The following is a 60,948-nucleotide window of genomic DNA, read 5'->3' as shown; positions in this document are numbered from 1 at the left end:
ACAAACCAACAAACGGTTATCTAATTTGAAATCACTCCGCGATTCAAAAAGAAGAAAGACTGGAAAAATGTGAATCACAGGTTCCTGACAAGGAAAGCAGCAGTTCTTCATCAAATTCTTCGGATTCCAGCAAAGTTGATGAGACTGTGAATATTCCTGCACTGACGCCTGTCGGATATAATCCAACGCCGTTCGTGGGGGAGTAGTTGTTTTCTGATAGGCGTCAGTCCATTCAACCTACTGTGTAGGTACATCCGAGACTGGCTTGAACGTTTAAAGTTCATTTCTTTAGATTTGTTTACTGCCAGTCTTCAAGCATAGCCCACTGACTAATAATAAAATATTCTTGAGCTTTGGTTTAGTCTCCGGATAATTTTTTTCCTGGGATTTTTGTTGATTTATTTTTCAAAACAAGTTTAACGTCTTCTGGAGAGCTCAGAATAACTGTAATGAGCCTAATTTTGGTGCATTGAGTTTTCCAAGCCTGAATAGTTCAATATGGTTTTTGTTGATATTATAGTTTTCTGAAATGTATTCAACTGCCTGCTTATCTTCTGAGTTACGTTCATTTTGCGTATTTTTCTGTGATTTTATAATATTGTAAATTATTAAATTTGAAGTGAATGAATGAATTCGTGTTTGTAATATTGTCCAATTCTTCGATTTGATTATTTTCCTTATCTAGTAGATTCTTCCACTTGACTATTTTTTCATGGGTTGTATCAAGAAAAAGAAGCAGGTGCAGTTAATTCTCCCACCTTCGGAAGTGACATGGTAAATGAAACAATTTTACACGAAGCTTCATTAGTTTTATTCAACATTTCCAAAAACTAAGCCTACCTAAATATCAAATATCTATAATATATATTTCTTGTTCCTATTTATAATACATTTTTTTATTATTATTGAAGTGCGTATGTTGCACTTTTATCACACCTCGTACTTTGCGAAAACAGTTATTGCCATGAATGGCTGATTATTTTTGTATACTAGGTATTCCGTCCTTGTGGTATACTTTTATAACATTGTGATTCATCTCAAAACGGATAAAAATATTGTTAATAATTACCCTGTTTCTCAATTTGTCCAAATTATTCCTAAAATTGAAACCAAGAATCATATAAGATGTACGAGGTGTCAAATTCTTAAAGTTTATTCCTTATCTGTTTTATTACCTATCGATTTTTTACAGTGATTGCACCAATATACAAGATTGCAACATTAAATTTTTATACACAATTATGCCAGAGGTTACGTTCCATTTTCTGAGAATTCCGAAAAATTCCAAATTTTATTATACAAATTTCTAAGTTCAATTGATAGAACTAACAAGAGATATACAAATTTATTGCACTTACATGACAGAAATAAAAATTACAATATGAGTATTTTTGGTACTGTCTCTGTTCAAAATTCATACCCTGCACTTATAGAATATTTATCCATTTATATTGTCTAGGTTGTGCTTGTGCAAGACAAATGTAAATCAATGTGAATGAGTCAGTCAGATTCAAAAAATATTCATTTGTTCACTGTAAAATACGACCCAGTTTGTACTGAGTGAAATAAAGGTTTTCAAATTGAATCAATCATAATGAGAAACATATTACTTTTGTGTCGACTGACAAATGTGGTTATGTATTCTGAAAATGTGCCATAGAGTTAAAATGAAGAGGAACTGAGAATAATTAACTACGTGGGAAAAATTAAACTAATAATACTTTTTAGGAATGTCAGTGTGTTGTACTGAAATATATACAACTTAATATTATTGAACCAGCACCATCAATAGTTTATCTGTAAATTAAAACTTATTCAAACAGAAAATGTATTCATCAAAAACAACTGACGTTCTGCTTTATTTTGTGACAAACAATGACGATGAATCTAATGATTGTCTTCCAGTAATTGTATTCGTGTAGGAAGAATGGGATCTTATAAAATTTAAAGTGGTATAGAGGTAGATGTCAGTTAGAGAATACATTTTGTGTTATTCATAAATACTATTTTGAAAGGAACACATTAAGCTTGTCTTAAATAAAAGCAGCTCATAAAAATAATACCATGTGCACAACCATACATTTTTGAGTAGAGAAAACTATTTGTACAATAAAATAATATAACATCACAAGATGATAAACTGAGAAACATAGAGAAAAATACAATAAATATACAGTATAAGGAAACAAAAAGTGGTAACATATAAATCTCACTTACTAAAAGAAGTGCCATATATTCTTCACCTAGTGAATGCGTGGCAAATCCAAATCTAATTCTAGAGTCTAACGAATGGCTACTCATCTTTGAGTAGCTGTTATCACATTTTAAAATTATATTTTTTATGGATAAATTAGTGAAAAGTACTGATAACTATTTTACCAACATAATATTTCATTTGTATAGGGAGAGTTATAATGTTTTCGTCGCATTAAAAGTTCTTCTAATGCTAAAAAATAATTTGAATTTCAGAAAATATCAAAATGATCGTTATTCTAATGATGTGTCTTGAACTTTGTATTGTAACTCTGATTTAATTTCAAACTGCAAGTTTTGAACTCACTAATACCCTGCTTAGATGTATTGAAAATTCAAAACTAAGTATATTGTATTTATATGTGAAATAATAAACAGACGTGTTTTTTCTGAAATATTTCTATCACAGATGCAACTGTTTAATCTGATAAAAATGTTTCAGAAGATGTTTTTCTAGAACTAACAATTACTTAAATGTTGACAGTTCGGAAAAAATATATCACATAACTTTCACTTCACTAATATTCTTTAGAAGTGATAATTTTCTAGAACTTGCAGCCAAATTATGAGAAAATTTATTTGTACATTGTTGACCGTATACATATATTTTATATATTCGCACAAAATCATAACTTTCACAAATTTTCTATGCAACATATTTCACAAAGTTACTCTTTTAGGGCAAACATATTTTATTAATTTAATTTTGAATTTCTCAACATACACATAGTCAACACAGAATTATGTACAGAAATTTCTTATATCGAGAGTCCTAGAGGCTTATAGAAATCCGGCAAATTTTCGTACAATAATCTAGACCATTTTTCTTGAATCATTTTGCCAAATATTCAAAAATAGAAAAATTTCTGATAGCATCAGCATAAATCATCACATTGAAAAATTATCAGTTTTAAAATTCAACAAAATCTTCAGTCAGTTCCAACTGTATAATTATCGTTATATATTTCATCTGTAAGTATTATAAAAAGTTTATATTATCTGTAACTATTAGTTTGTATTGGGGATATAAAAATACTGAAAAACCGGGGATCTCGCGAGATCAAAAATACATTTGTTGAACTTAATACTGTAGTTAAATATAATCTGTATACTGTACAAACTGTTTATAAAAAATCACTAGTATCGCAGCTGAAAAATAATACCGGACTGCTGGTTCAGTATACGAATTTTTCCGAAAAAGTTTTCTTAGAAATTCTACTGAACAAGCAGGCAAGAAAGAACGACGAACAAAAACCTTTGTATATAGAATATTGAGTAAATATTTGGTAAAAAATCTGTATATTTCAGGAACTGTATATAAAATGGTATTAGTCAAAGAAAAACTGTGTTATATAATGTTGGAACGTTGGCAATATGATATATCAGTCTTATTATGAATAAATTCCGAGTGAAGAAATAGTTTCTGACGAGTATATGTACATTTCCTGCCTCACTTCGGAATTTGGTAAACTTTCTTTCTATACCGGAAAAATAATTTGAAAACAGGAAGCACAACAGCTTACACTAATCAATAAACATTAAACAACAATACCACATCAGGTGGTTTCACAAACGCAATTAATACATAAATAATAACGACGCTTTTCATCATATTTTCATATATTTTAGTAAATCTAGTTCTAATATTGCCCCTATAGTGTTAATTGGACGGTACAAACTGGCATGAAAATCTGGAATCATAACGGAATAAAAAACAATCAGTCTACGGAAGAAATCAATAAAGCCTCAAATGATCCACAAGAATGAAATTACTTGGGAAATACAGTTCAGTAGTGAAGACATGATCTGTCATGTCCCAATATGGATAACTGAAATTGATTTAGGTAGATGTGAAGAAAATTCAGGAAAAATGCTATTTCTGTACTTTCTTCAATTCTATTTTTATTCCTCCAACATTGATGGACATAGGTTAGATCCAAAGTGAGTGGATCTATTCGACCCTCCACCGCAACCCGCAAGGGTTTATTGTGGATGACACCTATTCTCACTTGGCCAAACAAACCCAGCTTCTCAACGAAGACGATTGGTTTGTGTGGTGAGTGGTCTTTCAGGTCAGATGGTAAGTGTACGGCTCTGCCGAACTCAAAAGACCTAATTCGGACCCCAGCGGGGTACGAATTGAGTCTTTTGAGGTAGTCGGATAGTCAAGTTGCAAAATTCCCACCTTGATACCCACGACAACCTTCCCATATGAGGGTTTTTGCACGTCAGCTACGCCTGACGATGCCTTAGATTCAGCCTTGCAGGGCTTTTTCGCCCCTGGTTTTCGTGAAACCTCACTTGAGCGCAAACGTTTGCTAACCTGCTCATGGGAGGTTAGTTCCCCCACCTGAGACAGATTCTGCGTTCGCCGCAGCTCTCGCTCCTGAACTAAATTTACAGGGAGGTCAGTTGGAGTCGTAAACTCGACATCCATGTCCTCTGTAGACTCGCTACTGGATTAAATTTTACAGGAAGATCAGTTGGGGTCGTAAACTCGACATCCATCTCCTCTGCAGACTTAACCCCGAACTAAATTTACAGGGAGGTCAGTTGGAGTCGTAAACTCGACATCCGTCTCCTCTGTAGACTCGCTCCTGATCTGAGTTTACAGGGAGGTCAGTTGTAGTCGTAAGCTCGACATCCATCTCCTCTGTAGACTCGATTCTGAACTAAATTTACAGGGAGGTCAGTTGAAGTCGTAAAACTCGACATCCATGTCCTCTGTAGACTCGCTCCTGGATTAAATTTTACAGGAAGATCAGTTGGAGTCGTAAACTCGACATCCATCTCCTCTGTAGACTCGCTCTTGAACGTAATTTAGAGTGAGGTCCGTTGGAGTCGTAAACTCGACATCCATCTCCTCTGTAGACTCGATCCTGAACTAAATTTACAGGGAGGTCAATTGGAGTCGTAGACTTGACATCCATCTCTTCTATAGACTCGATCCTGAACTAAATTAACAGGGAGGTCAGTTGGAGTCATAGACTCGACATCCATTTCTTCTGTAGACTCGCTCCTGGAATTAATTTTACAGGAAGATCAGTTAGAGTCGTAAACTCGACATCCAGCTTGATGGATATATTCAATTCAGTTTTTTAGAAAATACATGAAAGCTTTGGTATACTTGGAAAGCAATAGATTTTTGAAAAGTATAATCACTTGCTATTGAAATTTGTTAGTTATATTGTACATTGGCAATTTTTGTTTCGTTTAATAGCTTTTCTGAAAAAATATCCAAAACTATAACATCACAAATTGAAAGATGGCGATGATTTCAACATCCAAATATTAAAAGAAATGTGTATTTCTTTAATATTTTGAATGAAAGGTATCTGAGAAATATACAGAATAATACATTTCATTTGCAGGAGACCTTGTGGTGAACTGAGGGTTAAATATCCGACTTTTTCAGTTCTATTCCAGATTAGAGAACCAGTTTGCCTTTTCCATCAAATCGTACTTATCTACAATCCGACAACAGTACATTCAATTCAGTTTTGACCATTTTGTTGTACTAACTCTCTTCTATCTTCGATAGACAGGGAGGGTGGCCGGAATACATCCTGTTCTTCGTCCATTTCTTTCGTTCGTTGCTTACAGTCTTCTTCCATTGGCTGATGCTGTTGTTGACTGTAATGCTCTCTACTTTTCTCACTTTGAGGCAACAGGTGGATCATACTCACTGGTATGGGAAAACCCGTACCAAAATCTGGGTAGAAACTGTGTGCAAAAGGATTGAAAACGGGGGTTGGGGATGAGGCTGATCTTCAGTGCTAGGCGGCCTCGTATTTGGTTGGATTTGGTCAACTTCCCTTTCTGTTTTGCAAGCATTATTGTTATTGTTCCCTCCCGACATGTTGAGAATATCCATTGAAGGAGTGGGTCCACCTATACAGTCTTTTCGTAGCTGCTCCAATTTGAGGCTTTTTCCATATTTTCCTCGAACGTACATGAGAAGGGAGTTGTAAGGAATACCGAATATCCTGGACGCTTGGCTGGTGGTCATCTTTTTATTCCACACATGTTGGAGAGCTTCAGTTAGTTCTGCGTTCGTCCAAGATCTAGGAGGACCTCCTCGTGGGGCGGAATGTTGGCCTTTTGGTCTTCCCACTGAAAATTTCAAACATAAATCAAACACACGTGAATGAAAAAAAAAATCATTATAAAAATTTTTTTGTGCTATCAATGGAAAATTATTATATTTTCAGTTATTCAGTAATAATCCAATTCCTATGGTGACATTGACTCAGGCTCAATTTGTTTATCCTTGAGATGATTCAGCATTTTATGGAGTCGAATGTTATTCAAAGTAGTTCGTGATTATATGAATTGGTTTGCGAAGGTCATCGCATAGTGACCACTTTGCAATGGATACGAGTCAAAATTTTCAGAAATATCATTGAAAATATCATGAGGTGTTGGGAAAGAAATCTTTTGGATTTCTACTTCTTCATCTTAATAATAATAATAAGGAAGGAGTTGTATCAACTTGATGTAAAGACTCGAAAAATGCTACATCTCAATAGGAGTTTGCATCCCAAATCGTCCATTCCACGGTTGTACTTTCCCCGACAACAGGAAGGCTGTCGACCTTTGAGTTTGAAGTGTCTACATGACAGAATGGTACTGTCTACAGATACTGTAGTACTGGTACAGTTTTTTTTTTTAACAGATGGGGTCTTCTTCAATAACATTGAAGATCATGGCTTATCAAAGCGCCTGACGTTCGCTTTTCTCAGGTCGAGTGGGCTGAAGTCAACATGGTTTGCCAGGATGGTGTCTTCAACACCTTAGTCTACCGCAGTCGCGTGATGGGTATAGAGGTTCCTGACACAAGGTGCAGGGCCCTGCCGCGAGGTGCCCAAGACCGTAATGCATTTGCTATCAGCATGTCCAGCATATGCGGTCTCGGCATATATCCATCGACATAACGCGGTCCTAAGAGTGATATATTACCATCTACGACATTCTTACCGTATTGACGAGACACCGGTGTTGCCTTACGCTACGGGGGATATTATATCCGTTGTGGGGAACAATAAGTGCCTCAAGCTCATACAAGCTGATAAGCCTTCACGACCACAAAATGCCATTTGTCGTGGAGTTTTCAGCTCCTGGCGAGACAAATATCGTCTGAATAGAGAAGGAAAAACGGATGAAATATCGAAATTTTCTCTACGAACTCCGCAGACTCTATCCAGATCACTCTGTCAAGATGGTTGTTCTGATTATTGGAGTCCTTGGTGGAATGATACCCTCTCTACTCTCGAATCTTAAAATTATACCGGCTTGCCGCATTATGGCAGAAATCTTAGCCGAACAGATGCATAAGGCTGTCATTCTTGGCTCACTGCGCTTGCTCAGGGCATATGATTCTCGGACCCAATGATCACTTATCCCGCGGTGTGGGGAGTGGTCATTGGTTGATAATGCTGGCGCGCCCTCCCGAATGTATCGGGGCTTAGGGGGATAGGGCCTGATCAGCGCACACTACGGTGGGAAATAATAGTAATTATGATAATAATAATAATACTTCTCATTATCCTGTGAGACAATCAAAAAGGTACATTGTGTAGGATTAATCAGAAAAGAGCTTAAAAATGAAACTGAAAATAAAACATTTCACTAAGAGTAACACATTCATTGAATTTTTCATTTTATTTTTCAATCATTTCCTGAAGGGAGTAATAGGTTTTCTCTAGTAGAAGAGACTTAAGTGTAATTTTGAAGCTGAGGATAATACTAGAGTTTTTTAGTTCAAGTGGTAGCATTTTAAATAATCTGAGACCTATTACATTGGGGGAACTGTAAGTCAGTGCATTTTTACAATATGGCATATGAAAGTCCGTCCTGCACCTGGTATCAATAGAATGCACATTTTCATTTCTTATGAAACAGTTACAGTTATTATATGCAAAAACACATAATTCGAATATATACAGGCATGTAAATGTTAACATTTCAACATTTAAAAAATGCTTTTACATCTTGTATTTCTTGAGAGAGACTCCTGCTATACATCTTATGATATTTTTCTGTATGAAGCTCCCCAGATGTATTACCATACCGAAGACGCGATTCGACTTGAGCATGATACAGCATAATCAGCTGTTTCTGGTATAAAATATTACGAATGTTTCTCAGAAGAAAATTCATGGAGTTCAATTTTGATACAACTGTTCCACAATGAGTTTTCCAGCTGAGAAATTCATCCAAGTGTACACCTGAAAACTTCACCGCAGAGCACGGAGAAATTTCATCATCTTCAATTCTAAAGTTGAAACTGGGCAATTTCTTATTGTCTAGCATGAACTATTATCAAACGTGTTTTTTGATTATTCAAATGTAGAGAGTATACAGGTGTTTTAATTTTTGCAGCATTAAGTTACCTTTGGTTTGTAGAGTTTAATCTATTTTATCTGATATAACCAGTGATGTGACATCTGCATATAGTGTAAAATGAGAAAATGTGAAAATATTGTAATAGTCCAAAAATTAATTAAGATTAAGATTAGGGTTTAGACAGTTTCGTGCGAAATCTGAACAAGATAATTTATGTCATTGTTGAGCGATGTTTCGTGATCAATAAGCTGATTGACTTTATCGGAGTAATACAAGTTAGTGTCGTCTGCATATGTATGAATGTTGAATAACTTAAGAACAGTGGAAAAGTCAGATGTGCGGGGCTCCACGACGTACACTCATATTATCCGGCTGACTATCATTTATCACAACACGTTGCTTTCTATTTCTTTTTTAAATGAACTAATAAAATCACTTATGGGTGCGCTGTTTACGACCAGTGATCTGTTTTCTTTATTTACTTTGCATATTCTAGAAAAACAGTCAATTTCCCGGCGATATTGAATAAAAACTCGAGATTCACAATACGCTCAATAATGATCAGCTCTTATCGTGAATACTCATCCAAACCTCAGTAATACTTCAAAGACATTCCAGCACATCTGTTGGTATGTTGATCAGTGTGAGGAATTCATGAATCTATTTGGAAGTGGAATTGGTATACAGTGTCATCTCCAAAGTATGCACCATATAGGAAACTTATTTATTAAGGATTGTTTGATGAATAAACATCATCCTGTATACGACGGTTTACTTCGAAAGCCTGCAATATTACAAATTACACAACTATGGTGTTAACCACGGTCAATTTTTGTTGAAGGGTGAAATAATTTTCAAAGTTTTTGGTGCAAAGTTATTTTTATTTCTTGTTAACACAGAAAATTACTCAAAATTGTACTGTATTGTAACAAGAACTTAATATTCAATAATATCAAATCACAAAACATCAATTTGAAAATAGGTATTTTGGAACGAATCCATTGATTTTCTGGAGATTATTTTGGAGAACTATTATGGACAAGAAAATTTCCAGAAAATCAATGAGTTTGTTCCGAAATATCTATTTTATTTTAATGTTTTGTGATTTGATATTATTGAGTATTAAGCTCTTGTTACAATATAGTATAATTTTGAGTAATTTTCGGTATTAACAAAAAATAAAAAAACTTTACATCAAAAACTGAAAATTATTTTACTCTTCAAAAAAATTGACTGTGGTTAACACCATAATTGTGTAACTCGTAATGTTACAGGCTTTTCAAATGAACCGTCGTATACAGGATGTTATTTTTATCGTTTTAGCAAATATTTGTTTTCGTAGCCCCCATTTGAAAAAAAATGAGTAAAAAAATACAACTTCGCTTGGATGGCCATGACTTCAAATCTTGATGTATTTTTTATTGCTGAACAACTTTTTTGAATAACATTTCCCGAGATTTTTCAAAATAGGAGTACTTTATTCCTGTCTCAAAATCGAATATTTGAAGGCTCCTCGTATATTACGTGTGTTTTACTGTATTTTGTTGGTACATGGTTAGTTTTAAGTGATGCACAAACTTTTATCAAAAATGAATTTTTGTCGAAAACCCTTCAATAAATAAGTTTCCCATATGATGCATACTTTGGGGATGACACTGTATACCAAAATTAGGTCCAAAAATTAGGTCCATATTGTCCAAATAATTCAGTTTTCAAATATTTCAACCCAAATACTTGAATGAATATCGGAATTTTCGAAATCAGACCAAAGACAATGAGAATTTTAAATGAGGCATCTCGTCGATAAAAAAAACTCACGAATAGATTATTTCCCTAACCCTTGAATGATCACTTTCCAATGTTCGAACTATGTTCGAACTATCTTTCGAATTGAATTATTTTTTTTAAGCAAAGTATCACTTATATGATTATATTAAACAAGTATTTTCTGTAGATACATCAGATAAGAAACATTGCATTTTTCCTAAGAGAAAATTATGGATACGAGAACTTACTTTTCTTTTTAACGAACATATCGGAATCAGGTGTCGTCCTAGGATTCGGCATATCAAATAAAGGATTCCTGCAGCCATCTAGTCCCGTTGGAAATAGCCCCAAAGGTGAGTCTAACCCGAAAACTGAAAAATGTATAAGTTGAAGTGGAGAATAAAAAAGTTGAGTGCAGGGGAACATGCAATGAATTTTTGATATATGTATCAGTTTTTCATCAGCTTTTCTGAAACGTCAGTAAAAGGAATGATGAGAACATTCATTAAACAGCAACTGAAAAATATTGGATGAGACTATTGAAAGCTTTATTCGATGTTGGGAACATTCAAGCCAGAAAATCCTTCTCGATAATATTCAGTCAACTATAAGTTGGTTAAGGCTTTCACAACCGAGATTTTCAGTGCAACGATCTTCATCCGGGTCGTCGTAGTCTGAAACTGTATCCTAACGTTTGGATTTGGAATCCCATACTCAAAAATGCTAAGGTGGCAACAGTGCAATGCAATGTCACGTCATCAACAGGTAATAGCACTTCGGCCAATAGCAACGCATCAACAAGAAAGGCGGGCTACCTGAGTCAACATAAATACAACCTACGAACTAGAAATCACCACCCTGACAAGAGTCAGGCAATACTGTTCACCCGGAGGATGATACACCCGGAAAGAAACGTCATCTTCAACGGACAAGACGAAGTCCGTGGACCAATGAAGCTAGATACTTGGGGGGTCAAACTAGACGAAAGATTAACGTTCAGGTCTCACGTACGACAGAGAATACCATTATTACCAATAATAGGCCGAAGAAGCAAAATGGAACTGAAAGTGAAGATGCTGATAATAAAGACCGTAATATTACCGATAATCCTGTATGCCTGCACTGCCCGGGGCCAGTGCACAGCGACAAACAGAAGACAGATCCACGCGTGCGTAAGGGCCGCCGTAAACGCACCAAGATATGTACCGAATAGGTACATATTCCGGGATCTAGACCTGAACATACACTATGTAGACGTATACATGAGAAAACATGCAGAGGACACGTTTGAGAGAATTCGAGCGCACGATAATCCAGCGCTAAGCGTCCTACATAACGCTCTAAATAGGGATGACCCCATAGGAAGCCAACGAAGCAGAACCAAAGACCACCCCCGAGAATCGTTGTCAGGCGGCTTCGATAAGTATACATTTTTATAACCAGATTCAGATTCATTTCATTTTAAATACAATAGGAACCAACACTCGCTCGCGATAAAAAGACAATTGTGTCCGGTTAGTTTTTGAGGGACCCCATGCAAAAATTCAGGTAGGAAAGTCATGATGAAACAAAGCAACCGAATTAGAAAGTTAAAGCACCTTAAGGTTGATTTTCGACCACAAGAGGTCAGATGTCAATCTTGCTGAAGTGCCCATCAGTAAGTTGATGACCGCTTCGGAGGAGCAGGGGTGAATGGACGAGATAGGATGTTTTGCACACATTGACCGTATGGGGAAGATTTCAACTCAGGGCACTCAATTGAGGAGGGGGCATGGGGGGCGGGGAATCACCAGTCATCAGTGAATCATCAAAATGAATAAACTTGTGAAGAAGCCAGCCACTCGTGCTGGCGAAACATTAGGATACAGTTCCAAAGTACGATGGCCTTCAATCTCGAATGAAGATCGTAGCACTGATTCAGTTAACTATTAGGGTAGTACTGGCTGGAATCTGTATAGCCACCAGGAGTTCGACGTCCCACTTTTGTTTGATGCGATCAATGATTCATGATGGGAGGAGCCATCGAAAGTAGTTCATTAATGTAGTTGAACTTCGCGTTTTTCAATCTAACGGGGCTGAACTCGGAAACCAAGAAGTTCACCATGACTCACCAACCAGGTTTTCAAAACCCTCGTCAACTGTGGGGTGTGAGGTTTCTGATACCAACTGAGGTATTCTGCTCTAAGGCTGAAGAAAGTGGTTACAGCTGTAGTCGGCATATTCAAAAGTTAGTTCCTGAACATTTCGATGAACATTCACTGGTCAGAACTGGCAAAATATCTTGGATTGGAGGTAACCTCGAACTCATATTCAAACTTCGAGAATTGAAAAAATGAGTCTTTTCATCACTGGGTATATTACAAAGAGTTGAGGAATTTCACAAATCGTACGGTGAATTTCGAGAAGAATTTCGCTCAACTATCGCTTATCAAAAAGTAAATGTTATTGAAAGGAAGTATCTAAGCTGGAGGTTCATAATAAAAAAGGTCGGAAGTCAATTACTGCAAAAAAAATCAACAATTTTTTTGGCGATATCACTAATAGCAACTCCAGGCCTGATGTTGACAGTTTTTGAATTCAAATTTTCAAAATTTCATGAATAAGAATGAAGTTTACACTATTCTGTTAGGTGTTGAGTCTAATGATGAAGGACCTATAATATCAGCCTACAAATATTATAATATTGTTGGCCTATTATTTTACCCCACATATTCCTCAATGATTATTACTATGATTACTCAATGATTGTGTTGAAAAAAATGAGAATATATCAGTCTTGAAACATTCGCATGTTATTTAACAAGCCAAACCAAGTAATGCAGAGTAGGAGCAATCAGGTACGAGAGATACAAGTCCATTGAAACAAATGCACCAGAACCATTTTGAGTTTGCGCCATCACTTCGACTATTACCGCATCGCTTTCGATAATGTATGCCGCAGTAACAGACGAAAACTACAGGTATAAAAACCTGCAGGCCATGGTTAATAAACCTGGAAACATCAGACAATTTTGTGTTCTGTCAGAGTCACTCCGCATTTTCATGCATTTGCTCTTTTGGCTACGATAAGAGTTCATCATTAAATAATTAATAGTGCATACTTTTCATATAACTGAAAATATATTCTTTATGTCTACGATTACATTCCGCCAAACTAGGAAGTGTATTTAGAACTCAACTTCGTTGAACGCTGTTCAATATTCAGTTGTACGAAAGATTGTAATATTTGAACCAAGTTCTAGGTTAAGTCGGGTTCAATTAAGGCAGATTGTACACAGTGGGCCGAATTGGACACTTTTAAAAAGAAAGTCCTGTTTTAAAACAAGATAGATTAAAAATGATGGCTATGTCTGAGGGTCAAATTTTATGACAAACTCAATGGTGAAAATCGCATATCTGTATCTGTCATCGTTTCTGAGTTACAGCATATTTTTGGAAAATGTGCTTTTTCAAAAAGTTGCTGTAACTTTTTTCCTGTCAAAAATTTCTTGTTTGTATGAAAAAATTTCTATAGCACTTTCTTACGAAGAATTCAAGGGTGTGAAAAACTTATTTTTTCAAATGAGATATCAATAGTTGTTGATGGAAAATATTTTAAATGAGACACCCTGTATATTCCTGCACATTTCAATAGAGCTTAAAATTACCTTACCAAAAATATATCATACTTGATGTTTTGCTGGAGTCATCTTTGAAATACAGGGCTTTTAGATTTTTTCATCTTGACTTTGAAACACATACTTTGATCAAGTAGGCTTTAGACGATGCGGCGACAAAACAGAATGCGAATTTTTACTGAAGACTGTCAAATAATGATTTGAGCACTCAAGCCGCTCTTCAATTGGTGGTTTTTGTTCAATTTTCAAACACATTTGCAATAAAGTGTGAGAATTATGAAAAATGAGATATGATAGTCTGCTTTATACTGTGGAAAATGCAGAACCGGCAAGCAATTTGTATCACGAGAGGTATCCAGAGATAAGAGACAGTTTTGCCAAGATTGCGATGCAACCTAATTGGAGGCCAAAATTATATGAATTAAATAGAGGTAAGGAGGTGAAAGAAATAGTTGTTTTAGGAGCTGTTGAAAATAATCTCAAAACGCCAACTTGGAAAGAATTTGAGAAAACATAATTTATATCAACGATCTCTTCTATGAATTATTACCTTACATATGTGTCATTTATGCAGATGACACATCGATCCTGTGCTCTGACAACAATTGTCAGAATCTGCTTGCAGCCGTGGAACTTGCAGAAAGACAAGTTGAATCGTGGTTCAATTCAAACCTACTGAAACTTAATAAGGATAAAACACAAAAAATAATTTTCTCGACGAATAATAATATTTCTTTGGGCAAAACTGTCAATTTACTGGGAATCACTCTTGACGATGCTATGAACTGGTCACCTCATATAGAGGTATTAAACCAGAAGCTCTCGAAATATTTATTTTTACTTCGACAATTGAGAAACTTTCTTAACATAGAGACTCTTATTTCAGCTTATTATGCATTTTTTCATTCTCACGTCAGCTATGGAACTCTACTCTGGGGTAATTCCTCCAATGTCCGAAAAGTTTTTACGCTTCAAAAGCGTGCAATTAGAATTATTTTGAACGTAGGTTTCCGTCATTTATGCAGGCTATTTTTCAGAAGACTAGGCATTATGATGGTACCATCTATCTTCATATATCAGACACTTTTGGAAACACATAAGAACATAGATAAATTTTCGACCAACTCCCAATTTCATGGGTATAACACACGTGGTGCTAATATTTTGAGACCTCACCGGCTCAATTTACAAAAATCCTCTAAGAACTCACCCGATGTCAATCTATATAATATTCTGCCATCTAGTATGATAAGTTTACCCTTGCCAAGTTTCAAAAAGCGCGTCAAGGACTATCTAATGAAACAAAGTTTTTATAGTACGGAGGAATATATTGCCACATCAGTGCTTGAAAAATTTTTATAATATACTATGTTTATTATTTTATGTTTACTTTCTTTTGTGAAATTGTATGTACATTTTATTCAATTACTTTTCTGTATATTTTATTTGATAATGTGTTTTCTTTATAATTTACTGTTACTGTTTTATGTTCAGTTATGATGTTCATCTACATGTTGTACCACCGACTTGCTACTAATGTACCTTTATAAACCGTAGTGAAATAAATATTTATCTATCTATCTATCATGTCTAGCCATACAGGACCAGAAGAATTCATGAGCTCAGACAAGGAGATTTTGAGTGCTGCATGGCTTTTTGCTAGTGGTTTCTGGAAATTTGTAACCAAATGCGTGATTTTTCGTTAAATTTTATTTGCACAGATGGAACTTGTTTGAGCAGTGCCAGCATTTCCAAACGGTACAATTATTATACAAAATATTCAGTCTATTGTGGAGCAGAGGAGTGAAGGAAGATTTGAATTAAGTGTGTCAGAAGGTATTTCCAGGGGTGGAATTATCGACCTGTTCATTTAAAATGACACTCTCACATCTCAGAGGTATTTAAAAAAATGTAGGCAAAATAGTGAACCCCTTTTTGATGAATTGCCCCTAATGGAGCTTAGAAAAATATATTTTCAACAAGACGAGGCTTTGCTTCATAACACTGCAATTGTCAATAATTTTTCGGCTGCAAATTATTTTAGTAATAATTGGATAGCCAACCGAAGTCCCAACCATTGGCCGGCCAGGTCACCGTATCTAAAGCCTATGGACTTTTACCTCTGAAGAAGGATCAAAGATCTCATTTTCAAATTGCCGACCAACCCTAGATACGAATTGGAAGCTTCTCTCACTATTGAACTAATTAATTCGTCAAAAACACGTTCAGAAAAGGTGTCGCCTGTGTGTAAGAGAAGCTAGTAGACATTCCGAATACCTTCTCCGAAGAAATATATTTCATTGTTTGTTCTTCTATCATTATTATTATTGTTGAAGTTTCATTTATTGGTAATGAATATAGTATAAATTGTTATCAGTTTTATTGAAACTATGCGTTTTAATTACTGCGGCGGACAGTTTTCTCAACATTTGATAGCTACTGCTGAAGAATTGTTTCCTGTTTTATCGTCGCATCGCCTACTTGATTGAAGTGTGTGTTTCAAAATCTACATGAAAAATTCCAAAAGATCTGTATTTCACAGATGGATCTAGCAAAACAACAAGTGTGCTACATTTTTGGAAAGGTACTTTTATCCTCTATTAAAATATGCAGGAATATACAGGGTGTGTCATTGAAAAATAAGTTTCTCATCAATACTATTGATATCTCATTTGAATAAATAAGTTTTTACACCATTGAATTCTACGTAAAAAAGGGCTTCAGAAATGTTTCCATAGAAACGAGAAATTTTTGACAGGAAAAAAGCTACAGAAACTCTTCGAAACTGCACATTTTTTAAAAACATACTGTAACTGAGAAAGTATGACATATATCGATATGCGGTTTTCACCATTAAGATTGTCATAAAATTTGACCTTCAGACATAGCCATCAGTTTTCATCTATCTAGTTTGAAAACAGAAGTTTCCCTTTAAAATTTGTAGCCCACTCTGTAAAACTGTGCCCTAGTGTAAACAAACCTGAAGGTGATGTATAATGCAATTCAAAAAAGAAATAAATTTGAATGTGAGCGAATCTTCTGAAATATCGTGTTATACTCACATTTACTATGTGGCGAACTCATACTCAATGCTGATACTGATGGCATCGGTGGATAGGGTAACGGTGAAGGATTATCGACTTCTTGTTTCAGAGTTAAGGGAGGGTTCATGTTGATTGGTGACGATCTGTACTCTTTTCCACTGTGCATACTGAAATCCATTTCTGAACTCTCTACGTCGGGTTCCGGTGTGATGGGTTTTTCTTGTTTGATTTCCTTCTTGTCATCTTTATCTTGTTTTTTGATGCACAGATTTTCGGCTGTTTCCACGCCTGGTGAACTTGATTTCGGGACACCGATTGTGAGGTCTTGGGCACCACATGATTCTCCGGATCTGCGTCTGGGCCTAGCTTGTTTTCTCCTGGTAAGGGGCGATTGGCTTTCTTGTCTAGGGAGCAGAGTTTCGGGAAAAGATAACCTCGACATGTGCGGGAGTTTCAGTGGAGGTTCATAGTTGTTTTGGACTGCAATTGGAATAAAGGGTGATCTTCTGTCTCTGCGACCTCTGTTTGAAGTTCCGGAATTTGAATATCGACCACCATTCAAGTAATTGCGCTCGTAATCGTTTGGAGATGTTGATGGAGTAGGCGTTTTGTTTGTTATAGAGGTGGATTCCTTATCAACATCGGATGGATTGGGATTAGCCAAGCCTCTGACTTCCAGGCTCTCTGCCACTTTGATCAAATCCGTTAGTTGCTCGTGAGCTACGGATATCTCTCCTCTGTACATAAAATCGATGATAGATTGTACCTCCCATGCACTGAAATCTTTCAATACTATTACAGGATGTTTGCAAGAGGTTTCGGAAAAAATTCTTTGGAACAGTGGTGAACATGCGCTCAAGACAACTTTATGAGCTTTCACTGATGTATCAGCACAAACCAAGGTTACATCCACAAGCCTTTCCGCATGTAGAAGAGCCTCAAATGCGGCTAGAATATGGTTTTGATGGTTGTTCCATCGTAGAGAGTAATGCGACCCTGTCATCTTCAGGAACTTCTGTTATCAAAAAGAGCTCATTACCTCTTGTCGTATATGCCAGAATATTTTCCTGTAACAAAAATCAAAAAATAGAATATTGATTTGATATAGTGCTTACATATATCAAAATTACATACTGAAATTCAATTGATTTCAGAACCGTTTTATGAAAGATATCATTTTCTGAAATTGTAATTGTAACCTTCGTGTTGATATTCATATTGTATGAGGTGTACTATCGGGTGAATTATTTCCGGATAATAATTCAAAATTTGACTGTACCAGTTAACGTTCATGTTAGACTGATTTTGTGTTATGAAAAATACATCTGATGAGTCTCGTTCTGATCTAGAATAAATAGTACCTAAATTTGAAAATGCTCAAGTTTCGTTTTTAGCATTTTTCTTGCAAATTCTTCACTTCATTGATGTAAAAATAAATTTAGATAGGCAATAATGTGAAATTAATTTTTTATATACCTAGCTGAAAATTGTTTTATATATAGCTATAACATTTAAACATTACATAAGGACATATTTTAAAATAATAGATAAGGCAAATTGTAAAATTAATTTAGGTGTGGTATACCTGTAAGTGTGGTATACCTGTATGGTTAACCTGTATGGTATACCTGTAGAGCATAAATAGCGTTAGCTTAGGGAAGTTTCTAGTTTAATCTTCCTCTTGAAGATGATCACTTGGTGATCGAAACACGTGTCGAGGTGAATATTATTGGAGTTTTTTTTCCAACACTGAATCGTTATTTTTAACACATCGACACATGTTTCGATCACCAAGTGATCATCTTCAAAGAGGAAGATTAAAGAGTTCAATCTTCCTTGAGGAAGATGAGGGAGAATAACGCCGATTTGTAATCCAAGGGGAATATTATCCTATCATAACCTCAACTGTCATACCTCTTCCCCCACCCCACGGTGACTATCACCCAAACAATTTGAATAGGGAAGTTACTAAGTGTGACACATCGTTGAAAAGGTAATTTTATAAGGAATTCAGCCATGTCAATTTCAGCTACCTAACTGTCGATTTTGGCGCCCTCTTGCGGGTGAAAAAACTGTTCCGTATTCCAAATAACGATACTTCATTCGCAAGCTAATTTGACATAAATTCGGTGACAATGCATTATGGAGTTTTTCTAGGGGAAAAACAAGATGGCGGTTTCACAATGGCGGACAAGATTTGCAATTATGGTCCGATTTGATTCAAAATTGATAAGTGGTAGTTTTCAGGGTTGGGAAATATGAATTGTTTTTCAATGCAAAAATCAAGATGGCGGCTCCAAAATTGGGGATGAAATTTGTAGTTATGGTTCGATTTAACCCGACACCGAAAACGAATTCTTCAAAATACATGTGTTGTGATCATAATGCAAAAACACGTCAGTTTAAAATCCAAGGGGGACAAATCCTATCGTCCACCTTAACTGTCATACTTCTCTACCTCACTCATACAATTTGATTAGGGAAAGGTGTGACACAGCATTGAAAAGGTAATTCCATAAGGAATTCAGACATGTATGACAGTGAATGGAGAACACTTTGAGCTTCTACTATGAATCAATGTAGTTTGGAATGATCTCAGTTTAATTTATGCACAATTTACCAATTTTTAAGTCATGTATTTTTTTTCAATTTTTGTTCTTTTTTCGTGAATTGTTCACAATACCTTCCAAATAAAATTTGAATTGAAACACGAAACAGTTGTTTTTCCTGCAATACAGCGCCAAATTGAAAAGTTAAGTGGTGAACACTCACATGTCTGAATTCCTTATGGAATTACCTTTTCAATGCTGTGTCACCCTTTCCCTAATCAAACTGTACTACATGGATCAATAAGTCCCGAGACTAACCCAGAGATGGCGCTCTTAGTAAACCAGTAACCACGTCTTTCTAGAGTACTAACCTTTGCTTGAAACGTGTCGAAATTTTAAGTCGATCGGACCAGAAACAGCTGAGTTATCGAGGTTAGAGTAAAGTCGTTTTGTAGTTTGTTTAAAAAATGGAAAAACCGAGTTTCGTGTTCTGATAAAACATTGTTTTTTAATGGGTAAAAACACCGTGCAAGCGAAAGAATGGATTGAAAAATGTTACCCGGACTCTTGTCCATCAAAAGCAACGATTTGTCGGTGGTTTGCCGAGTTTAAACGTGGTCGTACCGACACAAATGACGCAGAACGCTCGGGTAGACCTGTGGAAGCTGTTACACCGGAAAATGTGAGTGAAGTGACAAAAATTGTAATGAAATATCGTAAAGTGAAGCTCCGTGAGATTGCTGAGATGACACAGATATCATATGGAAGTGTATTTACTATCCTTCATGAAAAATTGAGCATGAAAAAGGTTTTTTCTAAGTGGGTGCCGCGATTGCTTTCGATGGAACAAAAACAGCAACGAGTCGATGATTCAGAAAGCTGTTTATCGCTATTTACCCTCAACAAAAAAGATTTCTTGCATCGTTACGTGACCATGGACGAAACATGGATACATCACTACACTCCAGAGTCAAAGCGGCAGTCATCTGAGTGGCGCACAGCTGGCGAAAGCCGTCCGAAACGTCCGAAAACGCAGCAGTCAGCTGGTAAAGTGATGGCGTCAGTTTTTTGGGATGCGCATGGCGTGATTTTCATTGACTACCTCGAAAAAGGTAAATCGATCAACAGTGATTATTATATTGACTTACTGGTACGTTTGAAGGAGGAAATCGCAAAAAAACGACCGCACATGCAGAGAAAAAAAATCCTTTTTCACCAAGACAATGCACCTTGCCACAGGTCGATGAAAACAATGGCAAAATTAAACGAATTGGGCTTTGATCTGCTTCCCCACCCCCCATACTCACCAGATTTAGCCCCCAGTGACTACTGGCTCTTTGCTGATCTTAAAAAAATGCTCCAGGGAAAAAGATTTGGCTCAAATGAGGAGGTCATCGCTGAAACTGAAACTTATTTTGAAGCGAAAGATACATTTTTTTATAAACATGGTATTGAAAAATTGGAAAAGCGTTGGAACCATTGTATCACCCTAAAAGGAGATTATGTTGATGAATAAAAAAAAATTTTGTAAAAAAAATGTTGTTTTCATTGTTAGTCTCGGGACTTATTGATCCATGTGTTATGAGTGAATAAGGGGTGGGGAGAGAAGTATGACAGTTGAGGTAACGATAAGATTTGTCCCCCGTGGATTTAAAATTGACGTGTTTTTGCATTATGTTCACAACACATGTGTTTTGAAGAATTCGTTTTCGGTGTCGGGTTAAATCGAACCATAATAACAAATTTCGCCAACCATTTTGGTGCCACCATCTTGATTTTTTGCATTGAAAAACAATTCATAATTTCCGACCCTAAAAACCACCACTTATCAATTTTGAATTGATACGCCATTGTGAAGCCGCCATCTTGTTTTTTCCCTAGAAAAACTCTATAATTCATTGTCACCGAATTTATGTCAAATTAGCTTGCGAATGAAGTATCATAATTTGGAATACGGAACAGGTTTTTCCTTGCAAGAGAGCGCCAACATCGAAAGTAAGGTAGCTAAAATTGACATGACTGAATTTCTTATGAAGTTACCTTTTTAACGATGTGTCACACTTACTACTTTCCCTATTCAAATTGTTTGGGTGATAGTCACCGAGGGGTGGGGGAAGAGGTATGACAGTTGAGGTTATGATAGGAAGATGTCCCTCTTGGATTACGAATCGATATGTTTTTGCGTTTTTTTCAGAATTCGTGTGTTTTGAAGATATTCGATCTGTTTCGTTTTCGGAGCCCCACCCTGTATAATATCAGACAAGTCCGAACTAATGGAAATCACTGAAATTTTAAGCTAAGATGGCCAGTATCCTTGTCTTAATTCTACGTTAAATAGGTGTGATAGAGATTTTGAAATATTATTTACCATTCATTTGAGAGTTTTTGTACTTATGTAAAATCTTATTATAAAATCTGGGTGCCTTATTATTCTTCAAGTTCAAAATCAAATTTTTCACTTCCTTCTCAGAGGTTTCTTCAATAAGCAACGAATTTGGTAGTCGTTTCTCACTTTTCAATTCTATATTTGAGATATTTTGAGATTATTGCGACAATTCTGAATTTTCAAATGAAACTGATCACTTACGAAATGAGGTCTGTATCAAAGGACAAAAGGAATCGACATGCGACACGATATAAAACCCGTGGCCGATATTCACCCCTTCTCAAGTGGAGAGAATCGATTTTTTGATAATGAGCCTGGTCTTCTGGAAGCGAAAGAACTATTTAAGAATTATTTCCATCTGACGATTCCCATATGAATATCGATCGGTCGGCTCTTTTGTCTTCATTTTAATTTTTTTTTACACTTCTGGCTTCCACCCTCATCAGAACGTTCCTCGGAGACTACCCCTGAATCAGAGGAAAGCATTATTCTTGAGGCATAAATGTTTTTGTACGTGCGGGAAAACGCTACATACGCACGCGACACGTCCCTTGCATGTTGTCGAGATATTTCGTGACTCCCTCCATATGAGTTTTATTCTGGGAATGTGATCGTTTAATTGTTGCCATGATTTGAGCAGAGCGTTAAAGGGCTCCGACCTTCTCTGAGAACTCCGTTTCAGTAGTTATATTGAACGATGATTATTGAAGGAATTTTGGACACGAGAATGATGTTTATTCAACTTCAAGAATATTTTAGAGAACTATGTTAGCATTACAATAAATATTGTAACACATTTATTACATATTCAACGAGTCATTTTTCGTGGAGGAAAATAAATTATCTCAGTTGATTTCGAACACAACATACCGAACATATAATATAACAAAATACTTTTACAAAAAACTGAAGGATGATCCAACAAAAACAATTGAATTACTGGAGTTATTTACCAACACCAAATCGTTATTTTCAACACCTCGACACGTGTTTCGATAACCAAGTGATCATCTTCAAAGAGGAAGATTAAAACTAGAAACTAATGCGAGCTAACCCTATTTATGCTATAAAAGTATCCCATACAGGTAAACCATCTAGGCGTACCACCCATACAGGTACACCTGAAAACAGGTATACCTGGTATACCCATACAGGTATACCTGTATGGGTATACAGGCGTACCACCCATACAGGTATACCTGTATGAGCGGTACGCCTGGATGGTTTACCTGTATGGGATACCTATAAAGCATAAATAGGGTTAGCTCGCATTAGTTTCTAGTTTCAATCTTCCTCTTTGAAGATGATCACTTGGTGATCGAAACACGTGTCGAGGTGTTAAAAATAACGATTTGGTGTTGGGAAAACCTCCAGTAATATTCATTACTACACCAAAGGTTCCAAACAATGCATCATAAAAACAATTGAACAAAAAATCCATAGAATATTGGCTAAACATAAAAACATGCTAACCAAACTAATCCAGTCATTTTAGGTTTTTTAAACCTCCACCTGCGGAAAAAGTCCTAAGCTGAATTTTGGTATACATCTTCATAATGGCGTTTCAATGAAGATATGAAAAATTGACATTGATATCGTGCCGACTAAAAAAGTTATAAGTGTCAAAGGTCACAAAAATCTATTTTTCGCGAATATCTCGCGACCTATGGCTCGTAAGTCATTAAAGGTCATTATAAAAATTATTCCTCATACATCTACAAAAAATGTCTGTGGCATTTTTTTGTAAAGTCAACTGTTTTCGGACTAGAGCTCTGAGAAAGCGAGTCGAATGCACTCACATAGGGTATTGTATACCGTATACATATAAGGCGTCAACTCTATTGCTTTTTATCAATATATTTAAGTTTTATTGAAACTTCTAACTTCTACTCGGGCGTTTTGTGTTGTGTTTCTATATCAACAGGAATTGTTGGCAATAATCAAATCAACTGTTGCCAAAGAAATTGGTTTGCAGTCAATAAAAAAAATGATGGGTGTAACATTCAACAAAATTACATTAAAACGGTCTGACAGAGTTCTTTCATAATCATCAGTAAACACTTCTATCATGGTTCATAACTCTCAGGTACCCATCGATCTGTTATTGCTATTTCAAAGAATTAGTTCAAATAAAAAATTTGAGGAAAATCTTTGTGAATATTGACAATATCATTTGAGTCCGTATCCAACAGCACTATTTGATAATGTTGGCATGAGAAAAACTCAGAAATCAAAAATATATCTATACTTGGAGCCAATTAATTATCAATTACTTTGTGATAGTGCAACATACATAATTGATGATGGATTTCTTATGCATCGTGTTGTATGGCAAAAAAATGATACGTTCAATATTATCATTAACAAGTATATCAATTATTTATCAAACAATTCTGGTCAAAATACTGTTGTCATTTTTGATGGTAACTCCGATACCAGAAAAATATCAAAGCGATGGAACAACTAAGACGAACCGCAGCCGTTTCTACATCTTATAAAGTACACTTCAATGAATCGATGAAAGTTCCTATCAGTCAAGAAAAATATTTATCTGATCTGTTTCAAAAAAAAATCTGTTTTTCCGTTAAACAGCTGTCGCACCCCTACGAACGACAACCCTCAGAAGTCGAAACTTGTGCGAGCTACGGATCAACGAGGTCTTACTTTTTAACGTGTGATTCCTAACACGGGTAGGACGATAGCAAGTGAAGATCGATCGTTCAGACTAGGGCTTGAACCACCAACCAACACGGCAGTCAATTCGAGTGAGTGAACAAAGCACCCACGCCGAACCGCTTGGCTACCGACCGACCGATTTAACAAAAGAAAATTAATTGAAATGCTCATTGAGAATTTCGAAAAAGTTGGTATTTCTACATTAAAACACCATAATGAAGGTATATACCAAAACTCAGCTCAGTAGGAATTTTTCCTCAGATAAAACCTTAAATGACTGGACTAAAACAGAACGCACTCGACTAATTTCTCATTTTAGTTAACCTCCCCATTTCTATGGTTTATCAAAAATACATAAACCTAATGTTTTTTTAAACCAATTGTAAGTTCAATTGCATCTCCCTGTCAGAAATTAGGGAGATACCTTTTGGAAATTTTTAAACCAATATCAGGAAATAGTAATAGTTTCCTAAAAACTACAACCCATTTCATAAATAAACTTAAAAATATAACACTCAGTGATGGTGATGTTCTGATGAGCTTTGATGTTGAAAGTCTTTTCACGAAAGTTCCTGTTGATAAAACTTGTCAAATTGTCAGATCCAGGTTGGAAAAAGACTCAACTTTAAAACATCGAACGAAATTGGATGTCAGTTCTATATCAGAACTTTCAAGATTATGTATAGACGAAACCTATTTTTAATATGGAGATGATTTCTATCAACAAGAATTTGGCAAGGCTATGGGTTCCCCTTTATCTCCCATCTTAAGTAACATATATATGAGTATTTCGAAGAATCTTTTGTTGCAACTTACCAGAACGGTACCACCGTTTGGTAGAGATACGTTGATGATATCTTTGCTGTATGGAATAGAAACCATGATGATCTGAATACTTTCTTGAATTATATCAACAAGCGAGAACCGCCAGTAAAGTTCACAATAAAGATTGAACAAGATGGTCGACTCCCTTTCCTTGATGTAATGTTGGAGAGATATTAGATCAATTTGATACAAATGTTTATCGGAAGAAAAAAATACATATAGATATCTTCACTATATATCGAATCATTATGCGAGTGTTAAAAAAGATATAATAAATTGTCTTTACAACAGAGCAAAAACGATATGCAATTCAACTGAGAATTTCAATAGAGAAATATCATTAATTATATCTGTTCTGAAAGATGACGCTAATCCAGATTAGTGCATAAATTCAATGATAAATGCAATAGAAAATAGAGAGTCAATTAAAAACCAAACGACCATACAAACAGCTTCACAAATTCAACAACATCCAACTCATCAATTACTGACTCAATATCCACCGACAACTGTCATAACTAACGTTATGCCTTAATTCCAAGACTATCTGAAAAAATAAGACGAATTGGAAATAGGTGTGATATTAGAACTTCTTTCAAAACAAAAAATACACTGAGATCTATACTCACGAATGCAGAACCCAAAAACACTGAAAAAAAAAACAAAAAACTGCATTTATGGGATACTTTGTTCTTGTGGTAAAAGTTATATTGGTGAAACTTCGAGACTATTGAAAGTGCGTGAGAATGAACATCGAGATTACATAAAAAATAGACAATTGACAGGATCTAAATTGTTAGAACACATTTTGATATCAGACTATGAACATGGAGTTGAATGGAACAAGACAAGAATGATTGCCCATGAATCTTACTCTAAGAGACGTAAGTAAGCTAAAAGAATCAGCGAATATTCTCATATCTGGAGAGACTTGTATTTCGAACAGCTACTTAAAAATAGACCGTACTTGGCTACCCATCTTGAAGGAAAATGTGGATAGTGGCGAAATGGCAAGAGACTGATATCGTAGAGCACCTTGTATATCACATCGAATGTTTCAGTAGTCAATCAACAACATTGACATAATTTTCAAACTTCAAAACTCCTCTGACATCTGCCGAAGAAGTTGAGAAATAAATAATCAAAAGAAATAACTGCAAATATCTTCCATTTCTGAAGACGGAGGCAGATTTTTGGCCTCCGAAACGTAAAGATAAGTATTGTATTATTTCTTAGCAATTTTTTTTTGAGAGGCAAAATTGTTAAATACGACAAGTTGCTGATACTTTGATTTCACGCAGTAACTTATCGGGGTAAACTAAAAAGTTTGCCGTTTCTACACTCGTATAAAGTTCTCCATTGCAATATTTATATTTTTCTGACTGTGGAAAGTGAAAAATACCCAAAAAAGGCTGATGAAAAATTTATTACATCTCTTGATATTAGATTATTCCAAATATTTTTTTCGACTGTGTCGTGATACATCATACTATTCGAGATCGATAGAGGATTTCGTACTTTGTACATTGATGCTGTTGTTTTTTCAAATTTTTCTTTTTTTTCAGCTTATTGCTATATGATATCGTTAAAACATGTTCGGACAATTTTTCTGTAAGAATTCAAAATGAACCAGAACGCTGTCATAACAGTACGAGAAATTAACCAGGCATTTGGCAATGATATTGTTAATGAACCAACTGCTCAACGTTGATTTGAGAAATATCGTTCCGGAGATTTTGAGTCTCGAAAATGAGCCCCAAAGTGGTCGGCCTACAGTTATTATGGATGACGATTCGAGGACATTGGTAGAGACTGACCCATTGCAAACATTGCGTAGGATGACGGAAGGACTGGGCGTCAGCTACCATACGGTTTTTGATGGTTTGAAACGTATTAGAAGGATCAAAAAGGTCGAATAGTTAGTGCCCCTGGTGTTCCCCAGAGATCCATATTGCTTCCAACCCTCTTTTCATTTTATATCAACAACTTATTAAAATAACCCAAGGATCCAATATATTTCTTTGCTGGCGACAGCACACTTCACCGCCAGCAAGAGGTTGCATTTCTTGATGAGGATCTGGAAGTGATTTCGAATTGCGTTGAAAGTAAACAGGTTCAATTCAATGCCATAATAACCCAGGCATCGGATTTCTCCAAGAAGATAAATGTCTCCGAACCGGATATAATAATGTCAGGTCAGACAATTCCGCTTTCTGCTTCGATAAGTTTGTTGGGGGTTGAAATGGATACCAATATGTCTTGGTACAATCATGCCGCTGGAATTGCAAAGGCTGTTTCTCAAAAGCTTGGTATAAAGCTCTAGATCAAACTTTCTCATTGTTCTCATGTATGGAGCTCTGCCCCCAAACATACACCGAGGTTGCTGGTTTCTATTCAGAAAAGAGACATCCGCCTAATTGGAGACGTGAAAATCACCTGCAACCTTGATAGCTTGGAACATCTAAGAAAGGTTTGAGATTTGTCTCTCTTCTAAAGATACTTTCACGGAGGATGTTCAAGTGACTTGGCAGATTTGATTCCACCTGGAGCAGTACATATCATAATTGTGCGACGGTCTGTGGCTTCTCATCGTTTTGAGGTTCAACTCAGTACACCTCGAATTTGACTGTTTAAGAAATCTTTCATCTAGCAACTCAAACTGCCTGTTTTATGGTTCTACATTCCCTGACAACTGAGAAGCCGTAGCTTTTTGAGTTAGTAGTGTTCACATAACAGTTAGGTTCTGACTGGAACCTTTAAGTTATCAGAAGTTAGGATCATCTCTCCTTCATGGTTCGTGATCATGAAATTGCTAGGGTGAAAGCATTTTTATTAAGGGCAGTTACTTATGCGTCTACTACTACTGTCGCCTGATAGATATAGAAAAATTGTGAGCCGTGGCAGTGTTCAAGTGTTTTGGCACATTTGATTCCACCAAGAGCTGTACATATTTATGGGAAATACGCGACGGACTGTGGCTTTTTCCCAGAAAAACACATTCTAGATCATTTCAGCGGTAAAAGGAACTGAATCCATTACCAATTGTACTATACCAAAGATACAAGACAAAATGAGTTATTTTCTAAGAGTACTCTTATCTTGAAGATGATTAAGAAAACATGCTTGGATACGATGTACAGTGGACGTTGTACATCATGGTACTCAAGAGACCATGAATACTTCATTTTCCTTCATCAGATGAAAACTGACCAAATTGAATGCAAAGTATCCTGGTTTGCAGTTACTGCTTGATGTAGTTTCGGTTGGAAGAAATCAATGCATAATTTGTGACGAAATTTCTTGATCAGCAATGTATTGGAAGGAAATGGCATTTCTATATTTTTACATTCAATGATATTAAAACACCTGAATACAAATGATTATTGAGATATTGAGTTTTCCGTCGGTACTTGATTTAGAGGATGATCTCTTTTCTTATTTTTCTGATGGAACCTGACATATTATTAGCCACTGCTTGTAAGATCAGTGACAAAAAACACCAAATTTTTGAGAAGTCATCCAATATGAAAATGAGGAAGTGACTGGATTCAAAGAATGATGAGTATCATCGTTTCTTTTTCTTCAGTTTATGAAGAAGATGAAGTCAAACCGATGCCACATTTCATTATTTGATTGAAACCACGAAAAACAAAAACAAATGTTAATGGCAAAATACAAGCACTACAGAAAAATTCTAAAGTAGCGATTCACATCGGATTCGAATCATTGGAGACTAAATCCATTTGGAAAAACGTTCTCACGGAGGTAATTCCACACGAACGCAGTTGAATAGTGTTCGCTAATAAGTTTCTCAAAAAAAGTATTTTTCACATAAAAAACCTGAAATACTTTGAATAACTCTGCGTTTCCGTAGAAGTATTTGATGATAATTATGTACCTAAGAAAATAGTCAAGTTCAAATTGAACAAATTGAACTTTCAGTGAAGTGATCCTCATATATTATGAAAGAGACTTTTATATAAAATGGAAAATTAATGATGCGCAGAATCGTATCTTCTGTAATATTCGCAGACGAAAATCATTTTGAACAAGTAATATCATCATTCGTGATATAGTAATCAAACAGCTTTCGAGTAAGCTGGCCTGAAAGTTTGAATTTGTTATATACATTCATTGAATTTATATAAAAATTTCAAATCAATTTATATAATAAATTCAAATCTCAATTGATACCACTACCATAATTTGGGAAATACAATTGAATTCTATGACACTTATATCACAAATACTGCTTTCAAATACCAGAACAGTAAGACTTTTCTCGACTAGCCTTTCACGTACCAAGTTGGTGTAATTATTAAATGCTAACTAGGCATATTCCTACAATGGGATGAACCACTAGTCTGCATTTCAATCTAACATCAGTGGTTTGTACTCATCGAATCATTTTCCCGAGAAAATGTTTGCTCTCATTGAGGGCTGAACAATGTATTGTTTGGAATGAAAACTTTGTCAAAGTTCATAGTTCTTATGTCACACTTCATTATTCATCACATCTGGGCCCGTGGAAAGTAGTTCAGTTTCTGTCTCACTTCCAGGTCAACCAAATGTTCATAAAAAATGATAAATAAACTTTCTAGGTTTTTTACAACTTGTATTTGTAACTGACATAACTGTAGTTACGTCCCATAAGAACATTTTAAAAGGAATACATTAAATTATTGACAATAGGACGAAAGGGCAGTAAAGTTAGTTACATATAGGTACAAATGGTAGAAAACATAGAAAGTTTTATTTCTAATTCTTCATTATAATCTCCTACTACGTAGTAGTTGTGATATTTGTTTTAGTTTTTTATCTATATATGACAAATCTTGATTTTAATTGTTTTTATATTATATAGTACTTCTATTGACTTACCATATGTACATTAAGTACCGAAATGGCTAATAAATATCATAATTATTATTCCAATCAAGAAATATACTAAGAAATCGTTCAAATTGAAATACAAATTGAGGTCGCCCTTAAATAATATTAGGTCCATTAGTTCCAAAACTTTATAGTTCATCGTTTGTTTGAAGGTGATTGACAATGTTTCATGATGAATTTCACTAGTTCGGACTTCCATTGTCTACTATATAAAATGATTTGAAATCCCTGAAAAAGAATTGAAACACATCAACAGCGTGAGACCTTCCATCAATTTCACAATGGAGTAGGAAATCTACAACGAATTGCCATTCTTAGACGTTTTGGTGAAGAGGACCGACACTGAGTGGGAAACATCTGTATACCGAAAACCCACTCATACGGGACAGTATCTGAACCACGAATCCAACCACCATCAATCGACTAAAAGAGGAATCATCAAGACTCTATTAGACCGTGCTTTTGGGCTTTGTAATACGAAGGAAGGTCTCGAGAAGGAACTAGACATCATCAAAAATGATCTTCAACGGAATGGCTACCCCAAAGCGATGGTAGAAAAGACTTTGGCTAGAAGACAGCAGGAGCTTCGCAAGGAAGAGAAGCCGTCACAACCACTGCTTGCACTTCCCTACATCAGAGGATTATCGGAGAGGATAAGAAGAATTGGTTCCAAGTACAACATCAGAACCTGCTTCAGATCCGGTAACACTATCCGTAGCAGCCTCACGAAAACTAGGCCACCAAACGCGGACTGCGATTCCAAGAATTGCATTTATCGGATACCCTGTGAGTGCGGAAAATCCTATATTGGTGAAACTAAGAGGCCATTGAATGTTCGCATTGCTGAGCACAAGAAACACACATAGCGAGGGGAAACCAGTAAATCAGGAATAGCAGACCATGTTTGGACCCATCAACACAACATCGAGTGGTCCCAAGCTGAGATCTTGCACAGAGAGGAACATTGGTTTAGGAGAAAATTCAAGGAAGCCGTATACATGTTGTCCAACAACGTATTCAGCCAAGCCAGAGTAGAAATACGCAACATTTGGAAACCCATCATCAAGCGAAGAATTGCCAACTCCCGCCAAAACGGTCATCTCCCACGGAACCAGTGAAGCGGTTCTTGTATTTTATTTCACTATTGTTTCATTTCAGGTTTATTTTGGTTAATATCATTGTTATTTTCAGCTATTTATTTTCAATTTTTCTTTTTTAGTTGTTTCAGGGATTTCAAATCATTTTATATAGTAGACAATGGAGGTCCGAACTAGTGAACAATACCAGAAAGAGCTCAACGAAAGTCTTTTTTGTGGAGGAATATCAGTTTTTCATCGAAATTTTTGAGTGGAAGGTAAAAAGTACCCAAAAAAGTCGATGAAAAACAGAAATGGTTATTCTGCTGAATTTTTAGATCTGCTAGAAGCTGTTATTGCAGGTATGTCAATACAGAATTTGTTGGCTACTAACTGAGCTGAAAAGTATCAGGCTTAACACATAAATGGTACTAGTCTAATTGAATTCACCGCTTTTTCAGTTCGTTCTAACATACAAAAGAAGATGTAGAAATTTCATGATTTTCTACTTATAAGTTTGTGGGTTATTGTGCCAAGAGTAACACTACTTTTGTGATTTTCACAACAATGGATAAAAAATCGTGCTTTAATTTTACACTGCTTCTTGAAGGGAAAAAATACCGTTCAAGCAGAACAATGACTTGAAAAGTTTTAAAAGGACTCCGTTCCATCAGAAACAACAATTAAACGTAGGTTTGCTGATTTCAAAGGTGGTCGTAGAGACCCGGATGATGCAGAACGCAGTGGACGTCCAAATGAGGCAGTAACACCAGAGAACATAAAAAAATCCACAAAATTGTTTTGAATGATGGTATAAGAGTGGTGACAAAATATCGATCTATGTGTTAGCTGTGAATTGATTATTAATGAGTATTATAACCTATTACTGTGGATTCTTAAACCCAGTCTTAGGTGAAAAGAAATCGTTAGCAGCTGGATAATTGCATTGCATGACCGTTTGACTATGACAAAGCTCTCTGTTGACCAAAAACAAGAACGTCTTGATGATTCCGAGTAGTGTTGTCCATGTTTAAACATCAAACCTCGTAATTGAACTTCAACTTGCGTCCACATCCACCGTGTTTGCCAGATTAGCTCCCAGCGACTACTGGCTATCAACAGAGCTTTACAAAATGCTCATCAGTGAATATTTTGCTGAAACTGAGGCTTGTTTTGGGGCAAAAGATGAATCGTTCTACAAAAGTAGTAGGAAATGTTAGAGCAGCGCTGAAATAATTGTGTAGCTCTTGATGGAGATAACGTTGATGAATGAAGCTAATTTTGAGAAAAAAATCGTGTTTTCTTTCCGAATCCCTGGACTTTTCAGCCCAAGTGATATGTTATATATTATGCTGTTGTGACTGATTATAATTCAACCACTTTTGTAGCTTTGTAGCAGAATGCCACAATTTCAATCTGTCGCAGATCTTATCTCTGAGATACTCAGTGGATTATAAATTCACCTTTCGAATTCATCAGTACAGCTCCAAGTGATGAATGAACAGCATAACAATATCCACTAAGAATGGGCTATCCAAGTCGTGTAATCGACAACGGGTCAGTATTAGAGTGAAAAAACGACATTTCGATGGGCGACCGGATTTTGAGCAAACCACCAAATTTCTGAAGAATTTTCTGTCAACAGTCATGTCTTCTCAGTCCATACGGGTAGACTAAGAACAAATATAATAGGTCCTAACTTATAACTTTGGAATTGAGTGATCAAAAACACTTGAAATGTTGACAGTGGCATACGTTGATTTGTACTCTGAGTCATAAAAATGTTTACAAGTGATACACGCTTTTCACAGAAGGTCGAGAAGATGTGAATGATGACGTTCGCCCTGGACGCACTAGCGAATCAATAACAGATGAAAATGGCAAAGAAATGAAAAAAAGTGTTATGGAGAATCGGCGAATCACTATTAGAGAAGTTGCTGAGGATGTCGACATATTGATTGGCTCATACCATGCAATTTTTGCGGAAATTTTGCCGAAGTTCGTTCCAAAATTCCTAAATTTTGACCAAAAAAACTCCCATGAGCATCGCTCAGAAATTGTTGCATGACATCAACGGCGATACAGATTCATTTGACAAGGTCGTAAACCCAAAGTCCAATCGTCACACTGGAAGAGTTCGGGAGAGCCAAGACCAAAAAAAGCATGACAAGCTCGATCAAATGACAAGGTTTTGCTAACCATGGTGTGATGCATCAGGAGTTCTTGTCACATGGTACTATATCACTACTGTATCGCCCATATTTGCAATTTTTTCCTGTTCCCAAGGTTGAAGAGGCTGGTGGTAGGACGGCGAATCGCCGAAAGAGCTCAAAGATATACCAAAAAGTGTGTATCAGAACTGCTTCGTAGATGGCATAAGTGTTTCATATCTGATGCTGAAAAATTTAAATTCACCTTATATTTTGACAGACAGTGTATTAAGTAAGTAGTTTATTCAAAGATATACAGCGTGACTCACGGTCGATGGTAGGTTAGACGTTTCTGGAAAACGCAAAGCATGATTTTTCTGAAAATTTCACGTCTCACATTTCCTTGCCTGTTCTATCGATCTAAAATATTTTCAGCATTGCGGCGTTGCCACTTCCATCAAAAAGTCCTAGCAACTTTATTTTTTTAAATGGAACATCCCGAATATTAACACATTTTTGGAATCGCTCTGGTATTTTAATACTTTTTCGTTGATAATGTCCTAAAAGTTTTCGAGATAAAAAATAAATTGTGCTAAATATGGTCCAAAACATAGCCTTGATTGAAATTAAGTACATCAGTACTCTCAATTCATGAAAAAATGATAGTTTGATGATAGTTTGGACAAACTCGAAATATTCAAATATCACCAAGAAATCGACTCCATATCATAAAGGGCGTGCTAAAATTACTATTATTTCCAAATGCATAAAAGTAGTCGAAAGTTCATTTTCTCAAATGAAACCCCCTGTATATTACTCGATAAATTGAAAGATGGTGAGAAATGCTTCAAGATGATATACATGTCCCTATACCTAAATCGTCAAGTTTTCTCAATAAAGTCGCTTATTCTAGAAACATTATTTTTTTTTAGAATTTGGATTTAGGTAGCAGTGGAATTATCAAGCTTATAGCAATTCGGTTACTTTTATAAGTAATTTACTTCCAGAATGAATACAAATATCGATCATACAAACGAAGTTCTTATGAAATTATTTATTATACACATGAACAAAGTGATCAAATCATTGTCAGAACGTGTAAAAAATTCAACCAAATGTATCCTGAATTAACACCAATTAACGAGAGGAAGTTTTTAAGGTTACAAAATAATTTCCTTAACTATGGCTCAAAGTTTCCAGGGAACAACTGTACCAAAAACAGTCATTTCTAGGTAAAAAGTAAGATTTTGGGGGCTAAAACATGTGAAAGTACAGACATTAACAGAATAGGATGATTCAAAATAACAAAATTGTAAACAAAATATCACATTTTCACAATAAATGCTGAAAATGTTGTCCATTACATTCTAAACACTTTAAAATATTTTTTTGTACGCGACTTGTGATTGTTTTTTCAATTTCCTGGGGATCCAGATCTTCAATACTCCGCACTATTCGCCGTCGCAATTCTTCTTTGGTAGGCACTGGAGTACTGTATACCCTTTCTTTTAAAACACCCCATAAAAAAGCCAAGTGACGTGAGATCGGGTGATCTCGGTGGCCAATCCCACGGCCCCAAACGCCTAAACCAACGATCGTCTAAGAGTTCGTCGAATTTCCTGGAAACTTCCTGGGTGGAATGAGCTGGCGCTCCATCCAGTTGAAACCACGAATTCCTATATTCCTCTAAAGGCAAGAAAATCGGTTACAGTCGTCCTTAATATTTGGAGATATCTCTCTGCATTCAGTGTGTCTTCATAAATAAAAAAGCTAATTTTATTGTTTTTCAGAATACAGAAAACATTCAGGTCATATTTTTCTTGAAAACCCATTTCTTTTGTAACATGAGGATTATGATCAGCCCAAAAATGTTTATTCCTTCTATTGAAAATACCATCCCTCGTAAATTTTGATTCGTTGCTCCAAATTATTTTTGACAAAAATTCCCGATCTTCCTGTGTATGAATCAAAAGGAATTCACAAAAATGCATTCTACGTTCGAAGTCTTCTGCTTTTAGAGCTTGAACTTTGGTAAATTTATACGGATGCATTCCGTGATTTTTCAAAATTCGTTGTACTGAAGCATGTGATACACCTAAATCTTTTTCTGCACTGCGAATGGAAGCTTCTGGATATGCATAAAAATATGCCAAAACGTTGACAGTATTGTCCTCATTTGAAGTAACAGGTTTTGGTAATGTTGAAGGCGCTTTTAATATGGAGCCATAGTTAAGGAAATTATTTTGTAATCTTACAAACTTCCTCTCGTTCATTGGTGTTAATTCAGGATACATTTGGTTGAATTTTCTACAAGTTCTAGCAATGATTTGATCACACTGTCTGTGTATAATAAATAATTTCATAGGAACCTCGTTTGAATAATCAATATTTGCATTCATTTTTGGCGATTTTTTGAAACACCGTTAATAACCATTTATCAATTACTTATAAAAGTCATCAAACTGTCATAAGCTACCTAGAAATCAAATTCTTTAAAAATTAATTTTTGTACAACTGTTATTGAAAATCTCTTTGATAGAAACAGTTCAATCAGAACACTACCAAAAAATCATTTAGAAAAGTTCACACATGCAGTTCGTGCTATTGGTAATATTGAATCCCTGTGAAGTTACTGACGATGACGAAGTAGTATTCAGTCCAACTGTAGAAAGTCCTTCATGACTAACCAATAATCCTCCTTAAAATAACGTGAGTTGGCGTATGTAGTTGTAACATATGCCTTGTAATCCAAAGATCGTGTGTTCAAATCCCATGGACCCTATATTTATTTTTGTTTTCAGCAGTAAGGTTATACAGAAAAATTTGTATAATACATTTGTTAAAAGTGATTTTATTTTGCTCGTTTTGCAATAATCTCCACTCACAAAATAAAATGCCACTTTCAACACTCGTAGGTAAAACGTGAATAACTATTTTTCCACAAACACGGCTTCATTAAGAAATCTTGACGATTTAGGTATAGGGACATGTATATCATCTTTAGCATTTTTCACCATCTTTCAATTTATCGAGTAATACACAGTTTCGACTACTTTTATGCACAATGGAAGTAATAGTACTTTTAACACACCCTGTATGATATGGACTCGATTTCTTGGTGTTATTTGAATATTTCGAGTTTGTCCAAACTATCATCAAAATATCAATTTTTCATGAATTGAGAGTAGTGATATACTTAATTTCAATTAAGGCTATGTTTTGGACCATATTTAGCACAATTTATTTTTTATTTCGAAAACAGATAGAGATAGGTATAGGACATTATCAACAAAAAAGTATTAAAATACTAGAGCGATTCCAAAATTATATTAATATACGGGGTGTTCCATTCAAAAAAATATTATTGCTAGGACTTTTTGATAGAAGTGGCAACGCCGCAATGCTGAAAATACTTTAGAACGATAGAACAGGTAAGGAAATGTGAGAGGTGAAATTTTCAGAAAAATCATGCTTTGCATTCTCCAGAAACGTCTAACCTACCATCGACCGTGAGTCACGCTTTATATCGACTGCTATTTTTATGGCTTGTTGAGCGATAGATCCTCACGGAGACATCATTTATGGGATCAACAGATGTCTCAATTTTCATTGATCCTGGGCAATATATTCAATTTGACTATAATATTAACTTAATAACCTTTCTATGTTTACCAACTAGCGTAACTAGGGATGAAATCTATAAATGAAAAAAAAGATGCCAATAAGTTTGATGGAATCATTATCCATCAAAATTTCCATCAGTTATATCTTGATTTGTGAAATTTGTTTGTTACACTTGATACATAATTAATATTTTTTCAATCAAGTGCATTTTACTGTTTATTGCTCTGTTGTAGTAACCAAAATTCCCTGTTAGTTTTCACTGCTGAGTTCTGAATACAGCTTAGTTATTTTAACTGATTTTAATAGAGAATTCAAACCTTGCATATCCAAAATAAATAAGGCTCTCCACTAGCAGTCTGTTGCAAACGCAAGCCTTGATGAGAAACTGCGCAGTGTCTTTCTATTCAACGTTCATTGCAAGGCAACCAGATGGAACCAGAGGTTATCGCCAGCCATAGATCTCTTCACGAGTATCTGCTATTGGATCAAGAATGCATTGTTTATGAATTTTGATTTCAACTGATATTGCTTCTGATGATGATCAAGAATATGGAAGGAAAAAGTTCGAAACTCTTCTGAGAATTCCCATTCATTTTTTTGGGAAATGTTTCAGATAAACTGCTGAAACAGTTCCTGTGGGTATACACTTTCTGTTCGAGGAAAACCAGTCAATAATTCAGTGAACTTGATAAGATGTTTTGATTTTATAGCTCATCAAATATTGTTGACAATTTGCTTAATTCTTCTGTTTTGCTCACATAAGTTCCCATTGTCTATAATATAGACTGGACGGTACTAGATCCAAAATCGGGATTGGTAGAGATAGAAATTCTTTTTTTTCCAATTTCGTTAGATTGTTCAAAGTGGGAAATACCCCTATTGAACCATTTGATTGGTAAACTTGCACATCAAGAACCTAATGATGAGCTTCTTTGAATTCTGTGTCTCTTTCTGATGGGCAGGGTGGTTGAGATGAAAAGAAATTTTCAACTTTCCCTGTGAGTCTCCAAAGTTATCAGAATCGTTTTTGATGAGGTGTCACCAGAATGAGATGAATTATTCCACATTGTATTGAGTCGAGAAGTTTCAAAGTGTATTTGCTCCTTACATGAAATCCGTGTTTCAGAACGGATCGCTTTATAGACCATCAAAAGTTGCTGGTGAGCAAAATGAATTCTGGCATGGAGACAATGAGATTTTTGCTATTCTGCTTCTGATAAGATCATCTTATGAGAGAGAACTGCTAATGGTGATTATTCCAAGCATGGATTACGATGGCCCAACTGGAATAGAAACACTAGCTTTTTCAACAGTATTCAAATCACTGGAAAATAAGGGGTTGGTGTTGGGATATAACTCCAGTTACATTCGAGATCAAGTGAAACAGAAAAGAAAAGTTCGTTTTTGTCACTGACACGCATTTATAAAAATTGATCTGCTGAATCTCGAAAATAATCTAGAATCATGAATGTGACAACTTGTGATTGTCGGAATTCTTTTTCGTTCCGTATCTTCGAAACAAAGTGCCCGATCAAAAATCATCAGAGGACAAACTATCCTTAGAATAGCACAAGGAATAGTCTCTTGAGTTTTTGCCACATGTTTGAAAAACATGAAAGTAACTTTGATGAAATGATAGGTTTCTACGTAGACAAAAAAGATTAATATGGCGAAATCAGAAGAAAAATAATTCTGGTAAAAGTCAATGGGATGAGAGACAACGATTTCCAAAATTGGTAAAGTGCTTTTATTCTCCTGGTGACCAAAATGTTTCTAACCTAAATTATTATTCTCTGAGTTATCTCAAGGAGAGGTAGGAAAAGAGTTCGGTTCCAGAACTATAAAAATCCTTCCGTTAGTGAATATAGTAGTTGATAAGTATTATAGTTGATTGGAAGTGAAAACGTAATGGAGTCTATGTACCCTTATAAGAATACGAAGTTGGTGACAATGTCACTCATCATATTACGTCATTGGAATAGTTAACCTTTTAGTACAAAATGCGTTTCATTTTGAAGCTAAAACTTCGCTATTTTGATAACTCTGTAAATATTTATGCAGAATTTTTGAAACTATCCAAATATCAAAGGTAAATATTCCAACCACTGCCGTACTGGCAATATCTCAACAAATATCATGAAAATATTTCACACAAACAGTATTGTACTTCTTGATTCTGAAGAATGAAATAGGAGATACTATTTTTCATTTATCGGGATGAAGTTTGTTGTAAGTTAGAGAAACAAAAATTCAATATTTGCAAAGGTATTTAATTTTCAATGACTTTATTGATGTGAAATACTGTCATTTGAATGTTTCGTTTTAATATACATCAGTGGAAATAGTAGATTTAGATTCATTTTGAAGCGCTTCATCTATAAATTTACCCTCAGATTACCCTCTGTCGATAACATATTGTTGAACTTTCCATTGTAGACATCAACTACAACTACATATTTAGAAAATGTAATCAAAAGGAATACAATTTTCACTAGTAATACCACTAGATGTCAAATTATTTCAGGAATATTTTAAAAATTTTGTAAAAATATACATGAGCTAGAAATAAAATCTGGATATTAATTTGACCTCGCGTGGTATTCGATAAGAAAATTCTACACCTGTAATTCACAAGGAATCATAGCTTTGGCAGCAATTATTGAGGCCTTCAAATTGGTAATTTCTAGCCATTGTAGTTGCATGGGAATACCATTTCAAGATAGAAAATGGTATATTCTTCAATTTTACATAAATTCTGAGTAACTACAAGTGGTAGAAAATTGTTTTTTTTGCGTTTCAATTAATGTGGGTTATGCCCGCTTTAATGGTATGGAATTCATAACCAGCGTCAGCAAGCATCAATCATAGGAGGCTGTGTTCATTGTATTTTGATAGTTCAAAACATCCAAAAAAAACTCGTGTTTTGTTGCAATAAAAAATATTGCACAGCCAGTAAAACCAACAAAATTCTTTGTTTAAAAAATGAATCGATTTGAAAATCATACTATATGCAAAATATCCGTGAAATTGTCTGACGTAATGGTCAATCATCGTACCATTACTTACTTACTCGCATTAATAGAGGATTGTGGATCCAACTTGAAGAAATAAAATTTGTTCCGAATTGTCCACGAATATTTGCATCTAAACTATGCAAAATTAAAAGTACTGAATGGAAAAGCGGAATAAATTAGTGCCTAAATATTATACATATTTTACTAGACATATACACCTAATTGAAAACATTCAAAGTCCTGCATTTTCGCCTTTAAGAAGAAAGGAGGTGTCCAAAGAATATGGAAAACATCTTAGCTTTGTAATTAATATGTATCAAAACTAAATATTATAAACAACTGAAAACTGGGTATCCTACGAGAAAAAAATCCACTGAAATACCTCCATTGCCATGGTGATTTATCAGAATAACGTTTTTTGATTGGCAAAATTACAGGTGTGGAATTTTCCTTCCAGTCAGGCCCAAAACAAATTACATGCTTTTCAGTATTGGGGCATAACGGTTGGATTTTTTTTTCATTCCTATGCTCCTAAAAGGCTTTATTTGTTTGAGACATATTATGTATTACTTCATATAATAGCACGTTTACTATAAATAGATGGTTTTACCTCTGATACAAATACTATTCGATTATTTTGGATAAACTGTCACCATATACCTGAACTATGATGACACTTTCTGTTAAATGAGTCTATGTACTGTTGAAACTGAACTAACATGCTTGATTTTTTCTTTCCTTGAAATATAATGAATATTCCTTCACTAACTGAAAGACACCTAAAAAGGCATGCTTTCTACTACACAACCACTACAAAATAACCACTCACCATTGCCACCAGAGTCGTAGTAAACTATAAATAATTCGCAAAATAAAAGTTTCGAAGCTGATTTGCAGAAAAAAATAACGAATAATGTGCTCCTCTGCAACGGTTTTCTTTGAACCACACACCGAGACGTTGACAAAATTCTCAAATGTGCAGTATAAGTGTTGAAAATCATAAGTATGCTCTATTGTATTGAAAATGTAGATGAGTAACGATGTTTGCACTTTCCAACTTCGAGGATTTCATACCGATTTCTTATACTCCATTCAAACATCAATTGTCATTTGGTTTCTCAGGCTTTCTTGGAAGTCTTTGCATTTACTTTTATAATTTTGAATAGAATGCATTGTTTGGGGTAACAAAAAGGTTTTGTTTGTTTTATTGATATTTTTCATCGAATAAACAGTCTAGAGTTGACTTTTGTGCACTAGAAGAAGTAGGACTTTCTTTAACTCAATCTATTCGGAAAGGAAAACAACTCTTCGAAAACTGGATGAATCTAACTATTTTTGTTCGGGCTTTGAAGTGACAATGTCATGTCTATAAAATTCCATACACTTTCGGTGTATTTCAATAAAAGTGTACTTACAGACGAAGTTCAACAACTTCACCAGTGACTTTGATGTTTGTTATGAAGCACAGTTTCGCGTCAAGTTTCTCGCACATAGCAAAATAAAGCAGGCACGTGGCTCGAAGAAACTTTCAGCCAATGAGCGCGCGCTTTCCGTTTTATTATTGCAAAGGAGCACATTGTCGGCTTGCAGCAGCGCGAAAATCAAACTCTACGAAAAGACAAGAGAATCACACACACTGAAACACCAAAAGTAAAAGCTCGCAGCAGCCTGAAACTGGATAAGAGAGCGCATATTCCCACACATGCACACGACACATTAGAAGGAGGAAGTTAGCAGGAAGGCGCGCACCTGTCATAAGTTCCCGTAGGAGGACGTTTTCTTCGAAGGGTACCGGGTCCGACTGCTTTCAAAAATATGCCGACTAGCAATGGACGCATAATTCCCGGATCGCTGTTAATGAATCCGATTAGACAAAGCCTAGTAAGAAGCAAGAACGCTTGCGCCTCATTTCCCCTCATGTAAGACTCTCCCCCCTCCATCTTTACTCTTACTGTTTTACCCTTAGACATAAATTAAGGGGCGGCGTATACTTAGAATCACACACGCTCTTCTACCCTCTCTCTCAACTCGCCGACCACTAATTACTCGAAATAAGGAGAGGTATAGTAGGTGCTCTCACTCTGTTTTGCATAAATGCACTAAGAAATCATCCACGCCGCTACGGCTTTCTTTTTAACGAGGACGCCCTTATTTTCACCCTTCATACACAATCTTTCTTTTCTCTTTTTCTTATTTCGCTAAACAAAACTCAACCCCTTTCCGAACTCCGAGATTTCTTCTCTCTCTACGTATTTGCATACTTCATGTGCACCGAAATAACACACCATTCAAGTTTTAATGTTTCAACTTTCACTTCAATATTTTCAATTTATTATTCTTCAGGAATTACTCCAACTGAAAACACGGGTTTTTCGATATTTCAGCGATACTTCTCATCCACCCGGAATGTTACTGGAAGCGATTCAGGACGTGAAGTGTGTGGTGGAGCGCGCGCGATTTCATAGAATGAATGTCAGAGTGGTGAAACTTTGAACTTGGAGGTTTCATTGGATAGAAAATGTGACAATTGAACCACGATTTTCTTCAAACAAATATTGGGTAAAATCTAGGCAGCGGCTACGCTGAATTAATTGCCACCCATTCAAATTGTGAAGTATTATCCTTGCTCCTTCGCCAAAAGTTACACTCGAAATATTGTCTAAACCCAAGAAATTAAATTATTATCATGAATGTTGGTGAATATATTCGGAATAACAGTTCTACGGTCTCGTGTCAAGTCGTGACAGATATCAACAGTGGAATTCTGTTGTTGAAAATAACGAGTTCAGTTATTTACGTACTCTGTTCATATATTTTAACATTGTACATTTAATACTTGTACTTCCAAACGAATTCACATGTCATTGGTCTTATTTTCAAATGATTTTTCAAATATTTTCAATAAAATTCACTTTTTAGACAGTGGTAATAATGATAATTACATTTCGTTTCATGTTAACAATAGGGAATGTTCCTCCGGTCGAAAATCAAGTAGTTTTCATAAAAGAGCTCTAAAACAACGCATTTTAAACTTATCATTTCAACCTTTTTCTTTAAAAAATTATTTAAATACTTAAAAACAGAGGAATGAAGTAATGCATTCAACATTTAAAGAGATTCATTTCTATTTCACCATTTGGCAACATCAGTTTTAGCTAATAAAGGACAATGAATCTGTTACCTGTATGTGACAAACAAAGATGACATATTTAAGAGGCGTGCTGTTCTGTTTACTTATGTTCCGAGTTCTGAGACATTCTGTGACATATGGCATTATATGCACCTAACCTATCTTCCTCTATATAAATGAATAACAAAACAACTGTTGTTTATGTGGCTTGTGGAGGTGGTATTGAACTATAATTTATATTTTGCCTTAATTGTTGATTTATAAAGATAATTTTCCTTTTTTAAAGTTGAATATCTAGGTACGTATAAATGATTTCAACTTGATATAGGCGCTGTTGCCAATATGTGAATTAGGAACAAATCCCTTTAGAAATTAAAACCCAACATTTGAAACATCAATTTGAATACTTTTCGAAGTGACTATAATGTTTTATAAAATGGTGCCAATTTTCTGTTTACAGCTGATTTATAAACACATTGAAAACATTTCTGGGAGAAATACAGTTTTATAATTTGTTTCTCCGACACGTTTTCAGAACCATTAAAAAATATAAAGTTGCTAGTTGGGCTTCCTCTTGAAGATGATCACTTGGTGATCGAAACACGTGTCGAAGTGTAAAACTAACGGTTTGGTTGTGGGAAAAAACTCCAGCAATATTCAAACTTCTGAATGATTGAATTCGAAATTATCTCATTTACTTCAAGAAAAATCATACTGGAGATTACTTTTGGTTAATACAAGCAATGAAAGCTTCAATAAGGAACTTGTTTTACTTCACGATTTACAATTTTTTGACATTTTCGAATCATAGAATTTTGTGAATACCACAATGTGAATACCAAATGGTAATTTTCATTCACCGAAATTACGGCATTGGGCATTGATCTCAAAATATGTTGAAAGAACATAATATTCTGAAACATAATCTCCGGAAATAAATACTATATATGAAAAATAAATTGACAGACTTCCCATAGTAGTAACCTTTTTTGTGGGCTGAATTTCCTATTCATTTATTTTGGCTACTAATTTTCATATTTCTGTGATAACATCAACACTGAACTAGATACTATAACAATAACAAAATATTGTAAATGGACTGACCTGAAAATGAATAACACCATCCACTGAACAATTTTCATAATTCTACAATTATCATTATAGATAGTATGGTTATACTTTATACTTGACAATGGGGTAAAACCCGAAACCGGTCGTAAAAATAAAATAACTAGTGGAAATTAGACAAAAATGTTTTTCATTCATTTCATCAAAGTGATAGTGTAACGAAATTGTTGAATAACGTAAAAACAGTGATTATAATACATTATTTATTGTTCTGCAGAATATAAAAGGGCTCGCATTATTGATGAAATTATGCATATCGATTCTGTTGATTTTATCAATCTACTGGAGCACTTTATATTCAAAAATAATAAATGTGGTCAAGGTATGTAATATCTTAGCCCTATAACTTTTCACATGTGACTCTCTTTTATGTCTTGTCTGATGATTATGGTCGATAGATATCAGTTCTGACTCATGTTGAAATTGATGAAGTGAAATTATTTTGGAATGAAGCTTAGACATATCTAGGAATTTATATTCAAAATATTATGTATCCACTGAGTAGCTTCTTTGTTTTAAATTAATTATTTTGATGATACAGTTTTGTATTTTTGAAGGTTAGCAAAATGTATCTGAAAAAAATACACAGTTGTGAGATGACGTGATTATTATGTTGATTCCACTTGAAATGAGAATCAATTTATACACCCAAATATTTAACTTTTTGTGTTGAGTTAATGAATAATGGTTTTTGTTTTACTGTTACTGAAATCGGGTAGATGAGAGAGCTGTATGAAGCAAACGTTAGGGAATGTTTTTTTTTTCGAAATTGATTGCTAATAACTTCTTGCAGGAAAACTCACAAATATTTTAAAAATATTCCTCTATAATGGTCTTGAGCTTCTTCCATGAGCTCCTGTGTCATTAACAAAACTTATGAATTTACTAGATATTTTCTATCTGAAGACACATATCAATTATGTATATATTAAACAGTTGGGACCCAGCAAAGTTCCCTGCGGTACACCATATTCTATTATTTTGAAAGACTTATGCAATCAATTATTTTCACATACTACTCTCTTTCCACTAGCCGCGAAAATTATATTTTCAGTGAAGATTAGTTGAGATGTGGATCTACTGATTCGGAGACCAAATTGTTTTTTTATAAGATATCGTATCATTCGAAATAACGTATTATTATTTTCTGTATAATTTTTTTCAGAATTTCAGGTGATCTCCATTCGATCTCAGTATTTGAATATGGGTGATTTTGAAAAAATTTTGAAAGTTGCAGGGATTATTCCGTCTCTCGATGACTTATTCAATACGTAACAAAGTGGTTTCACAACGATTTCAGCAATGTCTGAAGTGAATTCGGTACTGATTCCATGGATTCCCGAATCCTTTTTTGGAATATTACTGAAGATTTATCCTAACACAAACTTCCTCTTGAAGATGATCACTTGGTGAACGAAACACGTGTCGAGATATTGAAAATAACGGTAAGGCGTCTGGATAATACTCCAGTAAAATTCATTACTATACCAAAGGTTACAAACAATGAATCACATGGTCTCAGAGTGTTAAATATTTCCAAAATTCCTTTTTGATTTGTTTCACTGAAGAAGATAGAATTGAACATCTCAAGCAATTGAATGATCGTCTGGAATTCATCCAGTTCAAAATACATTGCATATTTTGTGAATTATAACGCCAACACCAAAAAATAACTCCAAATTTGACACTTAAATTATGTAACAAAGCAAATCTAATCATCACAAAATAAGTTTTTCGCCGTTTTCGATCGCCATCTTATAAAATTAGGAACAAATATGTTTTTGAAAAATCTGTTTTAAAATCTGTTTTTCCGTTAATCAGCTGTCACTCCCATACGAACGACAACTCTCAGAAGTTGAGAAACTTGTGCGAGCTAAAGACTAACGAGGTCTTACCTTTCAACGTGTGATTCCTAACACGGTTGCAGAATCATCCCAGCTTCAACCAGATTAATTCCCTCGAGAAAAATATCTGGTCGAGGCAGAAATCGAACCTACGACCTTCCGATCGTGAGTCGGGCGCACTACCACCGCGGTCAATTCCAAAGTAATGCAGGTAATCTTTTGAGAAAGACTAAAAATAAATACAGAACTTTATGATAACGGAAATAGAATGGAAAATGATTATATGGGTAATGAAGAAAAGAGAAATGAAACTTTCTATGTTTTTTACCACTTTTGTTTGTAACTAACGTTACTGCAGTTTCGTCCTATACGGACATTTTCAAACTCATACAATAAACTTTATATGTAGAGGATTGTATAAGTTTGAAAATGTCCGTATAGGACGAAACAGCAGTAACGTTAGTTACAAATGAAAGTGGTAAAAACAGAAAGTTTCATTTCTCTTTTCTTCATTATGATTTCTTACCACGAAGTAACGGCTGCATCCATCAATTTATTATGAGGATAATTTTGAATGAGATTTGAAGAAGATATAACTTTCAATTTGAATAAATAGGTCAATGAATCTTTGAAAATAGTATGTAGATTAATAGTTAGCACTAGACAAGGAAAGTAAGCGTTGCATTTAATTTTTTTTTAAAGTACATGTCGAATACACGTTTTGAATCTGAAAACGATATTAGAAAATAATAATGGATATCAATTCCAAATTTTCTTATTATGATTTTTTGATTATTGTTGAAGTGTCCCTAACATATAGCCAGGGTAAAATGTGAGTTCCCTATAATTTCATTCTATGAATTTCCGAAGTGACATTTTTCACATCTATATTTGAAAAAATGAGTACCAATTTTTTCACGACTCAATTAACCAGATGAAATGTGTCCAGATGAAATGTGTTATTTTAGGTTCTTGGATGAAGCTAGTTTGTTTCAGTAATTTAATAAACGTTATTTGATAGTTTTCAAAATTCAAGGTTTACCTGTACTGACAGAAATGCAATGATTTGATTGATGAGGTACTAAAAATGACAACAAGTGGTTTCTCTGGAATGACGAAAAACTACATCGTTCAATTCTGAATTCAGCTGCTACTAGGTAGATCCATGATATTTTTTCATTCAAACGATATTTTTTTATTTGGGATACTGAACACAGAAACTCAGTCCTCTGATTATACAGAAATTATTAAATTATGGCTACCACAACAGAATTGATTCAATAATCAAATTTTCACCAGTAAATGGTAATTACAAAATTGTAAGAGCTCCATGATTGTGAAATTTAATTAGGAATAATTATTGTCATATCGAATATATTTGAGACTGCTGGTTATTTAGTAGATGGAAACTGGAAATATTACTACTGATTTTTAAAGAGAATAACGTGTTAGGAGTCACACGTTGAAAGGTAAGACCTCGTTAGTCCTCAGCTTGCACAAGTTTCGACTATGAGACAACTGGTTAACCAAAAAACAGATTTACACAGGAAGAAATATTCACTAAGCACATATACCAACTTAAAAAAATTGTTTTGTAGAAATTTTCACTGTAACCCCTTTCGAGGGCCAAGTGTTTTCAATAGACTGATGAAGGAATAATTATCAACACACAAATATGATTTTTGAAAATGTTGCTGTTTTTTGCTAGAAATAAAGTGAAACAAAACAAAAAAATTATTGCAAAAAAGCAGAAGAATTATTGCAAAAAAGCAGAAGAAATGTATGTAATTGAATTTGATGCAATATATTTCGGAAAAATAAAACATAATAATCAAATTATGGAAAAAGTGGAATTGATGATCGTTTAGTAAAGTAGAATATGCAAGAACTGAAATGAAGAGTACTAATCTTTGTTTCCAAAAGAGTTGGCACTAAACGATTGACGTTTTTGCCTGAATCTGTCTTTTGCAGTGACGTCCGGGGATTATACTAAGCAGATGAGGAAAATGGTGATAAAATATATAGAATCACAATCTTGACAACAAGTTTCAATATAATAATATATCCGAGAATTTATTGTCTACTATCATGGAATTGTACTATAATAGTAATAACACTCGACAGAAAAAATATATTTGGAAGTGCTGTTAAAAAAAGGGTTAGGTTATATACTTTTTTAGAAAAATATATCGATGTCTCGAACTTTGAAATAAAAAGTTAAATTACTAGTGTTTTTCAATTATTACCTACCGATATGTTGGATTAACCTCGAATCAGACTGAAGGGTCAACAAATATCTTGAAGAATTTCCAATGAGAATTATGTAAATAATTATCAGGTAGGTAGGTAATCTTGGAATCACATTTCAAGATTCCTTCTCAATCATGTAGGAAGTTTTGATAACATTGAGAGATATCGAGATTTGCATATACCTACATATATATACCTCTTTCTCATCTTTATTAGTAGGTAAATATTGTTATACTAAATTTTGATAAGTAAGTTTTAGTTGTTTACATACTATTTAGAATTCTTTGCTATGGCGATTCATACGGATCTACCGGCATATTCTGTATAGTGTACATTTTGACTAAACCAGTTTTCGTGAATAAAATAATTTATAATCAAATATATTGAATGTGAAATATTTCATATCCAAGAAACGTTCGAACATTGAGTTGAAACATTACAAAACATCTCACGATCAAACTCATATACATAGAGGATATTGTTTTACAATATTGACGTATTATAGACGTATTATAGACCGAAAGATGAAAGATGAACATATAACAAGCACAGAAATAAACATGAGAAGTCATTGAAGCTCATAGAGCTTGTGCGTAACATTTATTGAGTTTACAAATCTATACAAAAATACAATTCAAAATTATACAAAAATACAATTTAAAATTAAAAAAATTTTTCCGAATGATTGCGGTTATGATGAAGTGAATGATTACAGTTGACGTAGTTTCTGAATAAATATCGGAATATAACTACCTGAGTACTGAAATTATCAAGATCGGTTCAGTGTCAATTTTGAGAAGTTTGTTTTCATCGGGAAATATGTCAGAATTAGGGAAAATTAAAAACTTGGTTGGATAATGTCAATTTCGGGAAGTTTTTATGAAAATGGTAAATTCAGCTCCTTTTTTCTTATAATTCATACAAATAAATATTTGGTCTAATGTATGTTACTCGTAAGTTAGCGTAGTAGTTTTAAGTCTACGAGATCGTTGAAAACTTTTATATCTGTATACTTCAACCACTTTTTCACATGGAGTTTGTAGGATGTATACGATTTGAACTTTTTTATATCATCAGGAGTTAGATTATTAACTTTTGGTGATGAAAATTCCACTGACCTTTGACCGATTGTTTTTCCACATGTCGTTTCATTGATATATCTACTTTTTGTTCTCGTGTTGTGATGATGTTCAATTGCTTGTAATTTTAGTTTGTTTCTGTAGATATTGATTAGAATCCGATAAGTGAAGATATGTCTCATATCAAAAATGCCATTTTCCAGAAATAATAAATCACTGGAATAAGTAATATTTTTTCTGTTATCCATTAAAAACAATTAATAGCTTTGTGGAACAAATTTTTGAACCCATTTTTGAAAATCATATAGCATATTTGCTTTTTTTTTCGAATCTCAGAAATTTATTATTTTTTATATATGTTTGAGAGAAAAGTTTATGTTTTTTGAAGATATCAGAACTAGGATAAATAAATATAGATGCACATTTCATTAATTTGGACTTCCATTGTCTAACATGATATAAAATGATTTGAAATCCCTGAAAGAATCAATAAAATTAAAAAAAATTGCTGGAAAATAACAATACAGGCAACAATTGAAAATTGAACAATTAACAAGAAATAAAAATTAAAAGATCACAACCTTTCAAGCCAAGTTACTTCACTTATAGTAATATAATTATAATGATAATATCGGTTATCATGCATAAAAATACATTTACACATAAAAGGAAAAGGGTTAGTTAGGGCTATCTTCTACCCCTCCCAAAAATTATACAGTGAGTATTAGAAAATAATTATAAACATACTTATTTACTATCATAACAATGATAAATATTACCGGAGTTTTTTTTCCAACACCAAATCGTTATTTTTAACACCACGACACGTGTTTCGATCACCAAGTGATCATCTTCAGAGAGGAAGATTAAAACTAAGGACTAGTGCGAGCTAATCCTATTTATGCTATAAAGGTAACTCATACAGGTGACATCCAGGCATACCAACCTAAATTAATTTTACAATTTTGTCTTATCTATTATTTTACAATATATTTTCATAATAAACAATTTTCAGCTATATAAAAATAAAGAATATAAGAAATAAAGAATATAAGAAAATAACAATGATAGAGAAGAGAAAGAAATAATACATCATATAGTTGCTAATAACTCTTAATATTCTTAACATTATTTTGGTCAATTTCATTGCAGTACCATACATCGAATTTTAAATTTTTTAAATTAGCACTGAGCAGTAAGCATCTGTGATATTATTTCTTTCTTGAATTGATGAATATTATGATTTAAAAGGGGTAAAATTTCATTCACACATTCACAATGGAAGTCCGAACTAATGAAACGTACCTTGAAATATCGTCAACCATCTTCAAGCAAAATGAAAATATATTATATACTTCATGACTATCAATTTTTGTTTAGCAGTACCACTTCAAAAAACTAATTTTGGACGTGACACTATTCTGAAATAGATATATGGTGATATATGGTGAATATTACTGGAGTTTTTTCCCAACACCAAATTGTTATTTTCAACACCTCGACACGTGTTTCGATCACCAAGTGATCATCTTCAAGAGGAGGATAAAACTGAAAACTTCGCGAAACTAAAGCTATTTATGCTATACAGATATATACGGGTAAACGATACAGGTATACCACCCATACAGGTATACCACCCTAAATTAATTTTACAATTAGCCTTATTATTATTATGTCCTTATGTAATGTTTAAATGTTAAAGCTATATATAAAAAGAAATCCAGTACTATACTGCACCAAAGGTTCCGAACGGTACATCATAAGTATATGGAATGGTACTAAAGGTTCAGAAATTAATGTCTAGAATGGGTTTCATATTTTTAGTACACCAATCAGGATGATTTTTATCAGAAATATATCAAGTCGAAAGTCAGTGTCATAGGTATATTGGACATGAATAGATGTGAATATTCGACTACAATGTTTGAATGTGAATAACGACAATGATTTTTGGTGAATAAGAGTATATATCGTCAAGTAATACGTTTTAGGGACGTTGAAAAAATGCATTATTGGGGAAAACAAGATTTCTAACCAAGGAACCATAATATTTGGATGAGTAGCCAAAAAAAGTGAGTAAATTGAAAAATACGCATATGAATAATTGTAATTTGAAAATTTTATGAATATTTCATTAATTTTCATTATCTTCTCCTCATAGATTTCAAATTTGTAAATGTTAATTACAAAATTGCAAAAGCCCCAATAATTGTAAAATTTCACAAGTAAAAATATTGTTATATCGAATATATTTGGGACTGCTGTTTTTTTACTGAAAGGAAGCTGGAAAATTATTGTACTTAATTTCAAAAAGATCAACTCTATAATATAATTCAGAAAGAAATATTTACTTTAGTGAGAGACAGGTGTTTTCAATATATTCAAAATTATTGCAGGTGATTTAGGAAAATATCATTTTTGAAGATGTTTCTGTTTTTTTGCTAGAAGAAAAGTGAAACAATACAAAAAATTGCAAGAAGCAGAAGAAACATATGTAATGAAATTTGATGCAATATATTCTGGAAAGATGAAACTGAAATTATGAAAAATACGAAATGAATGATTGCTTAGGAATGTAAAATATACAAGAACTGAATTGAAGAGTACTGAACTATAATTCAAAAAAAGTAGGCACTAAGTTCTAAGTAATGACTGACTGTTTTACCTCAATCTGTCTCTTGCAGTGGCATACGGAAATTATATTGAACAGATGAGGAAAAATGGTGATAAAATATATAGAATCATAACCTTGGCAACAATGTTTTCAGTTTATTGCAATGATATATCTGATTATCTAGTGCTTACGTATATGGAACTGTACTATAATAGTAATAGGTTAGGTGTAAAGTGAGTGGGTCTATTCGACCCTCCACAGCAACCCGCAAGGGTTTAATGTGGCTGTAATAGTAATAACACTTGAAATGTACAGTAAAATGGAAATTACGGGGTCTCTCAGTCAAAAAATCAAAACTCTGCTTTACTTTGCCAAGCTTTCGCTTCTAATGGAAAGCTTCTTCAGGTCCTATAATTTACTGAATTGTGAGTTTTCTTGCCAATGAATAAAATTACAAATCATACTTACAGTAAAAATGAGTAAAACACAATGAATTGAACATATAAATCGATGAAAGTTAAACATTAATGGATTTTTTTGGTTTGACAAATGTCATACTGTTACATAAATGTCATTTTTCAATGGGCATGATGATTTGATAATCTTTGACTCTAATCTTGGAAAATCATCTTCAAATATCATAAAACTTTTTCATAATGAACAGAATATCAAAATATGCCAAAAAAATATCAAAACTATCAAGAATTTGAATACCAAATTGAAAGATAAAACAGATGCTACTAAAAAGTCAAATGTGATTTATAACATTCCCTGTAACAATTTTAATTTGGATTATATTGGAACATCATCTGGAATTCTTAAAGATAGAATATCTTCACATAAAAGTGATATAAAGGTTAATAATAAATCATGTGCATTAGCGCAACATTCCATAGAAACAGGACATAAACCAAATTACTCTAATATCAAACTTATACATACAGAAAAAAATATTTCCAAACGCTTTTTTCTTGAAATGGTTGAAATTAATAAGTCTTCTAATTGTATGAATAAAAGAACTGACATTGATAATCGCACCAGTATATACAGTAATTTACTGGAACTGCACCAAAAATAATAATGATAATAATGAAAATTGTATCAATTAACTTTCCCTTTAGAGTCAAAGATTGTCAAATCATCATGCCCATTGAAAAATGACATTTATGTGAAGGTATGACATTTGTCAAACCAAAAAAAACATTTTTGTTTAACTTTCTTTCATCGATCTATATGTTCAATTCATTGTATTTTACTCATTTTTACTGTAAGTATGATTTGTAATTTTTTTCATTGGCAAAAAAACCCACAATTCAATAAATTATAGGCCCTGAAGAAGCTTCCCACTCGAAGCGAATGTTTGGCAAAGTAAAACAGAGTTTTGATTTCTTGACTAAGAGACCCCGTTATTTCCATTTAACTATATATATGTATATATATATATATATATATATATATATATACATATATATATATACATATATATATATATATATACATATATATACATATATATATATATACATATATATATATATATATACATATATATACATATATATATATATACATATATATACATATATATATATATATATATACATATATATACATATATATACATATATATATACATATATATATACATATATACATATATATACATATATATATACATATATATATACATATATATATACATATATACATATATATACATATATATATACATATATATATATATATATATACATATATATATACATATATATATATATATATATATATATATATATATATATATTTATATATATATATATATATATATACATATATATATATATTTATATATATATATATATATATATATATATATATATATATATATATATATATATATATATATATATATATATATATATATATATATATATATATATATACATATATATATATATATATATATACATATATATATATATATATATATATATATATATATATATATATATATATATATATATATATATATATATATATATATATATATATATATATATATATATATATATATATATATATTGAATTGAATAACTTCGGATCAGATTAAAGGGTCTACAAATATCTTGAAGAATTGCAAATGAGAATTAAGTAGATAATTTTCAGGTAGGTAATCTTGTAATCTCATTTCAAGATCACCTTTCCACTCATGGTGTATAAACCTCTGAGGAAGCTAGCCACTCGCGCAAGAGAAACGTCAGGAAGATATTCAAAAAATCCACACTGAAAATCTCGGCCGGGAAAGTAAGAAATTTTGTCATATTGAGATTTACATAAACCTACTACTACTACATCCTTATCAACATGTAAATATTGTTCTACCGAATTTTGATAGGTAAGTTTTCATACTTGGCAAATATCTTTAAGAACTGTAGTTTAGAATTATATAAATAATTATCAGGTAGGCAAGCTTGTTATTAGATTTCAAGGTTACCCATTCAATCTTGTAGGAAATTTTGTAATATTGAGATTTGTATATACCTACATACATATACCTATTTCTCATCTTTATCAGTAGGTAAATATTGTTGTAGAAAATTTTGATAGGTAAGTAAGTTTTGGTTGTTTGCATACTTGCGAAAAGACTAGTACATATTATTACTATTTATAATTCTTTGCTAGGGTGATTCATACGGATCAACCTGCAGGGTGTTGTGTAAAGACTGTACAGTGTACATTTTGACTAAACCAGTTTTAGAAAATGAAATATTTTGTAATCAAATATACTGAATATGAAATATTGCATATCCAAGAAAGGTTTAAACAGTGAGTTGAAAAATTATAAAACATCACACAGTCAAACTGATATACATAGAGGATATTGTTTTACAATATTGACGTTTTTGGGAAAGTTTTTGGCTTTCTACTACTTCATCTTGATACAAAAAACAAGGATGAGGGAATCTTCCAAGAAAAGGTAAGTGCAATTTATTACCATTCATTTAAAGTAGAACTCATGTGAATGATATCTGATTTTTATTCCACAACGAATGTTTGAAATACAAACTGAGTAGAGAAAAGTATCTTCTGTATAATTCAGTGTTCATATAGAAGTAATTGTTTCGAAAGATTTTTTTTTCGTGTAATTCAATGTTTATATGAAAGTAGCTGTTTCAGGAGGAATTTCTTTCAGTTTGTGTCTGAAAGTTACTTCTTTGCATGATCTACACATCCATGTATAGAGTTACTTATTTTAAAATTGATTACTTCCTTCCTTTCCTTGGAAGATTCCCTCATCCTTGTTTTTTGTATCAAGATGGAGTAGTAAAAAGCCAAAAACTTTCTTTCCCAAAAATTAATCACTCCTAAAAATATAACCCCTTCAATTCAATATTGACGTATTATACAATTCGCGTCACGGCATGATTTAATAAAAATAATCTATGTGCAGAATATGTTAGTGTTTTGTTATCCGTTAAAAACAATTAATAGCTTTGTGGAATAAATTTCGAAACTCAGAAATATATTATTTTTTATATGTTCTAGGATAAATAAATAAAATTGCATTGAATACTTTAGGATTATCCATTTTTGTTTGGCAGTATGTACTTCAAAAAACTAATTTTGGACGTGATACATTTCTGAAATAGATATATGGAATGGTATTAAAAGTTCACAAATGAATATTTAGAATTATTTGGTTTAATATTTTTAGTGCACTGATCAGGATGGTCTTCATCAGAAATGAACCGAAAGTCAATGTCATATATTGAACATGCTCAAGAACAATGAAGTAATGGTTGAGAAAATGTTTGATGTGTTGGAGAATGACAGAGTAGATATTGTCTTAACGTGTGTTCTATGAATTACAAAAAAAAAACAAAATCAAGTCAAGGAACCAAAATATTAGGATGAGTGGTCAAAATTATGAGTAAGTTGGAAAATACATATAAGAATAATTGATTTCAAATACGTCTTTCATTTACATTATATTCTTCTCATAGATTTCAAATTTGTTAAAACTTCAACTACCTTCAACATTCAGCAAAAGAAGATTTGTTAGTTAAAATTATGTCAAATCTGAAAACCCGACAAATCACTTTTATCATTTTGTGAACCGTTTACAAACATTTGTTTTGTGAATATTTCAGAAAACAATTTTTGATTTGGAAATAATACAATAGTTCATTAGAAAAATATTTTGGTTGTCAGAAGTCCATCAATTATAAAAAAAATTACCTTTGAGAGATGGTTAAATAATTCACACTGTATCCAAAATTCAGCTCTGTCACAAAATATAAACTTCCTTTTCGAAACAGTAACGATCACTATAAAGACGCACTATAATGATTTTTTTAATTCTAATACGTACTGACCTGTCCGAATCTCTACACTGACTGAATGAATCAGGTTGAAGGGACCCACAACACCTTTTACAGTGTCTATTCTTCTAAGAAAGGACCGTAATGAAGGTACCAATTTTTACCTCTTCTTTATTTGTGGGGAGGGATATTGAACTTGCGATTTAGTAACATAACAATAACGATTCTTATATGTTATCGTTGGATAATGTATTCTGCCTGGACAAATATATTTATTCTTCTAAGAAGAGAAGATTAAGAAGATCATTAGATACCTATCTGATTTCTAATCTATCTAATAAGTATAGTTCAGGGAAAGTAATGTCATAACATCAGAAATTTTGAATCAGGTATATGTATTTCAACTACACTTCAATGAAATATTTGTTGAAACTAGATATGATACCACAACATTAATTGTTGAATTTCAAAAATTTCTAGCAAATATCGAATTCATTTTCAAAAAGTAACTCTATAAAAGTATCATCTACTGTTTTCAATATTTGTGAGATGAAATTGAAACTTGTTAAAAAAAGGTTGTGATTTTCTACTTCTCCATCTTTTTAGGAAAAGGTGGAAATCTTCCAATAAAAGGTACCTAGCAATGAGATATCTGATTTCTTTCTATAATGAATGTTTGAAGTACACACTGAATGAGAAAAAGCGTTCCAGTCATTTTAGGGGGTTTGCCTAGAAAAGTGGGCATACCCAGCTGTAAATTCGTCTAAAATTTGAATTTTGGCATCATAAAAGTATTCTCAAAATTCACATAATTCAAAAATTGGGTGTCAAAATTTAAAAAAAAACCGACTTTTTACAAGTTTTTTGCCAATATCTCGTTTCCAATGGGTTTTATGCTGATTGTATTCCTTATCAATATTGTGAAGAATTAAATTCTCTACAACTTTTGTTCCTAACATTTTTTCATACGTTGAATCGTTTTTGAGATAGTGGGCAGCGCGAGCGCAGATTAAATATCATTTGAAATCAACTGGTTGTCCCGATCGAAATCGGCTCATTCAAGGATTATAAATATTTATTTATATAAATATTTACATACATTTTTCCAGTTAACTTGACTTTTTCAAATGGAAAGGGGGTGGCTCGTCGACTGTTTGAGATCATTTTCTCCCGAATGATTTGATGCTGTGCACTTTCACTTAATTGAATTAGTCCATCAAACTGGTTTTCTCATTGATCTCGGCAAAGTTCAACTGCTCTACTTCTTCACGAGTAGTTGGTGTTGTATTCTAAACCTGATTTTCAATTGTTCTTCAGAGAAAAAATCTAGCGGGGTAAGATCTGGTGATCTAGAATATATAAAAGCAAAATAGATTTATGTAAAAATATGACAACACAAGAATGTACCTCGCAAGCCACTGAATAGGTTCATAAGTGCCAATCCACTTTTCTGGGAGGGTGTCATTCAGATTCTCTCTTACGACTCGAGAATTTTGTTTGAAGGTGGTTGACAAGGTTTCATGATGAATTTCACTAGTTCGGACTTCCATTGTCTGATATATAAAATGATTTGAAATCTCTGAAACAACTAAAAAAAGGAAGAATTAAAAATGAATGGCTGAAAATAACAATTATATTAAGCAAAAAACCTGAAATGAAATACAAGTGAAAATAAAACAATCGAACAAAAAATGAAAATAAAGAAATAGAAATGAAAATAAAAATAAAAAGTTGAGAGATTTCAAGCCAAGTTAGTTCACGACTTTCGATTGTTAGTATCCACAGTCGTATTCGGGTGATGACTGGAGTGATTCCTCCGAGAGATGACTATTTATGGGTCGTTCGAGTACTTTCACTCATCCCCGCTTTCCATTTTTTCCGCTTCACTGGTTCAGTGGGAGATGACCGTTTGGCGGGAGTTCGCCATTTTTCTCTTGATGATGGCTTTCCATATGTTGTGTATCTCCACGCTAGCTTGACTGAATACGTTGTTGGACAACATGTATGCGGCTTCTTTGAATTTTCTCCCAAACCAAAGTTTCTCTCTGTATAGTATCTCAGCTTGGGACCACTCGATGTTGTGTTGATGGGTCCAAACATGGTCTGCTATTCCTGATTTAAAAGAATCTGTTCAAAATCTGTTTTTCCGTTAATCAGCTGCCGCCCCCATACGAACGACAACTCTCAGAAGTTGAGAAACTTGTGCGAGCTAAGGACTAACGAGGTCTTACCTTTTAACGTGTGATTCCTAACACGGTTGCAGTGCTGGTAGTGCGAACATTCAATGACCTCTAAGTTCCACCAATATAAGATTTTTTGCACTCACAGGGTACCCGGTAGAAGCAATTCTATTCTTGGAATCGCAGTCCGCGTTTGGTGGCGTGGTTTTCGTGAGGCTGCTATGGATAGTGTTACCGGATCTGAAGCAGGTTCTGATTTTGTACTTGGAACAAATTCTTCTTATCCTCTCCGATAATCCTCTGATGTAGGGAAGTGCAAGCACTGGTTGTGACAGCTTCTCTTCCTTGCGAGGCTCCCGCTGTCTTTCAGCCAAAGTCTTTTCTACCATCACGTTGAAGATCACTTTTGATGATGTCTAGTTTCTTCTCGAGACCTTCCTTTGTATAACAGAGCCCGAAAGCACGGTCTAATAGTGTCTTGATGATTCCTCTTCTATTCGATTGATGGTGGTTGGATTCGTGGTTCAGATACTGTCCCGTGTGAGTGGGTTTTCGGTATACAGATGTTTCCCACTCAGTGTCGGCCCTCTTCACCGAGACGTCTAGGAATGGCAATTCGTTGCGGATTTCCTTCTCCATTGTGAAAGTGATGGAAGGTCTCACGCTGTTGATGTGTTTCAGGAAGGCGTCTAGTTCAGTATTCCCATGGTTCCATTTTATGAAGGTGTCCTCAACATATCTCAACTAGACTCGAGGTTTCAATGGCCAACTCTCGCCAAACGGTCATCTCTCACTGAACCAGTGAAGCGGAAAATAATGGAAAACGGGGATAAGTGAAAGTACTCGAACGACCTATAAATAGTCATCTCTCTGAGGAATCAGTCCAGTCATCACCCAAAGATGATTGTAGATACTAACAATCGAAACGTCGTGAACTAACTTGGCTCGAAATCTACCTACTATAATCGTTATTTTCAGTTATTCATTTTTAATTCTTCCTTTTTTTAGTTGTTTCAGGGATTTCAAATCATTTTATATATTAGACAATGGAAGTCCGAACTAGTGAGGCTTGAGAATTGTTAGGTGGCGCTCCATTTTGTTGAAAATAGATATCAACTTGGTTATCCAGTGGCAAATCTTCAATAAAATCATCAATTTGATTTCTAAGGAACTGTAGAATATATTTCCGCAGTCAGTTGTCCGTCGAAAATTATTGGCCCCAAAATTTTCCTCCGACAATACCCATCCAGCAACTGAATTTAGTCTGTTAAGATATCTGTCCTGGAAAATTATCCGTGCTCCTCCGCATTTCCATAAAAAATTAACAACTACAAGTCAGTGACCTTTTTTTCCCAATATTAATGGCTGTGGAACCCACTGAGACTCCACTGGACCTAATAATTTCAATCCATTTCAGGCTTAATGAGCACCTTATAACTTCGAATAACTGTTGCAAATCACAACCAAATCGATGTTAGAATATTTATGATATTTTATAACTATCGTTTTTTTTTAAACTTCAACGCCCTGTATCTCAGAAACGAAGCAGCTCCTAACATATGTTCTTGAGAACTTTTTTCCATAAAATGACCTAACGAATCATCATCTGAAGTTTCGTACCGTAGTCCCCCATGCCCCCTCCCGGGTTGAGTGCCCTGAAGTAGAAGCTTCCCCCCGAGGAGAACCTACTACCCCACTTCATCCACCCCCGCTCTACGAGCGGTCCTCAACTTGCTGATGGGCACTTCAGCAAGATTGACATCTGGCCTCTTTTGGTCGAAAGCCAGCCTTCAGGTGCTTTTCTTTCGCACCTTAGTAAGGAAACGCCCTGTATAGAAATAGCCTAATTTGTCGGTGTCAGGTATGAAAACCTTCTAAAAAAATCTGAAATTCATAAATCTAGCAGACTTCTGTGATATCAGTTGAAATAAACTTCAGATTCAACTTTGCTGCGGTGAAGAAAACCATTGAAACACAATTTCATATCATTCCTGCAATTTATTAAATGTGGTGTACCTCAAGGTACTGTTCTTGGTCCTGTTCTTTTCAACCTTTATGTCAACGATGTGTTTGAAATGAACAGTGCAGGAAGAGTAATTGGATACGCCGATGATACTACAATATTCTATGAGGCGAATACTTGGGACGAATTGAAAAACATGGTTGAAATAGATTTTATTCT

General features: G+C 34.1%; 1 protein-coding gene across 1 annotated transcript; it reads right to left on the bottom strand.

Annotated features, from left to right (window-relative positions):
- Nucleotides 1-793: 793 nt before the first annotated feature.
- On the bottom strand, nt 794-42,085 carry lov (BTB/POZ domain-containing jim lovell protein). The gene is given in 5 exon segments (XM_074184740.1): nt 794-6,005; nt 6,008-6,366; nt 10,614-10,736; nt 17,045-18,093; nt 41,969-42,085. Coding segments are annotated over 4 exon segments (1,725 nt in total). The 5' UTR covers nt 18,030-18,093; nt 41,969-42,085; the 3' UTR covers nt 794-5,747.
- Between the last annotated feature and the right edge of the window lie 18,863 nt (nt 42,086-60,948).

The sequence above is a fragment of the Leptinotarsa decemlineata genome, unplaced genomic scaffold (genome assembly GCF_025532065.1).
Source record: "Leptinotarsa decemlineata unplaced genomic scaffold, Ldec_3_MD MMD2_tig00026358_RagTag_RagTag, whole genome shotgun sequence".
Classification (NCBI taxonomy): Eukaryota; Metazoa; Arthropoda; class Insecta; order Coleoptera; family Chrysomelidae; genus Leptinotarsa; species Leptinotarsa decemlineata.
Note: the sequence above shows the minus strand (reverse complement) of the source record. Positions and strands in the feature narration are given on the sequence as shown.